The sequence below is a fragment of the Conger conger genome, chromosome 5 (genome assembly GCF_963514075.1).
Source record: "Conger conger chromosome 5, fConCon1.1, whole genome shotgun sequence".
NCBI classification, from domain to species: domain Eukaryota; kingdom Metazoa; phylum Chordata; class Actinopteri; order Anguilliformes; family Congridae; genus Conger; species Conger conger.
Genome location: NC_083764.1, coordinates 11,584,113 through 11,656,201, shown reverse-complemented (window position 1 = coordinate 11,656,201; position 72,089 = coordinate 11,584,113). Strand labels below are relative to the sequence as shown.

General features: G+C 41.6%; 1 protein-coding gene across 4 annotated transcripts; it reads right to left on the bottom strand.

Moving 5' to 3' along the window:
- Positions 1-62,760: 62,760 nt before the first annotated feature.
- LOC133129361 (sterile alpha motif domain-containing protein 12-like) lies at positions 62,761-71,666 on the bottom strand. Of its 4 annotated transcripts, XM_061243399.1 has the most exons (6): positions 71,449-71,512; positions 71,284-71,297; positions 70,239-70,301; positions 66,409-66,550; positions 65,323-65,460; positions 62,761-64,606 (listed from the first exon to the last, which is right to left on the bottom strand). In XM_061243399.1, exons 4-6 carry the CDS (start codon positions 66,539-66,541, stop codon positions 64,590-64,592), a joined length of 288 nt encoding a protein of 95 aa, XP_061099383.1. In that variant the 5' UTR covers positions 66,542-66,550; positions 70,239-70,301; positions 71,284-71,297; positions 71,449-71,512; the 3' UTR covers positions 62,761-64,589. The 4 variants fall into 4 exon arrangements, with proteins under 4 accessions (XP_061099383.1, XP_061099382.1, XP_061099380.1 ...); XM_061243398.1 differs by lacking the exons at positions 71,284-71,297; positions 71,449-71,512 and adding an exon at positions 71,542-71,666; XM_061243396.1 differs by lacking the exon at positions 71,284-71,297 and having other exon boundaries at positions 71,449-71,595.
- Between the last annotated feature and the right edge of the window lie 423 nt (positions 71,667-72,089).

The following is a 72,089-nucleotide window of genomic DNA, read 5'->3' as shown; positions in this document are numbered from 1 at the left end:
AATTCGGAAGCGATACGGAAAACAGGACGTAAGTTCTGAGTGTGTCGGGTTCCAGTTCCGTTAACAGTCAAAGACTTTCTACATCCAGGCGTCACGGTAACCTTCTCTTACGAGTACTAACCGAGTATAGCGGCGGAAAAACACGCGTCGCATTGTAACGGACGGCTGTAAAAGAAATTCATTTCGGACAGAAAAAGCATCGACGGGTGAATCCAACCTTTGCCCGGGGCCACACACGGCCCTGCTTGGATCTGCCACTTCAGAAAGGGGCCGGTTCGTGCCGCTTTGATACGAGCAGGGCTTTATTTTTCACACGACGGCGCGAGGGATGTCAGGAGCCGACCTCAGCAGCGGGGCCACTCAGCCCAGGCTACGGCGAATCAAGGAGAAGCCTCCCGCCTGTCAAACGGCCTCATTACAGAGCTGCCTGTACCTCCGTCGGCCTGACAGTTCAAAAACCCCGCAGACGGGGCCTGATAAAAGCACCCGGGATCACGGCGCTCGCTCTCCTTTTTCACACCATGAGTTATTTATCACTCTCTTTCTTGTAATCCCCCTCTTCCCTCCCCAAAGCCTGCTGTTGAACTAAACACACACATACACAAACACAAACACGGACGGTTTTAAATTTAGCGGGCCCACTGCGAAGATGAAAGAGCATGGGATGATGGGAAGGATTTTAGACAGTGCCTAACCGTCTCCACTCCCACTCTGTTGTATGAGACAGACGAAGCGCAGGGTGATTACAGCACCATTATGATAATATGAACGTGCGCAGCCAAGAAGAACCATACATGTTTTGATTTACATCCACATAATTATTTTGCCCCGGCAACCAACAATAGATGATGAGGACGAAGAGACTTAAACACAGCATCACTTTCTCCAACAAGCTTTCTTAACTGCCTTCCACAGAAGAGAAAATTCTCTCTGCAGGCAGTGGTGTATAGTGAAGCTGCCTTAATCACTGCAAAAAAGTGAGCCTCAACAAATATTTTAGTCTCATATTCAAGCAGAAATTTGTTTTTCTATAACTTTTTTGCTACAGTGAATAAGACAAAAAATTGCGAATGAGATGACACAGTTTGACTCATTTCAGGATGTCCCAATAGGGACACAATCTAACACAATTTCACTTGTCAAGCAAACTGTAATTTAACGTTTTCTACTTAGATACGATTTAAAGTCTTATTACAAGACTAAAACACTTGTAAAGACAGACATTTTTTTGCAGTGATGACAGTTGTTATTGTCACAGAGAAGTATTTAGTTTCCTCCCTACAGTACACCTCCTAACGGACTGACGAAAGAGGGCTAAACGTGCGCCTTTCCAACACGGGAAAATGTGTTCAGGATCTGGCTTTAACAAGCGCGTTTAACAAGCCTGTCTGTGCAGAGGGGTATGACCGCCACATTCTGCCAGCATTCGATCATCGACAGGAAAAGGCCTATGATTACTGAGGCTGCACAAGCTCTAACTCTCCCGGATCTTCTGGGCGCACCTATTATGGATTAGTGACATTGAATTCCACTTGCAAACAATTCAACTCCACTTCTCCACCCTCGTCCCATCACGACCACCCACTGTTTCAATGAATAATTATGATTTTCTATTGTGAATTAAATTGGACGCGGCACAAACACAGGAGACACCACGCCTGGCGTTGGAAGCAGAATAAAGACTCGGAGCCCACATGGTGCCGTTTTATTACCAAAGGCTCGTCATGAAATTATGAAATATTTCTCTGATGCGTGGGCTGATGTCACTGAATTTAATTACTCCTCCTTTAGCGGCCAGAGATTTAACGACGGGATTACCTACAGTTCTGCTGCCAGCTTCGAGCTGTGATTGAATGTCATGCATGTTTAAAAGACTGCGCCTATGCAATTTAGGACATCTAACATCGTGTATGAATGTTTTAACGTCGTCGCTTTCCCCCAGAGCTCCTCTCGAATATTAATCTTAGCATCTCAAGGACTTATCCCGGAGCGAAACGTTTGAATAAGTAAACACCTGACCTCTTTTAATGTGCATTTGTTCTTCACTCTCCGCCGATCTTCTTTCGAAGAATCTCAGTCAAGACCGGTTCGATGGCACAGTCGCTCGACAAGTCATTAAACCGCAGCAAAGAAATGCTAAGTGTTCCTCTCTTAATCGTCTTTCTCTGTAGGATTAGACTTTTCAGTGGCGCGCTGTAAATTCCGCTTAAAACAAAAACTGTTTTCTTTGGCCTGATTGAAACTGCAGGAAGGTGGTCTTATCATTCAGAAGTAAACGTAAGCAGTTTTTCCAACTTTTTATCTGTGGTGCAACGTCACGACTTCATTTGAAAAATAAAAGAAAAAGAACACAAAAGGGTAAGACATACGTAACCCACAAGTGTTTGTTACTCAGAGTCAAGGCTGGGCCTCAGTGAACGCTCCTAAGAACTCTATTAGGCCATTTGAAAGGCTATTTGTCGTATTTTCCTATGGCTAAAAACATCTTTTCTTCCAGCAATAAATTTGTACCTTGTTAAAATGTCTTGTTTACCCATCTGCTCGCCCTGTCTGAGGTAATGAGAGGCTGGGTGTTTGCAGAGAGTGAGGGAACAGGCACAGAGAGAGAGAGAGAGAGAGAGAGAGAGGGAGAGAGAGAGAGAGAAAGGGCTGAAAGAAGACGGAAGGACCCTGGAGAGATGTGCGTCGGGTGGCAGCTGGGAACGGTGTCATCAATACCAGACAGTATAACCACAGAGCAGATGGAAGACACCCATCCCCTCATCGCAAATCCCCCCTAAAACATGTTCGGATAGATTTGTGGCATGCGTCGTTCCAGGCCCGCCGAGCCTTAACTGTTTATTTATAACGCCGTCAGTCCGTGCAATAGGGGACTTCTCATTTATACTGCAACATATACGTTCAGCCAATCACAACCGTGAACTACAGTACATGGAGGTCTAGTCGAGGTTGGTGCTGCCATCAATTGAGTTATCGAAACAATGGACCGGATTCAGTGTTCTCTTTTTTCTTAACTTTGATTTAATGTGTTACTCTTGTCCTTCAAAAACAGGCAGTGTAGTGCAGCCATCACCAGAATTAACACTGCAAAAAAACTAAAAATAAGTAAGTCTTATATTTAGGCTTAAATCTTATTTCTACATCTTTCTTGCTAAATAAGACAAAAAAACTGCCAATGAGGTCAAAAAGTTTTACTCATTTTAAGATTTGCCAATGGGGTGAGAAAATTTCACTTGTCAAGCAAACAGCAACTTAATACAAGCTAATATTTTCTACTTATTTTCTAGAAATAAGATCTTAAATCTTATTTCAAGACTAAAACCGCCTGCAGTGTTTAACCCAGCAAACTGTGAAGAAAAATACAACCCAAGAACTTAAGAATCTTCAAATTAAGTCCTCATTCATTCATCACCACAGGAACAAATATGTGTGCACTCTTCCGTCATGAAGAAATGCACTTTGAAAATGTTGAAGGTGGGTGGTTCACTTTGCAAGGGTTTAACAGCGTTCTTTTAAAAGCTTTAAAAGGACCATGGAAGTGGCCGTTAGTGTAATGTTTGAGGGTAATGTTTGGAGATTGTGTTCATCCATGCTAACAGCCGCATGCAGGCATTTGCGCCTTATCCTAGGGCCTGGAGACGCTAGGTGATCAGAGATGACATGAGGCTGTTTCCGTGGATACTTGGGATTCAGGTTGGGCGCCCACATCGCAATTCATCTGGAAAACCACACTTGCCGTGCCTTTTTAGTTTAATATGAAGAATCAGTGCTATAAATCATTGCATCATTGGGATGTTCTCTGAAATTATACCTGAATGCATGCAATTGGTTTCATAGCCACTGCAAAGAAAAACATAATAACCAGACACGTGCCATAGAATGTGCAACTAGAACTTAATTTCTCAAACTTATTTTTTCTCTATAATGGATTTGCTTTATAGAAGAGTAGATATGAGACAAATGGGCGAGCAAAGAAAATAATTTCTGATTACAAACACAAAACTACAGGTGGACATGTGTAATAGTATGATATATTGCTTCTGATACTGGTATTTGTAGTATACAAAGCCGTATTAGGTTTTAAGATAATGCACAACCATCGTAATTGCTGCAGGCAGGTCTAGCATAAAACAAAACAACTAAAACAGCTAAAGCACAGTTCACAAATAAGATTCGCCAAGTGTACCTGGCCCACAATTGAAAGCGGCACAACTGTCCCCGTCTAACCATGTCTGGGACTTCTCCAAAACCAAACTATTCAGCAAACGGGAAAACCAAACTGATTCTAAATGAACAGCAGACTATGCCTGTCCCTTCAGGATTGATTTCCTTTCATAAGATATCATGTCTGCCAACAAAAGATGGTTCTTATCTGCAGTAATTTAATATTGGTTATCCTCACAAGCAGTCCTGTGCTTATGGGTGCCAGCCCACACTATAACTGCCAAAGCATATGCACAAAAAATGACAATCCACCAAGCATGTTTCACATGAACGTATGATTTAAATGTATCCATGAAGCTGTATCCACTAATCTGTGTGCATAGACACATGCACACACAAACACACATACATGTGCACACATTAACGTGCACACACACGTGCACACACACACACACAAACATGTGAACACATTAACGTGTACACACACGTGCACACACTTGCACACACACACACACACACACACACACGTGCACACCTACACGTGCACACAGACGTGCGCACAAACACACACACACCCATATGCACGACGCATGTTTGTGTTTTGGAGAACCGCCGCGTGGAGTCTCCTTTGCTGGGCCTGCTCTGTAACACCCTGTCACAGCAGGCAGGCTTACAAAGAGCGCCGTGAGTTACGGGGTCATGGGGAGATCCCCTCGTTCCCTCTCCCCATCCCTCTTTCCTCCTCCTCCACCCTGACATACAGGTGCTCTCCCTACCCTCTCTCAGCCACGCGGCGCCAGTGGCAAGCCAGCGCCTCACTCTGTCCCTCCCTTTCTCTCCCTCCATCTCTCCCTTTCTCTCCCTCCATCTCTCCCTCTCTCTCCCTCTCTCCGCATCTGCGATAAGTTCACCTCTCTCCTGCTCTCCCTCTCTTCCACTATCTCCCTCTCTCTCCTTCTCTTTCTCCCACTGTCTCTTTCCCCCTCCCCCTCTCTCTCCCTCTTTCTCCCTCTCTCACTCCCCCTGTATCTCTCCCTCTATCTCTCTCTCTCCCCCATTCCCCATCTCATCTGCGACTCGTTCAAGTACGAGCGCTCAGCGCCTCTTCCCCGCCATCAACAGCAAATTAGCAGGACATTAGAGCCTGTGTAAATAAACGGGGCGCGCGGCTGCAGACTCTTTGTCGACGCCGTTCCGCTAGGGCGGAATCGATGGCCCTGCCGCGGAGCCTTGACAGGCCGTCGGGTCTCCAATCGGGGAGAGGAGAGATACGCGGCCAGGCCTATTCATCACCCGCTGCCCAGGTCCCCGGCCCGGCCCGGAAACAGGGAATTCTGCGGCCGTTTCGGAAGATATTTAAGACGCTCCTAATGGCATGCAGGATTACCTTACCTGCTCCGCGCGTGCCACAGAGAAGCAGGGTAAATACATCAATTCAAGGTTACAGCCTTCCCCCTCTGAACCGCACGCCTCCACATGGAGGCCCAGGCTGGGAAAAGGTCAGCAGGTTTCTGCGTCCGCCATTTTATCTGTCACCGGTGCCTGATCCTCTCCGCTGCAATCTGTTATCGCTTGTGGAGCCCCATCAGGCCCATGTATGAGCTCAGCTACAGCAGAGACGCGTTTGGCTTCAAACAGTCCCGTACAGGTGCAGGAAGACAGTCGAGCAGGTGCTAAATATGGCAGAGCAAGGCTCTCAAGTAGATACAGTATTAATGCTGGAGAAGAAGTCAAAATATGAGGTATGAGGTATCCATGCTACTACTTTTCTTAATTTCATAAAGGGGGGTGGGTTAGGATGATTGGACTAACAGGGGCCCTCAAAAATATATTAGAACATAGGATTTTCTCTGGTGGTGGGGCCCAAAGTGTGATCCTTTCATGTGGCCCATAATCCCTTCTGGCACCCCTGTTTGGGAGATTCTCATTGGTGTGAGAGGGAAGGTGGGACGTGGCTTGGGTCAAAGCGCTGAGTCATTCTACATCCAGTGGTTCAGTCACTGCTCCTATGGAGTGGATGGGCACAACCAAACCTGACTGAACAAGGCCCAGCCAACTGCCTTAAATCACTGGTCTTAATGGAATACCATGTCGAAGAGTAATGAAATATTCAGTTCTGCCTATACCAGCTCATAAAACCGTCAGAATGCATTTGTCTTGCTAAATGCAGATATCTCCCGCTGTCTCCTCCCACTGCCTATATTCTGGCCAATCAGTGTGGATGTGGGTGGGGCTCTGCCACGTTTTCACGTCCTGATTCACATCCTCCCACCAGGACTGTGAGTCTCTGACATCACATTCTCACTTCACACGTTTGTCTCTCCGGAACGCACGCAATCCGCTACATATTAGCATGTGTGTGAGAGAGAGAGAGGGAAAGAGGAAAAAGAAAAAATGTGGGTAGTGGAAGGGGGGAGGGAGAGGGCGAGTGGGAAAAATCTTTAAAACTTCCAGCTGTGCACCAGAAAATAGAACTAGCTGTCATTTGTGTCGGCATATCAAGGACTTTTCCATCATTAGTTCAGCGCCGGGCCTCGGTAATGGATCTTAACCCCTTCTCCCATTTACTTGTCTCAGCAAAAAAAAAAAAAAAATTGAGCTTGTTAGCTATAAATTCTGATGAAAACCATTCCTTGACACTTCATTATTCTTAATATTTGGTGTATTGCGCTCATTTCTTTTATTCTGTAACATTAATAAGACACGCTGACAACGGCAAAGTCAGCGGGCTTCTGAATCGAGTTCCAGTCTATGGGAGGTCTACAGTAATAATGTGCGCTCACGTTAAACAAGGGAACAATGAATGAGAAAATAATTACACAAGAAAAGCAACAACTCTAGCTTCTTTTAGCTTTAGAACCATTCCTTGGGTTGCATATTTCTACTGTTTGTGGAATGCTGCTGTTGACAGTACATTGCCGCATTTGGCTAATTTCAAGGCGTGGCTGGTGGTGTTACCACACGACCAGGTATGTTTAGGAGCATCTCTTTGTGGCCCTTCCAGCTGTTTGTGTGGTGGTTTTTGCACGGAAATGACACCCTAGAATAATGACCTGGGTGCATTCACTTCTTGGCTTTGGTTGGTGAATAAACACACCGTCGTTTTGCCAAAATACATGTACAAAGTACATGTAGTTGTGCCATGTAGGTTTTTTTAAAAATACTTCTTCTTGTATACTTTTTTCCTTTCAGTCTTTAAGTATATCAATTTTGTTATTTTCCGCTAAGGCTACATTACCCAGACCTATAATAGACTGAGAATCTGCCCACTCACCTCTGTAATCAGCTGTATGTTCTCCAGAAGGACTGTTAGAATCACATGCTGGAGTGCACTGTATCTGAAAGGTGAGTAAATAGAAATGTGGATTTGCGTATTACTCATACATATTAGCTTTACATCCGATAGATGAGGCTTGACCTCTTCATATACTGTAGGTCCCTATTGCTCTCTTGCTTGGTTCAAATCCTTTAGAATCCAAGTCCACTGACAAGCAGATGTCAACAGTAGAATTATCCTGACCTGTTCTTAACTTATTGTAAGTGCTCCGCTTGATGGCGCCGAAACAGCCCACTTAACAAACGCGTTCTCTCATTACCTCTCTCACTCCCTCGCCGCCCCCTAACCTCCGCGCGAGGTCTCTATCGCTCCCGTCCTTCGTATCGACCCCTCGGAAACCCGGGTCTACAGAGGAGCAGGTGTGTAGGAAGCCCATTAAAGCCTCGCCCTCCGCCCGCTCGCTCGGCGGACGGCGCGCCTCGAGGAGGTGAGCTATTCTGAGGAAAAAACGCCGAGGCATTCCGCCGCTTTTCGCTTTGAGGACAGGGGGACATTATCCCCGGCTTTCCTTCCCGACGGGCTGAATGGACTGCTTGTGTCGGTACAGACGGAACAGCGGCGGGAGCAGATATATGTCCTCCCTTTGATGGATTCCCGGGCCGGCTCTGAAGGGATTAGCCCTGGAGAATCGGCCCATTCTGCGGAGAGACGGAGGAAGATTGCAGATTCTTTGTGCCGTTCGGAGATAGGTGTGTTTGTTATACATCACGAGCAGGAATTGCTCATTTCTTGCCCTCTCGTTGAAAAAAATAAAACCTGCATCTGCTGCTCATTGGTAATACTTGTGTACAGTATTATTGCTCTTTTTATTTGTCATGTTCTGATCTTTCTGGAGAATAACATTTATTTATAATCACACTTGGAAATGCACCTTTTATACCTTTTCTAACATTATCCCCCTATAGTTCAAATGTTCATAACACTAACTGAAAATCTGTATTCGCATTGCACGAAAACAAAAACAATGCAGTCTCCATTTGACCTCATTTCATCGTGTGAACCTTAAAGTCAGAACTATTTTTGTCATTAGCCACATCTGTAAAACGTATTGAAAAAGGCTCTTTTACAATAGGTTGGCAGTCAGGTACGGTAAGATGAAAAAAGCAGGTTGGAAACTGAACTTGGGGCTTTGTCTCATTCACTTCCTGTTCCCGAAATGGATTGTCCAGACGCCTCCCAGACTGTGAGTCTCCCCGCCGCTGCTAGCCTGTCCGTCTTCCAGAGACACGCTAGGGCCTGTCAGCTACGCCTAGCGCTCATCATAGCACCTGTCATATTTCACATGTCAAAGGGACAGCCCCTTGGCAGCCTCAGTCATAACTTGGGCAAAAACCAACAAACCTCCCAAATCTTACAACTACGAGTGAAGAGGGAAGGGAGGGGCGTGTGCATTGGGGAAACCTGCTTGTTTTCTCAGGCGCTGAATTGGTGAAATGTTTTATGGTCACACACCTGTGTGAGCACAGCACATAAAAATGGTTTGTAGTATAATATCCATTAGGTGTGTAGTTGAATAGGCCTCATTCTCTACACTCCGTGTTACACTGAAGACTCACGGAGGGAATTGACAATTCGCTGTGCAGCTTGCGGAGAGTGAAATTAATTTATTTAACATGGAGACGGCCGAGAAGGAAACGTGAGAGCCGGGATTCTGCCTCCTGCATATGCCGTGTCTGCAGGGACTGTGGGATGGCTGGTCTCACTTGAGGTGGCTAGCTGCACCTCTGAGCGCGGAGCAGTGATATTGAAACAAATCCATAAATATTGAACAAATCCATGAATAAATAATTGAAGTGGCATGGAGAGAGAGACAGGACATAATGCACTACATCTGACAAGGGGAAGAGAGAAAACAAACACCTTCTTCAACTCACATCCTACTGTTACAAGGACGAAAAGGGAATTCCCGTAATGTCACAGTATAATTATCTGATCACTCTATTATCCCGGTAGGTCAGAACTCGGTCATTATTAAAAAAATTTTTTTTAAAAATGTATTCAGTCTTGACATCAGCACCTCATCAGATTATGTACATAGTGGGATCCCTTACTTCAGCACCCTGCGTATCATGGGCTAATGACGCTGCTATAGCAACAGGACTGAGTGCAGATGTGGCCAAGTTTTACGTTTGGCAAACAGGCGTTTTACAAGTGGACAGGCGTGATTGTGGAACAAGGGTACCCTTTAAAGCCACGAGACATAGTCCCTCTTCCTCACAGTCACCAGCTGCGTCTCTCATGAAAATGTTTCATTATTTACCAAGATAAACAAGATAACATAACAGAAACACTACTAATCAAAAATCTATCTACCGTCAGTATAAAATTTGTAGGGTTCATTTATGATTTTATTTGTTGACTTAACCAATTAACTAATTAGCTTGTACATTAATGCAATTTAGAGATACAGCATTGATCTTGAGCAGAAAGAGGGGTACCACACAAAGAAGAAAAGATTTAAGATTATTGCTGGGATTCAATTAACATTCTTTAAATTTGATTAACAATTACAGGCAGCCATCACAAAAATGAAGTTCACAAAGTGGGTTTGTCAAGAAAAAGCGTAAAACTTGCCTTTACTTTTACGTAAAATGTAAGGAAAATGAAAACTGAACACAGGCCAATGGGCAATCTGATCACACCTGTGAAATAATCGAGCTTAGAACGTTTAAACTCGCACAGCAAACTGATTCCTCCATCATGGAAGACCTCCAAGGTTGCGGGGAGCTTCTGCTATAATGAGCAATCCAGTTAGCCCTCTCTCGCGCACAGGACACGGGCTTACGGCCATAACCTTCTCGCTGCTGTTGTTGGGTCCGCTCCTGCCAAAAGAACTGTCCTTGAAATCAAAATTGTGGACAGCCTAGCTTTCTCGCTCAGTAGAAAAACAAAACAAAACAAAAGCCCACCAACTCCAAAAGGAATCTGTGAGTTTCTGTGATCTCCTCTCTGTGTGCGGCGACCGGCGCTAGGCCCACATCGACGCTACGCTCTCATCGGCGCTACGCTAAAATAAAAGCTCCGCGGCTTTGAACGCGAACACGCGGGGAATCAGAATTCCCTTTGCCCTGTTTTTCCGTGTTCCTGCAGCGGCGCGTAGGACCAGGGCGCAGCGTGAGACCGGCGTCGTCTCCGCGGTGAGTGAAGATACACACTGACATGCTGGGGGGGGGAGCCGAACGACAGCTGGGTACATTAAACACAACGGCGTAAAACGCCATTACCAGTGATTCGATCAGAGCGAAAACGCCGCTGCCATATGCCGGCCTGCACCGAGGCCCATGAAGTTTGATGGCGTCTCGGGAAAGGAGGAATTCATCAGCGCTGTAATTTTCTGAGGAGCCAGAAAAAGTGAAGACTTCTACACGGGCCAGTATTCAGCTCAGACTGATGGCTGATGAAGACCTGTGGGTCAAAACAGCATACATATGGTTGTTAACAAATGGTTATATAAATGGGAACATTGAAAGACGTGTGAAGTGTTCTTTTTAGCCTGTTATTTCTGTTCTTTTTACGCAAGGACCTCTAAGACAATGATATGTGTAGGTCCTACTACCAGTATTCTGCACAGCCATCTTGAAGTTGTCTTGTATGCAAATAAACATAACAGAACATAATGTAATGGCAAGAACAGGCCATTCAGCCCAGCAATGCTTGCCTTTTCCTACATGGTGGTGTGTGTGTGCAAGTGTGTGGGTGTGTGCGTGTGTGTGTGTGCTTGGTTTATGTGATTAAGTACAAAAATACATGTTTTTTTGGAGGATTCAAAGGTTCCTTTGAAACAGCTTGAAATATAATGGGTTTTCCACCTTTCTCACAGTTGGAAAATGCGGTTTCCGAACTTCCGATACTGAAATTCACATTGCAGAGAGGCAGTATCCAACCCTCAGTAAAGATTCCAAGATGGAAAAGCATCCAGTGCATGTAAATCTGTGTCTTTCCTATCTTGTAAACTTCAGCACGGTTCAATCCCAGTTCCAACCCTTTGGAATGGAATTTACACTTTCAAGCAGGCATTAGTCATCCCTGAGAACAGGATTACTGAGACTGACTTTCAGGACAGGAGAAAGGAGGGGGGGAAAAAACCGATGGCAAGATGGATCACCTTTCAATGAGCCGTCCAACTGGCAAGCACCCCCGGTCTCAAGTTCAGAGACAAGACGCTCTCCCCCTGAGACACCTAAAAGAGGTGATTAGTCCTCTGTGAAAACCCCCAAGGTTAAGCAGAAATGTCTTCTGACTGCGTTGAGGGAAAGGGGGAGTCTGCTGAGGACCAAAGTGCCCCGGTTTGTGACACTTTCTGCCGTTCACTGCAAAAACAGGGTCTTAGCAAGTGTTGAGTTGAGTTACAAGTTACTATTTTCTTGACAAGTGAAATTATCTCACCCCATAGGCAATATTTTTGTCTCAATTAGTAAAGAAATTAGCATAAATAAGATTTAAATAGTTTTTTTGTTCTTTGCGGTGTTCGGACTGTCCGCCACCACCCCGACCCCCCCGGTGGAACAGTGCCGTAGCCCGCGTCAAACTTTCCTCAAACGCAGAGGCTTGGCGCCCGCGAGATTAATAGGAATCACCTTCAGTCTGTGTTTTATGTCTTTGATGTGGCTAAACAGGGAGATCTGTCACCGCGGCGAGAGGCAATTGAGACTTTGCGGGATGTCAGAAGAGATAAGGCGGCTGTAACGCGAGTCGGGCTCTCTCCTCTCTGATCACCGAGGCGCGGCTTTGTCTCGTCCGCCGCAGCTGTGACTTTTTTCATCGCTGATTTTCCACGACGCTCCGGCGTTTAGCGCCATCTGCTTGGCTAACGACGAGCACCCCTCTGACGGTCTGGCAAGCCGCCGCGTGGTCGGGCCCCCGGATCGACGGGCCGACCCGTACACGTGCGGGACTTTGCATTAGATGGAGATAGATAGATCATTACGTTCATACAGCGCTTCTCTAGACACTCAAAGCGCTTACAGTGATGAGGGGGAAACTCGCCTCAACCACCACCGATATGAAGCACCCAGCTGGGTGATGCACGGCTGCCATTTTGCGTCAGAATGCTCACATTACATTACATTATTGGCATTTGGCAGACGCTCTTATCCAGAGTGACGTACAGTTGATTAGACTAAGCAGGAGACAATCCTCCCCTGGAGTAGCAATGCAGGGTTAAGGGCCTTGCTCAAGGGCCCGACGGCTGTGCGGATCTTCTAGTGGCTACACCAGGATTAGAACTACCGACGTTACGTGTCCCAGTCATTTACCTTAACCACTACGCTACAGGCCGCCCTACACACCAGCTGAGGAGTTGTCGGATTTCGGGTCCACGATTTAATGGTTTTGTGGGATAAATGCATTGTTTTAAATAGACCAGGAGCCATGAATTCCACGGTCATGTTCTGCATACAAGTTATATTTATTAACAGGTCCATGCACAGACCTTTAAAAGGGGCACCGTGTGTGTTTGTGTGTGTGCGCGTGTGTTTGTGGTGGGGGAAGGGGCATTGCTCATGGAGGCTTTGCAATGAGATCAGGGCAGAGAGCAACATAAAAGAAAGAAATTATGTAGGCATAAGGGCAGAGGCAGAGGCAATCCAGCAAATGTTTTGGCACTGGTTGATGCCATGTGTGCATTTTGTGTGAATTTTTTTTTATTTCGCTACCAAATATATTAATTAATTGTATTAGCTATATCATTCAAAATAAATTCACTACACATCACAATATATTGTGTTGCCATAAATAATATATTGTATGCCAAATTGTATATTCCACAAAATGTAGACCAGCATAACAATATAGTTTCTTGGTTTTGCTCATGGCGGCACGGATGGTGCAGTGGGTAGCACTGCCGCCTCACAGCAAGGAGGTCCTGGGTTCAAATCCCCGTCGGCCGGGGCCTCTCTGTGTGGAGTTTGCATGTTCTCCCCGTGTCTGCGTGGGTTTCCTCCGGGTACTCCGGTTTCCTCCCACAGTCCAAAGACATGCAGGTTAGGCCGATTGGAGAGTCTAAATTGCCCGTAGGCATGAGTGTGTGAGTGAATGGTGCGTGTGCCCTGCGATGGACTGGCGACCTGTCCAGGGTGTATTCCTGCCTTTCGCCCAATGTATGCTGGGATAGGCTCCAGCGACCCTGATCAGGATAAGCGGGTTCAGATAATGGATGGATGGATGGATGGTTTTGCTCATATTTGCATTGCTGCACATAAGTGGAAGTCAAGGCTGCAGCATAATGTTACGCATTGACTTTTTCACACTTCCAAGTTTTTAATATTACCACTAATCAGGGCTTAAGGTAAATTTTCACGTATAAACTAGCAAAATATCAAACCAAAATAAATAAATAGATATTCTCCACATATTCTTCCATATCTATCACTACTATCTGCAATCGTTTTCCCTACATGCTGTGTGGCTGTCAGTGTGTAGATCATTATCTCCAACCATTTCCACAGTACAGTGAACTATCTCTTCATGTGAAAAATATCACATATGCATCATGCATGTTGGGGCTAACTTGGACACACTTGGGCATAATGATGGATTTAGCATTAGTGTAACCCCAGGCTATAACTACATAACCATTGACAGGCCTGCTTGTGAATTATCTGTGGTTTTGAAACCCCAATTGTGTGTTTGTCAAAAAAAACAAAAAAAAAACAGACACTATTACAGGCAGACACTGCATTATAAAAACAATATGGATGCTGAGATGCATTTGTCTTGTCGGTTTAACAAGAGTCAAGATTGTTTTGGGGATTTATTGCCTGTATATACATTATCAGTAAGTGGAAACATGAGGTGTCTGTGAAACACCCATCATGAAAAAATGACAAGAATCCTTCCAGAAATAAAACTATCAGTTTGTAAGGACACCATACCTCACCAATATCACAAATTGGATGTAGCCTACCATAGACTGGAAGGTCATAGAAATAAAAAATAGGGTGTGAATAATCAATAAGACTAGATTTTTAATCAAGAAAACTACACATTGAGTATTCATTTTGTCAGCTTTGTCAAACCTATACATACTCCTCTAGGGTTGCAATTCACCCAAACAGTAAAAAAAACTTGTAGATTCTTCTTCTGCATGTAAACACTCACTGCTCTTTTTATTTCTCTGCCGGGGTACATACGTACCACAGGTTATGGCGCATAACACGCGTCAGCCATTGGCACCTTCCCGAGCTGGGAACGAAACTGGCTTCCTCGCAAACACTAACATTTTAATTGGCACGGACAAACGCTGCCCCTCGATCTCCAGAGACATTCCGCAGTCTGACGCTGCATCTGTTCCCTGGGAAACCTGGAGCAGAGCAAACACGACGCAAAATGGCCCTTTTGGAACAGATAAAGAGACCAACGACAAGATGTGAGCCTCCGTGTTCTCTGATATTGATTATACTCTCTCCGAAGCAAGGAGTATTGAGCTGTGCAATAAGGAATTCAATACTTTGTGATGTCAGATAGCAGTTTGTGTCTGAAGTTAAGCATGTAGCTATGGGTATGTTTGAGGAGCATATCGCTCTTCAGTCCATTTCTTATCTTTCGGCATGGGGGCTCGTGTCTATATTTACCTCGGAATATTAACTACAATTGTGATCCATTTCCAGTGCACTTCCAGTTCTTGAATGCGCTGTGAACAATTGATTGAAGCACGCTCTAATAGTCCTGACCGGTAGCCTCAAATTACAGAGTGCGGTAGCATACAGAAAGCCTTGTGGGGCAAAAGGCTTGAATTATAGACTTGCAGACATTCTGCATTTTACCTTCATAATCTGTGAGCCATCTCACTCTAAAATCACTCCACTCGACTTTCAGCAGAACCATTTTATTATTTCCCCATGTACTCAAAAAAAAAAAAAACATTCCAGAAAAAATGTGCCTCTGAATCAATACATTAATGTGCATCAATAGTCAAGGTAAATTTATTGACTCAACCCAGTTAACTATTACCAACTTGGAGGGTACTATAATCATGCACAAATAATAATAATAATAATAATAATAATAATAATTTTAAAATATATATAATAATAATAATAATAATAATAATAAGACACACAAACTGCTGATCATCACAGGTCAACAGTTCCATCCAAGGAATTGCTTGTGAATTATACTTAGCAAAAGTTCTCAATCGCACTTCCTAATGTCACAGAATATGGCTTTAGAAAATAATATTAGAAATCTTGTAATGTAAGTATGGAAACAAGAGATTTCTCTACATACTTTTCACAAGTCCCCAGGCGGCTCTTGTTCTCTATACACCAAGCTTTTGTCTGTTTCCTTTAAGACAATATGTATTTCTAAATCCCCTGTTTTCAAAGGGGGAAATAAATCACACCGTCTGTTCGGCAGATCATTTTCTGTCAAGGTATCAGCAGCCTAAGGCTTTCTGCTTTCCCTACGTCTGCCAACTGGTGGGTGTCGCAAAATGTTTCCGAAGACCACAAGCGCCACACGTGATCCCAAGCTGTCGCAAGAAGGCCGAATGTGAACATGTGACCTCTGTCGAGCAGAAATACACTGCATCCATATGCAGGCTGGGAAGAGGGCCTAAAAACTATCAATTGTCCCTTTTCTCAGAGTATGATGTCTCTTTGCTCTCCTGAGAACTGACTAAGTAATGAATACAACTAAAATCGAAGTGTACAAGTCGCTGCAATCTTTCCCGGTTTGGGCCAGGGTTCTGTGAGTCACTGGAGGTTTGGAAAGTGACATCGTTCTGGGTTCACATCGGAGAGATTTTGGTTAGGTACAGCTGTCACTTTGCGCCAACAGTGGTATTTTAATAAATGCAGATGTCATTTACAAGAGATATGTGATTCATGTTGGAGCAATCACTGTCGACTGTTCTCCAAGTCCATCACTTTTCTCACACTGAGCCAAACATAATAGCATGGCATTAACTGTCAGCAGGAATAGTCCTCCCTAGTGTTATGAAGTAAAGGCATAGTTCTCCTTACACAATGCTGATACACAAAAACTAGTGAAATTAGGGGAAATGATGTGGCTATGCATCAGTCAAAACACCCGTAATGTTATCAGGAAACATATGTGCATAAATTGCATTTTTAAAATTATATTCTGAAAAGCCATTATTCATTCATGCAGATGTGCAAAAGGACAGTAGCAGTTAGTAAGCATTCATGAACTCTTTATAAAACTTTCACTGTTTTGATTCACTGCATGTCCCTTGGGATCTGCGGTGATATCGATTATGTTTAAGATTATGGATGGCTTGAATTAGTCTTATGAATGTAAATGAATGCTTATTGACTGCGGTTATGTAGTATTGTGATGCACTTAATTAAGCATTATGGATGTGTACATGACCCACCACTCATGCGAGATGAAAGCAATGCAAAATGTGCTGGAAAAAGGTGACAAGGCAGATATGAAAAAATCTAATCTAATAAAATATAAGACTCAAGGAAAGTTTTGCTTGGATGATGTATGTGTGTGTGTGTGTGTGTGTGTGTGTGTGTGTGTGTGTGTGTGTTTGTGTGTGTGTGTGGTGTGATTGTGTGAGCCTGTGTGGGCATGGGCACAAGTTTACCTGAGGTAAATTTTCAAAACATTGATTTCTTTTTCAAGAAACCATGAAATGTGTTTCATGGTATAATTAGAAATGCATTAAATGCTCATGTTGTGGTGAGGTACAGATTGTTATGCAGCGAGCTGCCATCCTGTAGGTGACCTTAAGTGCCATACAGTTGGAGCCAATAGAAGCTACTGTATATACTGTATATTTTTGCAATTTGCCTGCTAGGATTTACTTGTTTTTCAGATGATCCACAAGTTTGGTGGTGCAGTGGGTAGCACTGCCGCCTCACAGCAAGGAGGTCCTGGGTTCGAATCCCCGTCGGCCGGGGCCTCTCTGTGCGGAGTTTGCATGTTCTCCCCATGTCTGCGTGGGTTTCCTCCGGGTACTCCGGTTTCCTCCCACAGTCCAAAGACATGCAGGTTAGGCTGATTGGAGAGTCTAAATTGCCCGTAGGCATGAGTGTGTGAGTGAATGGTGTGTGTGCCCTGCGATGGACTGGCGACCTGTCCAGGGTGTATTCCTGCCTTTCGCCCAATGTATGCTGGGATAGGCTCCAGCCCCCCTGCGACCCTGATCAGGATAAGCGGGTTCAGATAATGGATGGATGGATGGACTACATAAATAAGTTCTTTCAATTGTGGTCTGAAAGCATATCACCATATTTGCAGCTAATCCATAAATGGCCAGAAAGTATTCATAACTAAAACAGTAGCATATGAAAGACTTTGAAGAGGAATATACCCATTTCGTACTCAAAATGGGGGGATATGACAGCCTGCCAAATGCTTAACAGACTGCCTTGGGATGGTTTATTGTATTACATTTTAAGGTCAATGAGCAATAAATCCATTAGGGGAAATGAGGATGATTGGCTCGACTCTTCATAATGAAACTATAAATACAGTTTTCACTGCAAAGTGCAATTTCACTATTTGAAACAGTATCAAAGGAAGTGTGCGAATCATAGTCAAATAAAGCAATTGTGTGGTTTTATGGGTTTTTTCTGTGACAGGTGCTTTTTAAAAACCTTCACCACAGCCACTTTAATAATCAAATCAAAACACTCTGGATTAATGTGTCTATGTTATTTTCCCCAAACCACAGAAGACATAATATATCATTTTGTGGTTCACTAATAACTAGGGCGGATATTTCCTCACTTATCCCAAGAGCCAGAAAGACACTCCCGACACACAGGTACTGAAAAGGAAACGCCTTAATTTTGTAGCAGCCGTGCGTTGTGGAGGTCTTAAAAGCGGACGGTGCTGATAGGCTCGGTTTCTCTTACGTGAGACGTCGGATTGGTTCGATAAATTAGAATTGACAGGGTGAATAAAAGCGGCTCTTATTCCTCGAGGCGTCACTCTTCATAAACCCCGCTGTAAAGATGATTGACCTACCAGGCGGTGCGATGCGCGGGGAGGCGCGCGCGTGTTTACCCAGCGCTCCGCGCGGGGAAGGCGGGAATTTCACAGCGCAAACACCCAGGGGCCCGGAGGATCCTGCCGGCACATTCCTGCTCAAACACTGAGCCATTGTGCTACGGTACCTGGTCCTGCTGGGGCCACGCGAAGGAAGAGGTGGGGGGGGGGGAGCTAGACAAATACACCTGTGTAACACGCTGGGCAACAGTTCAGTTTCATTGAGAACTGGCATGGCACAATGTGACTAAATAAAATGGTGTTACTGGGTTTTGGGAGGGTGCTTCCTTTCCCAGGATGCTTTGTGCTCAGAGCACCTGAGGCCGTGGAGACTGCAATATCACCTCAGGGGCCCTAGGAGGCAATTGACTTGAGTAACAGGAAGATATGCTGATCTAATCCAATCCACCGAAGCGGCGCTGTTTATTAACACACGTGGCACTCTGGGAAAGGACATCATAATTAGGGAAGTTATTCCTGATTGGTCAGCCAAAAATGACAACTAACATGCAAAATAAGAGGGAAGAAAATCCCTGAAATCGTTCGCTAAGCTAACCAAGAAACAAATATAAACCTAATCAAAGTGCAGCACAGTGAAAGAGATCAAGTTCTTCAACAAGCGGAAATAGCAGGATTTACCAGGCCTGTTTCATAAGAGAACAGCTCTGATTACGGAACCGTATTCATTCTGTCTCCCCTTTTCTGTCTTTTTGACTTAACTTTCAAGATTGTTTGCTTCGAAGTGGAATCAATGGGATCATCATTCACGGCAGTTTGTTGTAGATAATGTTGAATGAGAGGGTCTACTTCCTAGATCTACAGTACAAACATAACTTTTGTCAGCAATCTCACAGCTGTCTAGTAAGTATTGTCACACAATGCAAATGTAAAAGCACTCCACCGAATATCCCCTAAGTCTACATGATTTTGACTGGCCTAGCTGTCCAAAGCCAGCTGCTCTACAAATGTGCACAATGTCCACCTAACACAGAATATCTCCATTAGAATACAAACTGAATATATATGTAACAATTTAACCAATTGCAAGACTGTGTTACGGATTGCAAATAAAGAAAAAAAAATCATTATTGTCCTCTAGGGACCTCTTCACACTTGCCCCTGTGTTCGATTTGCACTTCGTTGTACATTGCTCTGGATAAGAGTTTCTGCTAAATGTAATGTAATGTAATTATTCATTATGAATTAATAATAATGTATTAATTGGAGTGGTAAAAACATCTGTCAGGCGATATTTAAAGGATGGGCCAAACTGTATTCCTGAAAACATCATCAACAGGTCATGCAGATTTTTCATGCAGACCATTACTGCTGGTGCACGAATGGGGAAAAAACCCACTGTGGAAAGAAAGCTGTAATGATGTCAGCGTCTCTGCTTACTATTCCCTCTGACCCAGAAACAGGAGGGAAATGTCAGCCCAGGAGTCAGCCTCCCGGACTACTTTATATGGTAAACAGAGCTGAAATCGTTAAGCGCAAAGGCATACTTCAGATTGCATATCTCCCAAAATCTTTTTTTTTTTTTTTTTTCCTGTTAGCAGGAGGCTCTGCGTGGCAGAAGGAATTTTGGCTTGGTTTTCAGCCGTTTGCTCGGTGCAAACAAAATCATGTCAGAAACTGTACCTGATCTGGCTCCGTGGGATTTTTCACACCCGTCGACGTGACGGCTAAAGCAGAGGCAGCCCAGACAATTTATGAATCCGCAATTTATACCACTGGCCTGTCTCTGGAACGTATTTGTACAGGCAAATGGCCAAGTTTAACTCATCAGTGACCGTGGCTCACCTGAAGCTTCCTACACCTCAACTCTCCCAACTTCATTTCAAAGTTGATTCCACACCACAGGGCGATTAGTCAAACGCTGGCCGATTCCGACGGTTCTCCTTTGTGTAATCGCCCGCCTCTACCACATAGAGTGTTCATAATTCTCAAAGCGAGCTTTTAAACTCTCTCTGGGAACGATGTTCGGTACAAGCAGCAACCTGTAAAGATTACGCTGTTCTCTAAGAAAAAAAGAAATATTTATCTCCTTGGTGCACTCTTCTCGACAGACCTTTGTTTGCGAGGGGGCTTGTTTTCCCTCTCTTGTGAGAGTGAGAAGAAACGCTTCCTTCACAGGTGCTCCTCACCTCTGTGCTCCCTGCTGCCGGCACGTACAGCAATCCCTCGGCGCTTTGAACAATGAAAGGCTTCCATTTAGCCACTCACTGGCAACAGAGCAGCCAGGAAGAAAACTCTGCTACTACAAAGACTACCTAAACAGAGCTACAGACCTACAATGCATAACTCTATATCCACACATTCTTTTTTTAGTTTCTCAATTCCACTACAGAGCATTTACATAACCTATGTATTTGGAGAGAGTCCCAGGGGGGTCCTTAGGAAAATGATTAGTTATTAGTTACAGTATTATTAGTGCTACATAGCCTCAAGTGCCTCATATAGACCCATGATATGACATCATGCTTGTACTTGGGTGTTGAATAGTCACTGCAATGCAGCCAGTGGTTAGAATTGTATAAAAGTACCAAGCTAATGATTTTGTTAAGGTGGTCTGTTCTCTGAGGATCAGTGGTCAGTGGATGTTTTGGAACTGTCAGCGATAAAAAGGCCTTATATTATGAAGTGGCATCATGAAGTGCACTAACAGAACTCAGTTATTTTCAAAGAGCTCCTATCTGCTTTCTATTTTAGAATCAATCCTCTGATGTCAATGACAGATGCCAGATATCAAAACTCGCGGTGTGCTACATTCGATTTCTTCCTTGGCTGCAATCAAGCTACATTTATCTCGCAGCGATACCGTTATTCTTGTAAGTTGTTAATGATCCAATGTTAAGAACTGTTTCTCACCTTTGTGCTGCGATGCAGGCCTTTCAAAAAAACACGTAATTCAGAGGGCTTTTTGACTGAAATTACACACCTCCAGGGGAGCAACCATTCATTTCGACTCCATATACACCACAGGGAGAGAAGAAATTGATGTAAACTCAACAAGCGGCATTCATCCAAAGGATAAATTTGGTGCAGTACTAGCAAAACACAACATGAATGCATACAGTATTGTCATACATAGGATAAAATAAGAACATAACAAGTGCAGCTAAATAATGAATTGCCATTTGAATCTCCATTTACTTCTGTTCTACCAAAGTCCTTCTAATTGATCTGTTCATAAATATATCTCCCCTTGGGTACCTCGCCTCGTCACAGTGGGGGCTCCCTCTCAATAAACTACACGCTGGGTGTCCTGAAAGGAAAATCAGTGGAGTGCATCTTCATATGGCCACACAATGCAGCTTTTCAGTACAGGATAAACTGATGAGCAAACTGTACTGTTCAACATCATTACAAAAGATAAAAACATACTTTTGTGTTATGAATAATGTGAACTTAAAATTGCATCTGTTCTCTTTTTTTGCAGTATATATGTTTGGCATTATGGTGAGATCATGTATTTTCAAGTGTGTCACGGAACTGATTATTCTTAACTACCTCTCAATCCTTACAAGTTACATAATAATATTGAAACACGCAAGAACAGTGTGTGGAAGTCAAGATAATTTATTGCAATGCGCTATATATAAAAATAATTTAAAGGTACAGTATATGTTGTCCTCAACCAACAGAGCAGAAACACACAGTGCAAACACACCACTGACTCATTTACGTGAAGTACATATTGTACCAGTCAAAAAGAATCAGAATTCATTCTTAGCCAAGAAGAGGAAAGACTCTTTCACCTTACAGTACTGCAAGAAAAATCTCTTAAGTCAAAAACATTTTTTACATTTAATATTTCATGAGCTCTGGGGTTAAGTATAAAAACTCTGCTTTCAGGATCAATGTCTTCCACCACATAAAGATTTAATTGAACAAGTAGAATGAAAAACAAATTGCATATTAGAGAAAGTCTACCAATGAAACTGGAAAATCCATTCCATATATCACTTAACTAAATAGGTCTTTACCTTTTAAATATTGATGGTAAAGTGCCTTGAATAACCAATCAGTTAAGCTGGTTCTGGAACAAATTTAAAAAGATAATTTTGCAAGGGAAGTCAATAAAAGAAAATGAATAAATATTATCGTGAAAGTGTGTGTTTGCTTAGTAGTCAAATAGCAATAGAAATAAAGTTTGTGTTCACATTATCATGCTCATTGTGGCTAATTGGGATAATAAATGAATAATTATCCTTTCTTTTTTGGCACATTTTGACACTTTTTAAATTATTTAGCTTTGAGTCACCGCTGTTCCAACTACACTCATTAAAAAAATCTCTGCATCTGAAATTTTCCCTTCAGTTAGTCAGTTCGGTTGGTTAAAGTATCACCCGGTCTAGTTTGGTATGACCGTGTATTTGTATGTCAGCAAGGTCATGGCATTCTAAAGACAGTCTGAAATGTGCACTAAACTCATTTCCACCAGTGTCCAGTAACTTTGCTTTGAAAAAGTTTCAGTGGACAAAAAAGACGTGACACTTCACCAAATACTTCAAGAAAACACTCTGTGAGCCTACTGAAGTCTGAATGCAGGCTAAGTAACTGTACAATCCCAGTACAAACTCACTGTCTACACATACATTAGCAGTGCATGAATAAATTATGATACTGGTGGTTATTTACTATTGCTGAGTGTTCTCTTTTAAAGAGATTCACTCTGGACTTTTTTAATTATCATTATTTCAGCCCTGCGAATGCCCTAATTACCATTTTGAAGCCGACGGGTCATCAGAAACGTCTATTAATATTTTAAGAATCCGGCCTGCACCACCTGAAGACATACAGTACTGTACACTAACACTGAAACAATATCACAAACTCCAGAAAGTGAAGTGTCTCTTTAAATCATTGGTAACCATAGCAACCCTGGAATACCAATCGTGTCAACACAACAGGTTTGGTAAAAACTAATCTTCCTCAATTAGGGTACAGCGATTCAGTCTAATAGGTACCAAAGGCACGTTGGTTATTTGGCAAAAAGCTCTTCCTGGCAAAGAGGAAACGGACAACAATGGAGGCGCTGAGGCTACACGGTTCTCCACAGTTGGCGAACCATCTAAAAATCAATCTAAGCTGAAGACCTTTCAGGGTCACCCATGAGTCCTGTTTAATCAATGAACAGTTGCAGGGAGCCCTACAGAGGTTCGGACTGGCTAGGGCGCAACTAGAGATGAGTCGATTCTTCCAGCGTGCGTTCCGGCCGATAATCAAGGCCTCTCCGTCTGGTTGTGAAACTTCAGAAACAGCCTTCTCGATGTAAAAACGAATTAACGCACAGCGCAACTGTTCCCTTTATGACATGTGGAGAAAAAATCCAACCGTGAGGAATTCTAATTTGAGTCTATCAATACGTCTTATCAGCGGGGGGGGGGGGGGGGCGGCAGTGGACTCTGTTTCCTCAGGCAATGCATAAACAAATGTGACTGTTTCGTAAGTCATAGATGTGCTTTAATGACTTCCATGTGAATTAAGAGTGAAATCATTCTCTGGATTGCATTCCTAATCAGGCAACTGACTTGTGACTCAGTTGATCTGTCCAGAGTCGAGGGAGAGGGGAATGTTTGCAGGGCCTACTCCAAACTTTCATCATTTGTAAGTCAGCGAGGAAGTGATTTTCTCCTTTTACACCCTGCTGTAAAATCCAGCTATGGCCAGCTTGAAATGACCAGCTACCAGCTGTTTCAAAACACAGCTTGAGCTGGTCCAACGATGTCGAGCGTGGAGCTGGTCTGAACTGGTCAACCAGCAACCAGCTGCTTCAAAACCTAGCTTGAGCTGTTTTTTTTCAGCAGGGTACCCTCTGTTTCATGTAATACAGGGCCATTTATTTACCGTCCATGTCTTCTGAAATCATCACAATCTGCAGCAAAGCTTATGCAATTGTTGGAGACTGTTTTCACAGTTTTTGACAAATCATTCAACTGTATACTGCGAGACAGCGATTACAAGAACTAAACGGCTTTACGATTGTTTTCTCTTTGTTTTGTATCGTTCCACTGTGAATACAGCTTTCATTAAAGATTTCTCTAGAGCATGAGCAAGGTACACTGGTTTAATCTAACATCCTGGAAGGGTCGCGTTTTCGTCTTCCCAAGGAGCTGTATTTTCCTAGTCATTGTTATTGAAGTTCATAAATACAGTTACTGGAGCATAGCCACAATAGTAAGAATAACCTCAGAAGACAAGGTATATTTATTTTCTTTTTTTGACCACCTGTATGACATTCATAACAAAGAGTGGCAGATAGAGATAAAAATGTGTGAGGTAGAAATTTAGTTAGAAATATAAGACTGGGCATCACCAATGTTAACATTGTGCTCCTTGTACAAACCTGCCGACTCAATCACATGAGAGGCAAAAAAAAATGCAGCTGTCCGGTACAATAGAAGTCAATGACTCCCATGTGCTTTCAGGTTAATAAGGCAAGTTTAACCAATGGTTCCCTGGGTTTACTGGTATACAGAAGTCTCATTCAGTACAAAATGTGCATGTCTGTAGAGCAGCTGCTGAACTTCAACCAGTCAAAAGGTAGATTCAACATTTTGAATGTCTATATGACATACAGTACAGAACTTAGCTTATCAAGATGGAGTATGGTGAATTGTTAGCAATAAAATTGCTTTTCCGTACATTTTCATTCAGTGAAAAAGAGGAATATAACGGTCAACTTCAAATTCTGAGAATCTTGGCTGGTAGGTTCCAAGTGTCAGTTTGTGAAATGTTCAAGCCAGTGCACACTGCCCTCTTTTTGCCTTCCACTGACAAACGTCTTTCATTTCTGAGACAGTGCCAGTGCACTGCTTTGTAGAGGGTGATATTGTACTCTGGTCTCCCAAGTGTTTTGTCACAGCACTTTACTGAGCATTAATGACAAAAGAACATGGTTCACTTTATAGGTGTAGTCCCATGATAACCCTGAATTTCCATCCATACTGAAAAAAAAAGAATCCCAGTCAGCCAGATAAATGTTACAGGACTGTAATCTGGACTAATTTGTCAAGATTTTGGCGTATCATGTTTTGTTAAAGGAACCTATGGCTTAAATTGGTGTATATTTCTGTAATTTCTTCTACCCTGAAGGGTAGAACCGGTTTTATAACAAGAAAATAAAGACACCTTTTCCACATTGCTATGTGTTAATATACCATACACTCTCATAAAGAAAGGTACATTAGAGGTACATTTCTGTTCTCGGGAACACATTTCCCAAATCTACTATGGAAGGAAAAGTAGTGTTCTGTTTGGTTATATAAGTACATTTTACAAGCAAAAAAAGAATGAAAAAAAGAAAAATGAATTCTTGCATTTGCTAACCAGGGTACAACTTTATGTATCTATAGGGTTGCACCCCAGAGACAAGCAAAGGTACCCCTTTTTTCTGAGAGAGCATAGGAAATAATGCAATTTCACCTTTTAGCCATTTTTTTAACTTTACAGATAATATTTACTGAATATTTGTTTTCCAGAAAGCATAAGTTTAATACAACAAAATCTTTTTTTTTTTTAAATCAACTGCAGTTCATCTGATAATTTAAACATCAGCAAAGGTTCCTATATTAATATATGAGAAAAGGCAAAACAATGCCTATTTGCAGTATATATACTAAATACTAAGCTGAAGGTATGCTCCCATCTCTCAAACCCATACAGCTATGATACTTTAAAGAGCAACATTATGTTGTGAGCCAGCAGCATGAGGAATATTAAACATGTCACCTACTTTGAGTATTCTTCGTTGTCCCTGTCACATCTTGCATCCTTATGCTTTTCCCAGTCTTTCCCATGCTTGCAGGTAGTTAACAGAATTATATCTTCCCCATTGTGAACATGATATAAAGCATTTCTGGTTTCAGAGCCGATACCGGTGAGGTATCTCTTCCCTTTGAAGACCAGTAAATATTTCCTAGATGGTGGAACATTGTTGAGGGTCAAATAACCCTTGTCCCCTCCTTTCTGAGGGTGATCTTTCGAAAACAAAGGTATGGACACATCAAAGCTAGGCCGGAAATTATCCACATCGATGCTAGCTTTGGCCAAGATAGCCTGCCCGATATCAAAGCCCAAATCCTCTGTGTAATCTGGCCAAGTGCCCGAGTACAGGTTGAAAATAAGGTGGTTCCTCCCATCGTTCCACAGAGGAAGGCTTTGTATTTTGGCCTTGACATTGTGAATGTACTGAACGGACAGCTGATCCCGGTCCAACGTGTCGATGCTCAGGACGAACAAGCACGCCTCGCCGGGGTCGGACGTGTGGAAGCGGGACTCTTCGATAGCCGCCAGGATCTTCTGGTAGCTCTCCGAGATCTTGTCCCCCTTCGGGAGGGGGTAGATGTAGACCTTGAAGCCCGTTTGGCAAAGGCTGAGGTCGAAGCACGTCTCCATGCGGCACCTCCTGCTCTTGTAGATGTTGTTCCGTACCTCGCGTCTCTCTCGGGGGGAGGCATGCTGATGGTGGAGGTGCGGCTCGTCCTCCTCTTGCTCGCCACCGTCCAGGTAGGTGTTAAACGAGTCAGTCCACTCCGGCCAGCCCTGTCTCAGCGCAACCTGGCTCTGGGAAACTCTGTAGAGGTGTTGGTGTTGGTTCTGGTGGTGGAAGTCCCCGATCTGCAGTCCCCACAGATAGGCAAGCAGAAGAAGACAGGCTCCCAGAGACACGAGCAGGTACCTCTTCTTGGCCTGCATGTGGGCAGTGGGGGCTGGTGGTGATGGGAGCAGAGGCAGGAGAAGGAGAAGGTGGGGGGTCCACTTTCAGCCCAGGAGGCTGACTCTCATCCCAAAATTAGCATGCTGGAGGTTTTAGTGGCTGTGTGGCACAAAAACAGGAACTGTTCATTTCAAGTTAAACATTAATTGTCCATGATCAGTGTTCTGATCACTGTACTGCATCTTCTTTTGAAAGTTTTCAAGTTGTGAATACTTACTTAATTTACATAGAACATTAGGCTAATGACAAGCTATGGTGTCCCTCACATTATCTATGGATTTAATTAAAATTACAACGTAAAATAGATTCATACTAATTCATACAATTGAAGCAATTAAACTGAAATAGTGACTTTTTAAGATATGTTCAGTTTCCTCCTTTGTTGGTGTAGACAAATTTGCAAAATGAGGTTAACTGGAGGTTCCTATATCCTTGGCTAAAGACTAATGGTTTATTGCTCTCAGTGACTCCTTTTCTGTTTGGAAGAGTGTTCCCCCTAAACTCGCTTCCCCAGCAGAGTGATATATGGCAGTCCTGTGTGTGTGTTTTTTCTTCTACTTACCTGTGTCTGCCTAGGTATAAAGATGGGTGAAAAATGCTTGTGCTTCTCTCCATGATCATGAAATAAAGCTGGACCAAGATTCTAGTCTGTGTAGGCCTGAATTAATCTGAACAGAATTATTCCTCGACAGTTTCAAAAGCAGCTTGTCAAGAACAAAGTGTAAAAATACTAATATGTACGCCTACAGTGCAGACATTTCCGGTCGAATACAGTATGCAATAACAAATAAATAAATAATAAAGTTTGGTTGTGATAAGGCATCAATTATTTACTGTCATCCTGTGGATCATTACAGTAGCCCAAAATGACTGTTTCTGAGTAAGAAAACATGACACTCATACCTGCTTTGCAAGAGACTCGATGTCGCACCTTCGGGAGGACGAATAAAGATGATTTGTCCTCAAACGACTTTTCTGTCGCTCAACATGATGTTATGTACCATCATTAATTTCCACATCCGTTACTTTTTGTCGCCTATGTATTTAATTCAAGATATCATTTTCAGCAGTTGGCATCTTGGGAACTAAATAAACCTGAAAAGAAACAGAGTAACGGCAAAACAACTTCCGTCGCTACAAACGTCTATTCCATTGAAGTGCTGCAACAGTTTGTATTAGCGACAAAATTACTTGCATCGCTTGACTCCATCGTTTCTAAGACATCACATGTTCCAAATAAAGTATCTTGATTCTTTTGTGCGTTCCTTTGTCTTTTGTCATTGATCCCGGTTGTTTAGGCTCACTGGAAACCAAAATTTGTCTTAAATTCATAATTCTGTAACCTTGAATTGCGCTCTTTGTGGTTCATGCGAGCGCATACTATCACTTTCCAAAAGAGGATACACATGACACAACTTTACAGTTATTCAGTTCCATATTAAGTGCTTTCGTTTACTTGCAGAGCTTTCAGGAATTTCCTTTTAAACAGAGCAGCGGATCATTTCCATATGCGGTCATAATAGTTTTATCCAACACAGTCGTTCGAAAAAATCAATCACTGCCTACATTCACGTGCGTTGTACCTTTTTGCGATCATTTTGGTTTTCTTTTCGATCATCACACTTGTTCTACATGTATGGCGTGATGTGCTAAAGTTCCATGCACAATAACTAATACGGTGTAGTGCTGCGTTCACCGCGTAAATCCGATCCAGGGAGAATTAACCACTTGGCACTTCGACTTCCACCAGTCATTTCCCCACCTTTGCATACCACAGCTGCTTCACTTCCGCGCGCTGTCTTATTGTATCCTCTTCGTTACGGTCATTTCATTCAACCGGTTACAGTACTTCCGTGTATTCCATTAAATTGGTAGATACGTAACATCTGCTTGTTTACAGTTCAAACTACACGCATACGTATAATTCATTAGGGTTAGATTCAGCTATAATTTCTGTTTTAGTACTGCACTTACGCAAAAGAGCGCTTTAGTTGACAGCTTTGCAAATCCATCTCATTTGGCATACACAACACGTGTTTTGCGGAGTGCTTTTTATCCCGAGGCTCACGTGTAAAAAGCTGTCAAATGTAAAGCAATATGCTAACGTTGTTGTGGACACCTGAGCGACACTTGTCTCCAGTGGCACGAGTCCTTCAAAACAAAAAGATATTCAGTGCCTCTCACGGACATAGTACGCTACATTCCGTTGTGACAAAATTATACAGCAAACGGCTATCTTGATGCCAGCCTGTCTGTCCAGCATATGCAACTGAGAAGAATATCACACTATGAAGACAGTTGCTCAGTCTCCACAGTGAGTAATCCTGAGGAGTTTGTGGTTCGTTCCAGCATCCCTCTCTCTTCCTCACATCCAAAGCACCATGCGATGAACCTCCCACCTCGAAAAGCTGCACCTCCGACCGCGGTTATTGGTAGAACACACTCCGTGAGTTATGGAAATGGACGGAGGATGCGTCGATCATTCCGGGAGGCGTAGACAGAGGCTGCGGCTGCTCGGCGAAAAGGCATGCAAGTGAAAGTTTGTGGTCGGCAATGACGTGGACAACGAGGCTCATATATTAGTATCAATTTAAAACCTTGTATTAATTGTGTGACGAACAAGAAATGAGCAGTGGTGTATACGATTGCATTCTGGCTGCGTTTTGAGGTAACCTTGTTCGTGCAATGCGCTTGCAATTTCGAACTAGTGTTATTTTCTACCCAAGTCTTTGTAGTTGCAGTTGCAGTACTGTATGTTGTTGTATCTGTGAATGTGTAATGTTAAACGGTATTTATACATTAAGGCTAAACAGTTCTTTAAAAGCATAGAGACAGGTAGAGGTGGGTAAAACTGTATTACTCAAGAGGTGGTGGTAATCCTAAGAATTACATATCGGAAGTTTAAAGTGTTCAGTATTCAGTAATTTTTTAGATCAAACATCAGTCGGTAGTAGTAGTTGCCTAGTAGGCCTTAAAGTAAAACCACTGGGCAGTAGAAAATATTTTCACCAGTGCATTGTGGTAGATTAACGTGTAAATGTCTCGTAAACTTGACTGGTTGCAGTCTCTGCTCGCAAGCTGCCATGGAGGTTACAAAGCAGCAGTAACTTACGCCAATGAATTTGCTGTAGCCTTCACTGCAAGTCCATCCTGTGGAGTTTCTGGGGCTGGAGTACGTGCAGGTCTCGTATATGACCCAAATCAGATTTTTTTGTATTATTATTATTTTGGCAATTAGTAACTTATATTACGTGAATTGAGCAGATAACCTTACAATTGTTTCAAAATGAAGATTCCCTGCTCATAATAGTACCTCTGTAATGGGGCACACATGAATCAAAATGCCTTTTTAAATAAAACAGAACAAGTTTCACCATTTGTCTTACCGAACAGAAATGCAAAAGAATGCATGCAGGATTGTCTTGCATTGGATAATTCTAACCTGAATGAGAATGTGCTATGTCCAATTTTATAAAAACTGTAAAGTTCTCATCTGTGAAATTTATTTTTATAAATAATGTTATTCTGTTTCCGCATACTTGTTTGCGACAGTCGATGATAAGATACATATACAGTACCCAAAACCATAATGTTATTAACAAATGAACCAAAGACATAATTTGTGCAATAAAGGCGAAACATTTATTAAACATTTGATTTATTAAGATATTTATATTGCAGAACTTACACATATATGGGGGGATGCCCTTACAATACTTCCAGACCGGAAGTGTGACATTTATTTATTTATTGATTTATTGATTTATTGATTACCTGCATAGCTCCTCCCCACTGGGGATTAATGTTATTGGCCAGGCCTACCTGTTTACTCAAATTCCATTTTAATTATTCAAAACGAGATACAGTATTTGTTTTCATTATCTTTGTTGCTATGAAATGGATGGTTGTAAACCTAGAGGGTGTTATTCAACAGAGTAGTCTTCATCATGCAATGAATGATGCCATCTTGTGGCCTATAATGCAACAGTCTGCAATTGTTTTACAGAAGAGTGAAGTCCACTTGCCACTCACATTTAAAGGGTATTCTTCAAAATCAGATGCAAAATCAGTATCTAGTAATTGCAGTCATAATATTAATTTAATGGAAATAAATTATATATACCTATGTGCACAAACTAAACATTATAATTTAGACTGACTGGAGTTCACCTTTGTGCATTTAGTTGCTTTGAAAAGAACATGAGTTGGTATATCATGTCAATCAACTGTGAAGAAAACTGCACAAGTACTGTTTTTCAAAATTTCATAGAATGGAACTACAGGCAGATTCATTCACTTTAATCCCAGTACAAATATTGTGCTGCAGAGAGTGGTCAAACTATATCAAGTTGCTATATTGAACAAACGGTACATTGTTATAATTTAGTACTACTATACTTGAGAGCACATGGATCATCATGGACACACAATATATGCATGTGATGTGATGTGACCAAATTCAATTTTATTGAATAGGTTTAAGCCATTTCTATTTTAAACATGCGGTTCTATGTTACTATATTATTGACCATTGTTATTGGTTGCTTTACAAGTGACCTTTTTTTCTTTTATCCAAAGCAACTTAGAGACAATCCTCCCCTGGAGCAATGCAGGGTTAAGGGCCCAATAGCTGTGTGGATCTTATTGTGGCTACACTGGGGATCACTTTTATAAAAGCATGTTAAGCATATCTGTGTTGCTGTATAACAAATCAACCAGTACAGAGTCAATCAAGAAAAAAAGATTTTATAGAGCTCTGCATATTCACGAAAGGTCTTGCAAAGTGCAAAGGCAGCTGTAGTGGACTTGGCTGGATTATGCCGAGGTAGTCTATCGGTGGGAGTTCATAGAGGGAGAACCTACGGTAAGTACCACCATGTGACTACTTTAATAGTATGTATTATGTTACTTCAGTTCTAACTGGCATACTGTAAGTCACCTTATATTTAGCGCATTATAGAAGTTGGTGGGACGTGGTGCAGTGGGTATCGATGTCACCTCACAATAAGAAGGGATCCAAGGCCGAGGGCCCTTTTGTGGAGCATGTTGTCCCCGTGTCTGCGTGGGTTTCCTCTGGGTGCATCGGTTTCCTCCCACAGTCTAAAGACATGCAGGCTAGGCTAACTGGAAGGTCTCAGGCTATGAATGTGTGAGTGAATGGTGTGTGGGCCCTGCGATGGACTGGTGACCACTTCAGGGTGTATACCTGCCTTTCACTCAATGTCTGCTTAAATAGGTTACAGGCCAGTCCCCCTGATGAATGCAACTGCATGTAATGCATGTACAGGTACATAGAGGAAGAAACCATAAGAATAATTTGTATCTTGGATTATCAAATTCTACATTTACGCTTTCTTTAATTTGAGAGAAAGGCTTTTATTGCCAGGCTAAGTTGAAACATTGTCAGAGATCAAATACAGCTCTAAAAATCAAATAAAGAAAAAAAAATAAAAGAAAGAAAAAAATAAATAACCAGTAATAATGAATACATAAATGGGTATAAAAAAAGATTCTCTGATTGAATGTCAGTCAGCAATTCATTTCTGTCTGGTCCCTTGAATAAGCACTGTAAAATTGTTTGTGTGTTCAAGTGAAAATCTCATTTTCCATCACATTCCAGTCTCCCATGGGTTCATTAAGCTCTGTCATCTCTTGACCGCAGAGATGGGATACATCCTGGTCTTGTGTGGGAGGAACTTACTTTTTTCCCTCAAGCTCTGGAAAGGAATGCCTTACGTTTTTTAACATCCTGCTCTTATTGAGGGTATCATTACCTCAAATTGAATCATGTTCTTTCTCTATTACACGCAGTACCTGTGAGTGAAAATGGTTCATGGCTATTATTTTTCAGGCAACAGTACAAATGGAGCACCAGATATTTTAGCATCAATTGTGTGGGATGCCCACACATATATTATAATAAGCACAATCCAATTCCTGGCAGCAGAAAGCACATCCAGATTTAGCTACATTGTCACCGTTTTACATTTTATTATAGTTAATACTAAACTTTGGTATAAAGTCAGCAAATCTTGCCAGATCGTTTCGCAGGCCAGATTGGAACAAACAGAAGATCCCTGGTGTGTGCAGTATATTCCATTCTGTTTAAATTCACATTACGGCAGTAATGTTACATGACAGTAACCATTAATTTACAGATAGTAGGTTATTCGGCAAACAGATCGGTCAATAAAGTAAAGTGTATACTTCTATTTAAATATAAGAAACGGTAATTCAGGTAAAATATGGTACAGACTCGAATCTGTTGCCTTTTTAGAGGTAATTCTGCTTTTGCATTAAATTAGCAAGAAATACAAATACAATGCATATAGATTAGGGCTATAAAGTCAGTGTGAAAACTGGGCCCAAAGCCATTATGTGTAATGGAATGTGAAATCCTGCTGCCCATTACTTGCTGTTTAGGTGCTGATAGAGAGAATATTAATGCTGTCAAGTGACAACATTCAAAATTTATGAATCAAAGACCATGCATCATTTTTACTGCACTGTCTGTGTGTGGTCTACTGGCTTGGGGAGATTCGACCTGTGTGTTTAGCAGAGTGAATGAACAGCGGTTCTCAGAACACCTTGGAGAGATAAAACGTTAATGTGGCAATCCATCAATTATCAAACATGCTAAAACAACAGATTAGATGGAAAAATGTGAAATAAAAAATTAAATATAAATATGAAATAGAGAATAAAAATTGAACCTTTGTCTTTTCACTTTATGAAATAAAGTGATGTACATGTGCACAAACATAGGCTACTGTATATCTAGGTATAGGTATGGATATTTGCCACCTGGAGTGTGTCTTATAGTGTAAATGGTTTTGCTTATACTCATACTATTTCACCATCTTCTGTTCTAACTTTCATAACCAGGCAATTCTATTAATTATTTAATTTAAATGATTTGTTTCTCTACTTTGCAATAGCACACCTGGATTACAGTGTGTATTACATGTGGTTTTCCCAATAGCTCCGTCCTCTCCCCTTACTTATCTTCCATCATTGTGTTCCCTTTTTTTTTTCTGTTGATTATTTGCTAAAAATGTCAACAACTTTCCAACTCAAATTGAAAATTGCAGGTACTTCACACTGGTTAAGATTTGGTGGTGACGTTGAATTTTGGCTCAGTCATGTGATATGAAAGGTGTCATACTACATTTGCCCAAAATTAGCTAATCTTTAACCCTAACAGATGCTAGGAAAAAAGTGTTGAACCTTTGTCTCATCTAGCCTTGACAGTTGAAATTTTATTCCTCATCCTCCAGTCAAAGCCTGCTTGCATATGGTGTACCATACTGCAGACAGATGTTTACAAAGAGCAAAAATAGGAGCACTTTAAGTCAGTAATGACAAGTTGATTTTTTGAATATACCATTTACTTAATCTCTCCGATCTGTGTTTGTCAGTTCATACTCTTGCCGAGTATGAACAACAAAGTGTAATCCATAACGTTCAGCATTTTAAAAGTTATTGTATTGCTTGGTATTCAAACAACTTGTTGCCACCATGCCTGTTCTATTGTGGCGGTGCTGCAGGCTGGAAACATGGTGTTTTTAGAAAATTTGAAAGTGAGCTATCTTTTAAATTGACCGCCTTGTGTAGAAAAGCATTTCCCTCAATTCGCAGTGTGAGATGCATTGTATTCATGAATCTGCAATCTGTTCCAAATGCAAAGGTTCTTCGTTAGTTAGACCGTATGTATACAGTACGAGTATGGCTCAAAAGAGTTCTTTCCACATAGCCCGTTCCTTTCTGTCTCTTAATGATTCCTTGGTTATCATGCCCTGCATATAAGCATAAAAATGAGAGTGGAATAGGCCTTCCACATGATGAAGGGAGGACGGAGAGATGAAGATTGAGCGAACCTTCCAGCACTTCCCAGCATGCTGATTACAGAAGACGTGAGCCGGTTCCGGCAACCTCCCCGAGATCAAGTGATAACACCCCGCGGGTCTAGACGTTTGCGTGGCGTTCGGCACCGGGAGCATGATGCAGACTTCATAAGAAAAATCATTATTCTCCCCGCCGTTTGTTTCTCTGTCCTCCAGGCAGACGTATGAAGGCGTCCTATGGGTGGCCATTAGAATGCACCTAATGAGAAACTGCCTGCGATTCCCCCGCCGCGGGATGAAAGCGTGATACCTCGCGACACGGAGGGCGGCGCGTCTGCGTGCTAAAGGCGTATAGCATTTGGGTGGGCGCTGCTAAAAAGTATGCAACAGCTTTACCTTTGTTGTGGTGAGTGCCCATGCATTCAGCACACCTCCATTTTCATTCGCGGGGCATCTAAAGGCGAGTGTTCGGCCATAATGAACGGGGGAGTCGTGTACGAATCCTGTTTAATAAGCCAGCGGGAAGTGGTAAGTGAAGCGGATTGGTATGGGGACACTTTCTTGTCATCTGCCCGCTGCTACTTCCTGATTACTAACTATATATTCTCTGCGGGACGGCAAAACAACCTTCGACTTAACAAGGCCTCCTGCTGTCCGAGCACCTGTCCATGGAACACTTGAAGAGCGATCCAGAGGAGCCGTGTTTACTCTGCAGAAAGAGGAAGCCAAAAACCTCTCGAGTTGTCAAAAGCATATTGACTTTGTCCACACAAGCATTGTTGGGAATTTGCTAAGGATTTAAAGATGAAAAATTAAGGCGCAGTAATCTTTTTTTAATTCACAGGTGATACATGCATACTTCAACAAAAGATGCGGTATGAATGTAATCATGAATATTTGTAAAATTAATAGCCTCTGCCTCTTCTGTAGTTTAAATAGGTATGCTGACATTATTTATATTGATGAATTAAAGTATATTTCCATTTAGCCTGTTCATTCATAGACTTGTTTTCCAAGTCTTTTATACAAATTAAATGTGATGGCCTGCATTTTGTTGACAAGTAGCCTATAAGGTGGATTTTCTTTTATTCAGTCAAAACACGATCGTAATGGATGGAATATATTAAATCACTCCCATTTTGACAGATAGATAATGCTTTTTAGCCTGGGATATTGAAGACAAGCTCGTGGGAAATGAATAAAAAATTATTTTTGTCAACTCCGTGGCATTTTCATCTTCATTGACTTAATCCAATATGATGGATGAATCTATGTCTACGTAGCAACATCTCTGTATTCTGACGGAAGTTGCTATTTGCTGAAGCACCTAGCAGGTGGTTTTGGCATTGTATTGTGGGTAATGTGGGGGTTAAGAGTGGCATTGCATGAAAATGATTTGAGTTAAACCTGCTGTAACCATATTACACATATCAATCTCTCCTGTGCATCCATCAGTTGTCTATTCCCACATAGATCCACTAATCAAAAGCACAAAAGCTACACTTATGAACAGAACTATTCAAAATATATGCGTCTGTTATGAAACGGGGGAACTATTACTACCGTCATTATGAGTGATAGCCACAAGAAGAGATACGCATCCCATTAACAATGCAGAGAATTATATTAGTCCTCTCTAATTCAGTATTCAGTACACAGCTAGGCAATAACTGTTATTCATTGATGGCTTAAGGGAGTTAATAATGAAGCATGCTTTAAGCTTCCTTATAATAGTCTGAACTACCCAAATGCATCCATTTTGTATGCCCACCATAACATTCCCAAATGATCCATTGAGCAAAAGCATTCAGTTAATCTGACATTAGGCATTAGTGGGCCCCATATTGCACTACTGGTTTCATCCATATCAAGGTCACAGGGAACCTCAGCCAACTCTTTCTCAATGCACCAATAAAAGTCTTGGACAGCAACAGCATTGTAGCCTATCCAAAATCACATTTTTATTATTTTTATTTCACGATGGGAATGAAGGACACTGATATTCTTTTGGCAACTATGTTAATGTGCAAAAGTGTTAATGTGAGTATTTCAAGAATGTGCTTTGTGCTTTTGGCCACAGTAATTAACAGAGAACATACTGCACTCTCTCTATATCTGAACACCCATTGCGCAAGCCATGCTCAAATTTGTACATCCCTGCAAAGACACAGAATCACAGTACTGTATGTAAGGATAGAGTGGATTTTAAGAATACATTGAGTAGCCATGGTTTTATTGTTAAATACACTCACTGAGCATTTTGTAGACCTACTTATTAATGCAATTATCTAATCAGCAGATTTTGTTTGTGTGGAACCGTAACAAAATGGAAGACTCTTTAGCGTGTGTTTGTAGAGTCCGTCCCCACTTTACTTCTGCTGTCAACTCAATGATGTTCAACTCATTTTGGCACCGGAGCAAGGCTACACAGCAGAACACTGTGTAAATTCAACTCTTGAAAGGGCACCTTAAATTCAGATTTACACATAGTCAGACTACACATAGTGTCCTTTGGCCTCATGCAAACCTGAGATTATACAACACTGAGAACTTTGCTGTGTGCATATTGTATACATTAAACAAGTGATGTACTGCAACCAAGTTGTCAGACAGTGATCCATTGTATTGATGTCAGCTGTGCCTTATGCACACGTGTGCTATCTTCAAATCCTAATTTCAACTTCAGCTGAAATGCATGCTGCAGGTAACATGACATATGTAAAGGGTCATATTCATCAATGTTACGGTTTCCTATGGATTATTTTGGTAGCAGCGTGGGTTAACAGATTATTATAAAATAAAAGTGGCTCCATGGTTCCAGTGTGTCTGCTTAGCTATGGGCAACATAAATATCCCCTCATAAAATATTGATCCACCTGTCATCTATGCTCCCAGCTTGTTTTCCATTAGCTGTGTAAAGAATTTTCAAACACAATGTTAGTGAAAGTTGGCGAACAGTTCACCTGAATTTCCAGGCAGGAGTGGTGATAGGTTTCTGTTCCGGGAACATGCCTTTTGTCTGTTTCGTTCAAGGTCTTTTGGAGTCAATAAAGCGGCAACACTGGTTCCATCAGTCGATGATGATTCTATCATCATTCAGAATATACTTTTACAGACATGCAAACCTTTCAAACGTTCATTCCAAAGACCGACTTACTTGGGGTCAGGGGGTGGGGGTGTTCCCCCTTCACATTATGCAATCGGGGGTTCCCCTGCAAATTGCAAAACCTGGGGGATTCCCCCTCATTCATAACTGTTCTTCAATTAGTGACAGAAAAATGCCAATTTCTAAGCTTCACTTCAGACTGCTAATCTGTGGTTGATTTCCTGGCCGTGGGTAGCAGGGAGCAGGTAACATATTCTGGAAGACTCCCCAGAATGCCTGCTTTCTTGTAGACCGTTATACGCTTTTTTGCCATGAACCAGAATGTTTACAGTACCTACGTATATATTTTCATAACATCAACTTAGTATATTCAGGCTTCAATACATTTGTGTGTATAGTCTATGTACTGTAATCGAATTGTCATCAAAAGTGGATTCTACTAAAGGAGGTCTTAAATTGTGGTTAGAAATAAGACAAAGACACAAGCACATGAGATATTCCTCCTTCATCCCAGCTGGAAAGCTACAGGAATGAAGAGAACGACGGAAGTGACAGGTCAAACACTGTCTGAGCGATAATCTTCTTCTGCTGTGAAGTGGGAGGTGCAATGCTCCCGTTTAGGAAGGAAGGAAAATGCTTCCTGCCACACAAACCTGTGAGATGACTCAGTATCAATTATGGGGAGATGCAAAATCACCACGTTCACAGTCAGCACAGGTCTCCTGACTGATAAAAAACCTGCTGTCGATTCGTCCCAGCACTCTGTGCGCTTCGCCAAGTGTGACTAATTCAAGCTTGGCCATGTCCGTTTCTCAGAAATGATTTTGCTCCTTTCATATGGAAATTTATGCACGCAAATATCGAGGAAAGTGTCTGAAAAAAATAGTCTGTTCCAGACTGAATTGAACGGAACAATTCATGAGTCACTCACAAAATGGAGCCACATTACTGTGTTCATGTTGGTACTGTAAAATGTATTTAATAAATAACACATTCCATACATATGAATGCCTCATAAAAAAAGCAATGCCACCTTTGTGTATGGTATCTGTCTTAACCTGTGTGCGTCTGAGGCTGAAAAGAGACGGAAAGTCCAGTACAGAACAGATGGAAATTTGGAAAGAGGTACTGTAACATTTCCATGTGTGCAATGCACCGACATTTTAAATAACAAACCAACAAGCTAAAAACCCAAGGAGAGATATATATTTGCAAGTGTGCATCTTGGAAGCGTTAGCACTCTGTTTAATGCAGTCTCCCTCTGAAGATTGAAGGATCACGTCCCGTAAGCCGTAGATAAAAAACGGAGAGCTGCGATTGTGTCTTTTATCAGCTGTCTGTTTTTGACATCTATCCCAATCTCACGCAGCTGACAGTGGAGTGCAGGAGACAAAGTTAAGCCAAGAATTTCTGCCTCTGAAATGAGCTTCAGTAGAAATCCAGTAGAGAAAGTTTACATGTTGCATTCCATCCACACAATGTCTAAATTGCTCTAAAGAGTGTATAACTATACAGTAAATGCAATTAACCATTTGAAGAGTAGGTTTTGTGGAATTTATTTATTTATTTTTAGCCGAGGTACATGACAGGGACGGTTGGTGGCTCAAGCCCTGGTGTAGCCACGATAAGATCCGTAGGGCCCTTAACGCCGGGGGGTTGTCCTAGTCTAATCAACTCTAGGTCACTTTGGATAAAAGTGTCAGCGAAATAACAAAGTATTTAGCATTTTCAGTTAAGAACATTCTAATTACATATTTGCAATCTTATTCCTTAAAGGATTAAACCCATCATATACCCACACAAAACAAAGAAAAATCTTTGGCTCTTGCTTTTTATTTAACACAATGTTTGCCAGAGACAATTCCCAGGTGAGAGTGATGATGACATCACCACTTGTATTTTTCTGTGACTCGTGAAATAGAGAATTACTGCAAATACAAAATCACTCCTAGTGTGGGCAGTTAATTCATTCTCGCATATGAAGAGCAAAACATTTTAATGACCTAACACTTCTCAGAGTAAGAACTCTCGCTCTGCAGAGGCAATCTTCCTCTCATGCCTCTCATCCGGCATAGGACATTGTCCCTACTTCAATAGTGCTATTCATTTTACAACTGTGTGCTCTTTATAGGAAACGTCATATTGGAAATGATTTTCCCATAAAAATAACACATTGCTGTAGGTACAGTTTTATCTGCTGGAGTTCTGCTGGGGCTTCCTCTGCATTAGTGCAGCTGTGTCTTCTGGCTGTTCTCCCCTTCTCCCCCCACCCCTCTCCTCAGGGCTAAAGTGAGCTGTCCCCTGCCACTGAATAGAGATAATCCTTTATCACAGCTTCAACGCTGCCTTCCTTTTAGTCACATATCCCCTTTGCTTCTGAGGGCACTCCCCAGGACTGACGAGCCCAAGTCTGCATTCCTTAAACAGAGAGAGACCCCCCCCCCCCCCACCCAACACCTCATCCTCCTCCCAATCCCACTGTTGTGATAACATTTTTCACTGTAGAAAATCCTATGACAGTCTGACAGCGGGTCAAATCCCTGTCTAGATCAGAATATTTATAGACGCGATGCGCCGTCGCCAGCTAAGAACATGAAACCTACAGCTGCGCTGAGTTTGCGCTGTGATGCAACAGTGTTTATGTGGGTATTTCCAGAAAGTGGAACATGTCCACTGGGATGGATGTCATTTTCTTTCTACCCCGGCTGCCGAGGAACCTTTATCATCCGTGGAGTTGTGCGAGCCTCCTGGTTTAATATCTTACCCCCACCCCCGTCTGAAAAAGTGCAGACGCAAAGTCCCCCACGCTTGATTATTAAAAAAGTCTGCAGAGAAGCCTGCTGAAGGATGCACTCTCATTCACGATAAGCCTGTTCTTAACCGACACACACACACACCCACACATGTACGCACACACACACACACACACACACACACACAATCCTGCATAGTGTACAGTAATGTGTTCAGGAGCTAGATCTAACTCCCATCATTTTAATGTCGACTTTACTTTATTATCCGTTGTAATAGTTTCCTTCAGTCTATTATGGTACAAAGCTACTGTATAATGTCCTCAAGTGGGAAAAGATAAATATTGAAATGACTACTGTACTTGTAATGTCATATTAACAGAGGATCTCAGTTTAAACTGCAATTATAGTTGCTATTGTACAATAATTGTTCATTATAAAAACTTACTGCTGATTTTTAGTGTAGAAAGTGTGGAAAGACCAAAAAGACATGAAGTTTTTTTTAACACACGTGCACATTAATTTTGGATTATGAGTGTGCTCTGTGCAGAAAAAAACGTCTGCAATTCCCATGAGCTACCTATAGCTACCTACATAACATGACATTCTAAGTGAAGCTTTTAATGGAATCTGGCTAATTTATCTGGAAGCAAATTATTTCTCAACTAATAGTTCGGCAAAAATAGAGTCCTGTTGTTTTTCTCTCAATGCAGTAGGCCTGGGCATTATTTGAAGAAATTCTTTGGCTATGGCTCAAACTGGTTTTAATATGGAACTGTCACTTGGCTTGCCCTGTAATCGACCTTCACAGCGGGGATCCCAGATGGTTTGGAAAGTGGATTGTGTCTCTCTTTTTTTTTCCTCCTTTCAGCTTATTACTTCTAGCCAGTCAATTTGTCGCTTTGGGGGCCTAAGACATATAAAGGGGACTCTATGGTTAAGTGGTGTTCCGTGTGGCACTAAGTAGAACCTCCGTCTTTTGACATAAAGTCACAGCTTTATCAAAGCTCAGTCACTCTGCACTTCTGATGAACCGGTTTTATCTTCACCGCTATAATGGAAAAAAGTGACACATACCAAGCACAATACAAGGAAGTGAGTTAAAAAACTGCACACACCGGAAAAGCAGAAAAGCTTACCAAACCGGGCCGTGTGTTCGTTAATACTTTTTCATGTCAGCTGTTTTCCGAGCAAGCGGTTGATTCATTTTTCCGGTGTGAGATGGGACAGAGCTGTCTCAGGGGGTAAAGCTGCACCTGAGACAGACGCTGTGGAAGGCTGAGGTGTTCCGTGCCTCTGGAGCGCATTACGCCCCACCACATTACAGCCCCGGCGTAAATTGATTTATCGTGTAGCCACTGCTGTTGCCGGTAGGGGAGAAGAAGCACCATGTCAAGCAACTCACAGTATATTTGGGTCAATCAATACAGAGTCAAGAACCAGTTCAGCATATCATCCCTGGGGTACTGTCTTTTAACTGTGGCGAGAAAAATGTCAGAGTACGCCTTGGCCTTTAAACCGAAATATAAACTATTTTTGAGAAGAAGTACAGTAACAAGAGCTCAAGATCCTATTGGCAGGTTAATGTATGTGCCCATGTGTGTGTCTGGTTATATGTGTACAGGTATCTACTGTGTGTAAATGTGTTTCATTTTTATGTTTGTAATTGTGCGTGTGTTGTGTTTGAACTGATTGACCGCAAACAAGATTTCATCGTTTGAAAATGAAAGCCTTCTAAATTGATTTTGGAGTTTGATTCTCAAGGGTCCCGGGGCCTGGAAGCTGAATTTCAATTCTGAGTCAGCTGAAGAAGGCACCGTGTAGCTGCCACTCCAAATTGAATAAAGCTCTGGTGAGTGCACCAATTGAAAAATGCTCAAGACTCCAGACGCAGAGCAGCGGGGAACCGTTAAAGAAGATACAGCATTCAGGGGATATAATGACAATCATTCAGTCTGCCGAAATGAACATCACATCCTCCGAAGGAGGCGCGATAAGGGCGCGCATTGTGTTTAAACGCGGAGGAATGTAACCGGTAGGGCCGGTCACGAGGGCCGGGTTCAGAGCAAGGCCACCGCTGTACACTCTGCCTCCGATGCCACCGTCTCTCTTTTCATCTCTCAGCGCTCTTCGCCGTCGCAGAGATGAATTTAACATGAAACGTAACTGCGCCGCGGAGTGCCGGGGCCGCGGTTCACATTCCATCATCTCATCCGAAAGCATGGCGCCCTCACCTCCAGACACTGGAATGTTCTTTTCAGGAGTCTCTGGGTTTTTGTTTTTTTTTTCCTCTTTCTTTCCTCGAGATGTGTGATTCATCGTCCTCCGGCTGTCAGAATCCCAAGTCCCTCAATCCGCAAGACATCGAATGGATGTCTCTCGGATAGAAATAAGAAATTTCTCCCGTGTGTTATTTGATTTAGACTGACCTGTCTGGATTTGCCGTTGACAGGTCTGTGCGGGTTGTTAATGGTGATGCAGACAAAAAACAGCTCCGAGAATCAGATTAGCTGTTTTTCTGACGAAGACAAATAGCAGATCTCAGACAGTGTCTCCTCATATCAGCCATCATTGGCTTTTTTATCCAGGTAGAATTTGGTTCTTACAGTGTACAGTGTCATGTTCTGTAGCTGGACATGTAACCTTAAGGTCAATACAGAAATTATGTACTGTTCTATGTTAATTTATTGCCAGAAGCAAATCTTTTTTTTGTTTTTCAATCCAGGCCCTGTGAATGTATGAGAGTATGATAAGTTTTAGTCTTGAGACTTTTTCTCTGAAGTAGAATGTATTAACTTGTTTTACTGTAACTTACTGTTTGCTTGACAAGTGGTATTTTCATACCCCTTCGGCAAATCTTAAAATGAGTCACACTATCTCACCTCATCGCGAATATTTTTTTCTTAGCTAGCATAAATATAAAAAAGTAGTCTAAATATAAGACTAAAATGCTTGTTGAAACGTTTTTGCAGTGGATTTGGATTATATTAAATATAATATTTAATTATATTCATAATGGTTTTATTATGTACTGAGTCAACTTTCAATTTTATAATGAAAGTCTTTAGAGATATTATTTTTGTGTTATGATGATTATGTAGCCAAATGTAAACAAACCATTGTCATGTGATAAATAAGCGTGAAATTTGGTTTTAAATATGACAAATAGTACAGTAGACATTGGTGCCTTAGCTCACACCAACTTTATTACAGATCACAGTGAACACATTGAATTCACTGCTATTGTGCCTAAATTGCAAGTAGACAGCACTGATCCTGAAGTTACACAACATTTGCAGATTTCTCGAGTCTGTCTGAAAGGTTAATGGTTGTGTATCTTAATTATGCCTTTACCTGCTTTCATTTAGCCCAATAATTGATCCAACTATATAATTACGGTCCAAGTATAGAGCGTAAATTACAGAAACAGCTCCAGCACTAGACTTGGCGTTCCCCGACTTACACAATAAAAGCGTGTGATTAACTCAACCCACTACTTTCCATGGACAATGTGAGAAACAATGTCCAGCTGAAGCCATTATTACCACCCGGAGTGTACCCCTGTGACCTTACACGACTTATCCATTCATTTTTGCAGAGATATTACGTTATATTATTTATTTGCTTAACCGGGGTGACCCACAGTTCTACGGCTTAAAAATTCTATAGCCCATAAACTACTGGATTTTTATTGGAGTAATTTAGGAAAAGTACCTTATACACAAGGGCAGACAGTGACCTTGCATTTTGGTCCAAGACCTACAGATGCAGTGAACAAGTCTTTAACTGTTACCATGTATATATCACCCCCACTGCCCTTTTCTACCTAACCTGTGTGATGACTGAATTTTGTTTTGCACATGGACCTTACCGTAATATAATCTCACTGTTAGTTCTCCATTCTAGTGGTGAATGTAACATGTATATTTTTAGCATATTTGAATAAATGAAAGTGTTTAGTTTATATTCAATGTGTTTTTATACATACACAGAGTCAATGATAAGGACAAAATGCTGATTTAATTATGGCCAAATACAAGTGAATTACAATTGACATACAAATAATGAAATGTATTGAGGAAATCAATGAAGTAAAACAAATTATTTATATAAATACAATAACTGAAACAGAATATATTATTTGCTCATTAAATGTCAGGCTTTCCTTCTGCTTCCCAATAATACCAGAATGGTTATGCGTGTGCATACGCTTGTGCTAGTTATAAATCCTCACAATATCTGTGATTTACAACCGCATTTGAGTCATTTTCTAAAGCAAGAGACACCAATAAAATGGAGGGTTCCATCTCACTTTGAGAAACGCTCCGTGTTTCCACGGACGCATCTTGCACAGACACGCATTCTGTCAACGGAAAAAAATGATCGCTGTACAAAACAAAATCTCACTGGCCAGCCTTTTAATTGCGTCTATTTTATATCCCTATTTTATGTGCTGCAAATAAATTCTTCTTCGCTGCAGCTGCTCAACTAAATTGGGCCACAAAGTTGGCTACTTACTCTTCTTGCTTATTGGCCCCGGATCCTCATCGATCACTGTAGAATTAATAAGGGGAAGAAAATCAAGATGGACCTTCTTTCTTGAAGTAAAACAAATGGGGATTATTTGTGAGGCTGTGGAAGAGGGAGAGATATAAAAATGACATGCGACTGTATATGAGAAATGTAGGTGGTGGGGAAATGGAAAACATATTAGAAGTGAGGGAATTTTCAGGTAGAGCGACGCTGAATGCTAAGTCTCAGAGAGAAAAATGGTAAATGGTTGGAATTTATATAGCGCCTTTATCCAAAGCGCTGTACAATTGATGCTTCTCCATTCATCCATTCATACACACACTCACACACCAATGGCGATTGGCTGCCATGCAAGGCGCCAAACCAGCTCGTCAGGAGCATTTGGGGGTTAGGTGTCTTGCTCAGGGACACTTCGACACAGCCCAGGCGGGGGATCGAACCGGCAACCCTCCGACTGCCAGACGACTGCTCTTACTGCCTGAGCCATGTTGCCCCCCAGAAATGGAGGCTAATGGTGGTAGAGTCACGGTGGGTTGGTATGGAGGATAGGGGTCAGTCAGAGCTTATTATGGCTGTGAGTGAGAGCCCGCGTTTTCTTAGCCATATGTCCTGATAATGTGTAATGTCAGACAGGAATTCAGCAGCACAGCTCCTGGCAGACCTCAAAGAAATTGCTTAACTGCATGTATTGGCTGGAAGTCACGACTGCGGATCAAATCCCAAGAATCGGCCCGGTGGATGGAAATGGAAAAATATTACTATTTAACAAAGAATTGAAAAATGCTATCGGATTGTGTTTATCAACAACAGCATTGATTCCGGTTATAGTTGGAATGGTCATTCAATAGTCCGGATAATTTTCCACAGAAGCGCAGAAGCACAGATGAATATAATGCAGGGAGCGATGCAGGGCAGTGTCAGAGTAAACCCAAACCTAAAACCTTTCTTTGTCATTTTATACTCCACAGATACATCCAGGAAGGTTTAGTCCTACAGCTGCCAGGCTGAAAATAAATGAACTCGAAAAAGCAAGCTTCACCTAGCTAAATATTCCTGCTCTTCAGCGCATACAGCTCTCACCGGGAAGACCAAGCCTGCGGCTTGAGCAGGTGTCGGGGGCGATGCTGGGCTTGGAGCCGGCCGCACAACGCTGCGGTCGGGGTCCCGGTGGGGGTGTGAGATGGGAGTCGGTGGATCTCTGGCCCGGGCTTGGCCCTCCACTGGGACCGGGCGTTCGCTCTCCTGACTTTGAGTGAGCGGCGGAGAGACCCACTGCGGCCCTATCTGGAGAGGCCAGGTGGAAACAGTTTGGCCAGGGCTCCATACCCCGAGCTTGGCCGAGTACACAATCTACTCTCTACAGTAAGCCGAATCGACGGGTCCCCGGTAACCCCTGCCAATGCCTGTGCGTTTGAACACGTTGAGCTCACGAGGACTGTATGAAAAATTGCAGTTTCTCAGGTGGCAGCTCTAATTAAATGGCTGTTTGGCAGTTGAAATTTAAAGAGGAATGTAACGAGGACAAAAATATCTCTTCAAGATGGCACCTGATTGCAATAGCAGACACTTCTGCAAGAAAACAACAAGGATCTTGCTGTTATCAGCAGTTGGTCTTAGGTATGCACTTTTTATATGGTAATTATCTTCAAAAATTAATCAAATGTCAGCATCTCAGAAAGATAGTGTGTGTGTGTGTGTGTGTGTGTGTGTGTGTGTGTGTGTGTGTGTGTGTGTGAGTGTGTGTGTGTCACCCCAACACCTACTATATCATAAATATATATATTAACTATTTAGAGTCTTGAACATCTATACAGAAAACCACATAAAATACAAAAGTGTGTTTTCATTTCATTTCATAATTAATCGTTTATAACATGAACCCTCAGGCCCCCAAAGTTATTTCTATAGAATGTTCCATGTTTATATTTTATTTATCTGCAATGATTTTCAAAGGTGCAATATTTAAAATAGTTCCAACTTCCAACATGTACAGCACTGATGCATTATGTTGTGATTATTCTGTTCCGTGCATGACCTGTGGCCACGTATGATAAATGTTTGAGATCAGCACACACGCTCCTACAGCATTCCTGTTTCATATGAAATGAACTGGAGCTCCATTTTGTGTTTCTCTGGGAGCTAGCTGTTGCTTAGCAATGCCCAGAGAACACTCAGCCCGCAAGACCATCACAGCCCAGGTGTCAGCATGGTGGACCATGGATGCACAGCTGGAAAATCTTTGATCGTGCTCAGATCAGTAAATGCCAAATTAGCACAACTAAGATGAAAACACCGCTCGGTTTAACGTCTGCATTTCTCACTTGCAGAAATATGTCCAGTAATATGTACACACAGCATTGGAAACAGTCTTCAGACTTGCTTGATAGCATACATTAAAAATCTAATGTCTATATGACTGCTGAACATTTCTGAACATTTAAGCTATTGCAGACTATTCGGAGTATGGTTATCAATGTGACAGTGAGCTATTTGCAGGTATTGGTAGATGCTTTGGCTTGGTAGATGTCACTTAATCATGATGACCTACTTTGCTTTTCAATGATTTCATTGCTTAAAACATCATGGAGCATTCAGTAACCTATTTATATAGGGTATTTACAGGAATGTCTGCACTGGACCATTTAATAAATGTTGGTCTATTTTCACTAAACTTAACTTTAATTTTACCTTCTTTTTTGCTTTAAGCCACAAGTTCTACATTTTTACTTTAAACTCACAGTTTCAGGTAATATGGATCTACATGGCCAGTCATTTTAGTTCTTCTGCATTTCATGGTTTATGTCCGACGATGATGCAAAAGGTACTGTGCATAAACACTGTGTTCTTCCATAATGCCTCTGACAATACAGGTATCATCTGAAGTATATCAAGAATCATAATCCAATCCAAACTACTCTGAATACACTACCCAAGTACCAATGGAATACACATTCCAATACACATTTCTTTCCCATTCTGACATTTGGTCTGAAAAATAGCTGAATCTCTTGACCATGTCTGCATGCTTTTATGCATTTAGATGCTTATGATTGGCTGATTAAATATGTTCAGGTCTCCCTAATAAAGTGCTCACTGAGTGTATATGACAATCAGTTTCCGTATACCTACAGTGTACGGTATATTCTGGAAATAGTCGTGTGATAAAAATATCATCACAGTCAGACATGCCAGGTCCATTAGTACTTGGGTAAAGTGTTCAGAGGAGTTTGGATGGGATTATGATTCTCGATATACTTCAGATGATACCTGTATTGTCAGAGGCATTACGGAGGAACACAGTGTTTATGCACAGTATGTTTTGCGTCATGGTCGGACATGAACCGCAGAATGCAGAAGAACTAAAATGGCTGTCCATGTAGATCCATCCATCCATTCATCCATCCATTATCTGAACCTGCTTATCCTGATCAGGGTCACAGGGGGGCTGGAGCCTATCCCAGCATACATTGGGCGAAAGGCAGGAATACAGAATACACCCTGGATAGGTCGCAGGGCACACACACCATTCACTCACACACTCATACCTACGGGCAATTTAGACTCTCCAATCAGCCTAACGTGCATGTCTTTGGACTGTGAGAGGAAACCGGAGTACCCGGAGGAAACCCACGCAGACACAGGGAGAACATGCAAACTCCACACAGAGAGGCCCCGGCCGACGGGGATTCGAACCCAGGACCTCCTTGCTGTGAGGCGGCAGTGCTACCCACTGCACCATCCGTGCCGCCTCCATGTAGATCCATATTACCATATTAGCTGTGAGTTCAAAACTAAAATGTACAGTTTGTGGCTTCAGGCAAAAATAGAAGGTAAAAGTTTAGTGAAAATAGGCCGACATTTATTAAGTTATTATATTCATACATGCCTGTTAGTGTGTGTGTTATTAAAAGTAGTCTGTCTCTCATAACACAGTGAAACAAGACAATTGAATTAAACTTAAACATTGCACAAATAAAAGAGGAAACAAATATTCTTTTTAAAACTTTGCATAACCAGCCAAATAAATCTAAGATATGGGACTCAGTTTTAAAGAATTCATTTGAAAAAGCTTTTGAGAAGCTAAAATTCTGCTTGTGGATTATGGCAGTGTGAGTAAGGGGACTCTACATCCCAGGGAACACTGCATCCTGCTGATATTAGCTTTCTCCTCATCCCCTGCCATAAATATACAGTCCTGCAGTTCGAGGTTATCACTTCCAGTGTCTGAAATTCTGAAATATTCCAAAGATGTGCAATTTTCCGCTGGGAATCACCCGTCCGCAGTGATTAGTTTAATCCGCTATTTTGAGAAGCAATAGTTTTCCTTGTATTGTGGTTTTTCTATGATATTTTCCATTTCCTTTGTATTGTAAATTCTAAATGCATTTCATTTGTCATGAACCTCTGGACATCATTCTGCTTTCTACAAACAATAAACCTCATCCCGTGTGTTCAGGAGCTGGAGAAAGGGGACGGAAAATGTTTCATATTAAAGTGAAAGGGGCCTGCAGGCTACTGACACATTTTCATATATCGTATGCGGTGTGGAAGTCACCGGTTGTGAATCTGAACCAATGACAATGCTGTAGGAGGATACTAACAACATGCAAGCTTTGCTAGCAGCCAATAGATGAGCATCTGCTAAGTGAATACATTATATATATAATTTCATACGGCTCCATATGTAATGTTAATGTTAAATTCAAAAAGCAATGAAGACCAATGTCCAACGTTGCTAACGTGCTTTTTCTCAAAAGAGAATGACAGCAAACTAGCCGTGCTGGTCCCACTAATCCAATTTCCCGATAATCATATACAAGGAATGGGTCATAATTCAAGGAGGACTTTGAGGACTTTGTCTAACTCGATTATCGATATAACTCAGCTGCAATGCAAAGGGAACTATACCCTTGTATTATTAGATCTGTGTTGCAATAACTTTTTGAAATCGCCTCTATCACAAAATTCATATCCGTTCCAGGCTAATCCCAATTTAACTCAGGAAGGTTTCCAGGAAAAAAGATGAGACAATCACTGGGAGAAAATTACAGAACAAGGTTCAGAGATTAAATGAGAAAAGGAGAAAGAAAAAATGGAAATCCCGCAGGAAACTCACTGTGGTAATTGTGCTCTGTAGATGTACAACTGTTCCTCTGTATTACTATAATATAACTCAAATTCAAATATTTTCTGAGGATATACTTCTCCCATTGAGAACTGCTGTTCAGATTAATGGGTATGGGGTGTGATAGAGGGAAGAAAGAAAGAAATAAAGAAAGAAAGAGACAGAAAGAAATGACCAATTCGCTGTTTTCATTATTCTCGAGACGAGCACAACAGGAATAAGTCAGGCTAATTGTAGGCTAACATTGAGATCCAGTATACACCTACAGTATTCGATATAGCACACTGGGTAATGCAGCTTTACAGGGTACATGACTGGGACCCGCAAGGTCAATGGCTCGATCCCCGATAAGATCCACACAGCTATTGGGCCTTAATCCCACATTGCTCCAGGGGGGATTGTCTCCTGCTTAGTCTAACCAACTGTAAATCAGTTTTGATAAAAGCATCAGACACATGTAATGAAATTAATACTGCTTAATAGTTATGAACCACTTAAATTGTACCTTTTCTTTTTAAAATCATACAGTAGCCACAGTAATCGTTTCATTTATATGCAAATTTGAATATTTCGGTTTTTCTCCAAATATTCCCAAACAAACTCCATGGATGGTCTTGGTGAACTGGATTTACAGCATTAAGCACAGAAGAACTTTCCAAGAAATAATGTACTTCATTGTGACTAGTCACACAATTAGAAACTTTAAAATTATAGACTTAAATTAAGATAATGTCCCTTAATAGGAAATGCATCCTGTGCTACTTGATTAATGAAGAAATACTGTAAAGTAGTCGTTTCTTTATTTATTTTTAAACAAATGAACTGTGTCCCTGAAATCCAAATCACAGCTGTATTAACTGCTGTATTAACAAAGAACCAATGAGATATGCCACAGAAGTCTAGAAGAACATGAACATACACACACACACACTCACACACACAGGCACGCACACACACACTCACACTCACACACACACACACACATGCACATAGACACACACACACTCACACACACTCACACGCACACTCACACTCACTCACACACACACACACACACACACACACTCACACTCACACGCACACTCACACACACACTCACTCACACACACACTCACACACACACACTCACACACACGCACACACACACGCACACTCACTCACACACACACACGCACATACACACACTCACTCACACACACACGCACACAGTAACCTCAGCAGTCCATTCACTGGAGTGATATGAGCATTAGAATTTAATCCTCACACTGAATTTAATTTAAAGCAGAGCTCTCTTCAGCAGAATCCTTGTTAACATGTCTTGAATATTTATTATCTTGCTGATACCTCAGTCTGAACGTGGATCATTTCAAGCTCAGTTGCCACTGTACTCCCTATAGCATAATCCTTTAACAAAAGAATCATGTAAAAAAAAAAACAAGCGGTTAAATCAGTAGTGCCGAGTTAGGGCAACTCTAAGGGGCCCTCAAAACATTTCATTTGTCAGCTATTGAAATTAATATTCATAGTATTTTATTTAAAACATACTCAGAATCTGGTATCTTTTTCTTGGGGTGGAATGAAATGAATGGGTGAAATGGTAAATGGTTGGGATATATATAGCGCCTTTGTCCAAAGCACTGTACATTTGACGCTTCTCATTCACCCAGTCATGCACACATTCACATACCAACATGCAAGGCACCAACCAGCTTGTCAGGAGCATCTGGGGATTAGGTGTCTTACTCAGGGACATTTCAACACACCCAGGGTGGGATCAAACCCTCCTACTGCCAGACGACTGCTCTTACTGCTTGAGCGAATGTCGCCCCGCAAATGAATGTTGGAGTACCATTGAATTGGATTACATCCTTTGCCCTCCTATATAAACATACTACTTTTTTCAGAGAGAATAATGGATTTACAGTGTTCTGTCATTTGCTGGATGATATGTATTTTTACCTAATACCTTTGCCTTATGGCAGATAGATTTTATCAATGTACTCAGTCAACCTTCATTAATCCACATATAAAAATGGCTCTGCTCATATAAAAAAAAGGTTTTCAGGCACATAGAACACACCGCAGAGCTGAATGATTAACACTATGTTGAATTAACAAACAAGTTGAATTAAGAAAATGGAAAATGGAGGAAGGGTATTCATTTTGTTACTTAAAGGAGAGCAGAGTCCTCCCTCCTTAAGCATCTTTTTGATCTATTCAGAGAGGGCTACAAATAGAATTAAGATCACAGTACAGGATGTACAATAGCATATCGGAGTTGAGAGTCACCCCTTAAAATGTCAACATGTCAAATGTCACAACAAAATGTCAAGTGTTAATTTAGCTGAAACAAAGAACACGAGTCCATAGGTAATTGGTGACAGTAGATTTAACACTGAATATTTTATTGTGTATGTAATTCCACAAAACCCCTTGAAGAACAAGGTTTGTTCATGCATGTGTTATGCTGTATATATTGTATGCATAACTTTCTTGAAGAAATAAGAAAGCAATAAGAAAACATATAGTAAATTGTTTTTACAGACCACATCACATGCAACATTTAGCAGATCAAATGTTGGATAGAGAAATAATTTATTATATCTGGTCCTGGACAGCAATACTTATCCTTTCCATCGAACGAAACAACTGTGTAATCCTAAAACTGTGCAATTTTTGACAACAGTGAAGGAAAACCATTTCTCGCATTATTTTCATAATCATACACCTGCATTTCAGGCCTTATCTGGCATAGTATTTGACAGATTCACGGCAAATTGACCCATCCTACAGGCCCATTCTTCAAGGGTCAATCCCCAAACTACACAGTGGCAGGGTTACAAAAGGGAATATTTCTCTATGAAAACTCGGCGAAGCTTTGCTGCTATGAATTACACAAGCTAAATGAGCCAAGGCTTCTCTGCCCTGAAACCTTTTTGCCCAGAATGCAACGCGGTCATGTGCAGATGCTCTCATACAATCAGTTCCCATACAGCAAAGATAAATCAACTGCCAAAGGTCCATTGATGTCAGGAAAATAAATTGCCCTTGCCTGCGTTTTCGGAGAAAACTAATTTTCTTCACCCCGGTAATAAACTACATGGTACTTTGGCCTCGCTGGAAGCTTGCCCATCAGAGCCAGAGTTGTGTACCTCATTTGTCTTGACAAATGGATTTATTCAATAACAGGCCAGCTCTTTAACCCAGAGACGTTGCTCAGACTAGGTTACACTCCTCTCCATGCTAATAAAAGTACCGAATGTCTTGTTTGATTGCTTCCTCCTTTCATTAATTCCCTTTTCTCACCTGGAGTGAAGGTTTGCTGAATGCATGGATGACTTGCCAATTAGGCAACATTAATCACCAGGAGAAGCCATCGAGCCTCTGTCTTTAGGGATGCAGAGGCTGTTCCCAATGTCTCATGAAGTAACTTGATTTGCTTCCCACGGTAACTCAATCACGGAGTAGGCCTCCTGCAGAAATCCAATAAGAATTCCGGGATCAGTAATAAACACCAAATCTTGGTGCAAATGGAGCTTGGGACAAGCTTTCATGTAATAAATGATGACGTGTAGCCACTAATTCCTCAATTCCAAAAGAAAAATCCTGATATTGTATGCCCAAGTCAGAGCAGAAACAGAAGCATCGGTTACAGAAGTACAGGTTTAATGGATGTATTTCATATTTTGAGTATTTCTTTATTCTAAGAATAAAGAAAAAATCTTATCTAATTGTATGGACATTTCCTAACATCAGATTTTCCTAACACATTTGCTCTATGTTATATTTCCCGGTTTACCTTGGGAGGAACGGTCACACAGGCCAGACACTGACTCTAGACATCAGTATTGTACGCGTGATTCTTCCTGGGCGAACGAAAGGTAGGGAAATCCGAATGATGATAAGATTGAAGAGATTCCCAGATGGCCGTTTCCAACTTGCAAACTCAGGGATAGACGGGCTCTAGATTGCTTAAGGGAGCACTGTGAGCCAGGCTGAGTGTGGAGGGCATTAAGAACACCTCCCATCCTGAGCCACCCACATTTAATGGCCATTAGGAGATCAGCGGTGGCTGGTGCAATTCAAGGTTTGTGTGAGTGTGTGTGTGTGTGTGTGTGTTTGTGAGAGAGAGAGCCCTGTTGTTCCAAACAGAAAAGTGTGTCAGTTTCAAGGTATTCTTGTTTTTTTGTGAAATGTACACGATGTTCTCATTAACACTTCACAGCGTCCCAATTTCAGACTGCTGCTCAGCTTTCCGTTTCGACGCGCCTAACCACCGAGGTAAGACTCGGATTAAAAGGAAGGGAAGCTCATAGGTCGTTAGAAGCTTCTGGAAGTTAGTTTGCCACCTAAAGTCTTGCAGGCTAGATGGCGCAACAAGGCATTTCTGTGTGAAATGTAATGCTTACAATAAGGTGTGTACCTCACACCAAACAAGAAAAGAGAAAAACATATTGTGAAACTAACACACTTCTTCTAACATCAACAAGCTCATGTCACCCTTGGGCGTGATACTGGTTTGGTTTGCAGTGGGGGTTCCCATATGTCAGGTTAAACCCATAGATTGCATTTCTCTGAAACTGCTGCAGTGCGTCCGACTCTGATGCTACAGGCAACCACCTCTTTCATGGATGGAGGACTGAAGTTTGAACAGTTCATCTGAGGATTTCTGGCTGGAAGTACACACCACAGCAGGGGATTGTGCCTGTCTCCGAGGTCCTGTATTGTCCTGTATTGGTCCCATATTGTGGAAATCGACATTTCCACTTCTCATTGGCCTCCACTGGCTTCCTATTGCCGCATGCATCCGATTCAAGGCCCTAGTGTTGGCATTTCAGGCTGCTAAGGGGACTGCCCCACCCTACATACAATCCTTGATCACTCCCTATTCCCTAGCTAGACCACTCCGGTATGCCAGCTCTGGTCGCCTTATGGTTCTCTCTCTACATGCACCTGGCGGTCGAGCTGCACGTTCACGCCTGTTTTCCGTTCTGGTTCCTCAGTGGTGGAATGACTTGCCTACCACTGTCAGGACAGCAGAATCCCTCCCCCTATTTTGACGCAGACTCAAAACACACCTTTTCGAACTCTACCTTAGTCCTCCCTCCTGATTCCCCCCCCCTTTCTGATATCCCTATCCTCCTTGTCTAACCCAAAAAAAAGAAAAAAGAAAAAGAAAAATTGCACTTATGATGACGACTATATGTTTAGAACAGCATTCCATGTGTATTTTCCTAGTTATGGATGTGATGCTTTGACTTGTGGAAGAACCTATGCACTTGTAAATCGCTTTGGATTAAAAGCGTCTGCCAAATGACAAAAATGTAAAATGTAAATTTCCCTTACTATTCCCTTGCTCTTATAAAGCAGCAGTAGGTGCTACAATGTAAGACATGTATGACATTTGTAACTTTATGACATCACAACCATATGCTCATTTGCATATTGCAAGGCCCACCTTGTGCTCGGCACAGACTGCATTCAGTTGGTTGCGGAGATAGCCAGCCAATCAGAACAGAGGTTCACATAGTCACTAAAACAGCCGGTCCTTGGTGAGAGGCACCTGAAAATGGATATGTTAAACTCAAAAGAGATAGTTTTTTCGATATTAGGACCTAAAATAAAACACTGGAAAAGGTGTACAATATGGGAACTTAAAATGATATAGCAGAACATCTTGGGACTCCTCCTTTACCACAGGGGTGTGAAACTCCAGGCCTGGGGGGCCGCAGTGTCTGCAGGACTGGAGTTTATTACATGTCAATGACCTTGAACCAGATTCCCAATTTAACAATAACAATATGTTTATTGATCATTTTAAATGAAGAAGAAAGATAACAAGTACACTACATCGATATCTGAGATAAACCACGTCTTAGGATTTCTTTGTGCTTCTTTTTGTCAACACTGCAATCCCCTTTGCATACCTCTACTTACACCAGTTGTCAGTTGTTGTAATGAATACCTTTGCTTATGCTGTTTATTCTATGTTTATTTTATCCGCCACAGCAATAAAAATCCAGCAGCACACCCTCTGGGATTGTACATCCACCTCAATGCAGAAAAGTCTACGTTGCTCACTGCGCCGTATCACCAAGCTGCCGTGTAGCAACACAGCAATTTGGGCAATGTGAAGACATTGCTGGAGATGGGGGATGAATTTGTGTTCAATTATGGCTTTTAAATATTGCATTGTCACTTTTAAAGCTCTCCCACTCTAAATGAGATATAAAATGACAAACAATGAAGGATAGGAAGAATTGCCCCTGCCAGAAATGGTACGGTATGGGAGGGCCGGTTTCACAGCCTAAGATTAAGCCGAGTCCTAGACTAAATTCAATTTTCAATAGAGATTCTCCACACAAAACTCATTTCAGTCCAGGACTAAGCTTAATCTGTGTCCACGAAACCGGCCCCCAGTGTTTCAGTGTGACTGCATCGCAAAGGCTCAGAGAATCATGACCAGAGCATTATTATTCTATAATTACCCAACCATCTGGGAAGTATGCATAGGAATAATGCTGTAGGTATGTGCTCATACTGTACACAGCAGTGGCAATCTCCCTAGGTGAACTTCAGTGAGCACCACTGTGACCATTGATGTCTGGCATTAACAGATGAGGGTGAGTGATGTCATCAGAAAGGGAGAAGACAGACACTCTTGAAACTCAGAAAATGGCCATCTGAAACGCAGGCCACAGTGTTTACCATTATCGCAGAGCTGCAGTCTCGGGCTATGGAAGGCTGCCCGCTACACTTCAGGGGCTGAAGTTAATGTTGTTCTTGTTCCAGCGCGCAGACTGCCTCTGCGGCGGCCTGATTTCAGAGAACACATCAGTTCCCCTGCACACCGCAATAGACTGAGCCGTAATGGAGGTCACTGCGTGCTAATGTGTGATAAGTTTGGCTGATGAAAAGCATTAACTATAACAAGAAGAAATATACAGTATATTTAGCGGTCAAATTAGCCATTTAAGACCTTTTTATTTTGTCGAAGTATGCCCTCTCTATGACTGTAGCAAATGAATTGTATCAAATAGGTATTCACAGCAGACGAAATGGCACAAAAGCATGAAATCGCAGATAGCGGCACTCTTTATCTAAATAATAATGTAGCTGGAAAAATGAAATAAAGGAAAATAATTGTCTAGAACTTTCCAACTTCACTTTATTATAGAGGAGTGGTGTGGTTACTTCTGTGGAATTCCTGCCAGAAGTAGACTATGCCCTAGGTTCTCAACAGGCCCCTGGGATAGGGTTGTCAAATATATGATTTGTCAAAGGCAGACAACATGCATTGCATGCATAGGCAAATAGTACTCTGACTGCAGGGGGGGCTTTTAGCTTGATTGCAAAGCTTGGGGGTTGGGGGATGGACTGGCAGGTGGGGATGGGGGGGGGGGGGGGGGGGGTTAAATGGAGACAGAAGAAATTAATTAGAAACTAGTGGTCAAATTTCAATCAATTATTCAGAACGGACATTCCTATCGTCCGGTCAGGACCACAAATCAAACCTGTACAAAGCATTTGAAAACTAGGCAGTTTTAAGAATTTAAAATGGCATAATAACTGAAATGTAATAAACCAAAGACTCATCACTCAGTCAGTCTCTGGCGGTATGTCAAGCTTCAGCTTCAACTGTTGATCAAAATGGAGATAACAAAGCAAATCGTTTTCAGGGGAATGTTTCCTCTGGGTTGTCCTCAAATGCGACAGTAGCCACATACAGAATCGCTGTGGGGGAGGGGGAAATGCGGTATAGGCTTAATCTTGAACTGTGCAACTTAAATACAATATTCGGGAATTGCTTTGAAGATAAGAAAGCGCCATTCGAAATCTAAAGACCACTGTGCTTCCTTTCCCCTTATAAAAACAGTGAAAGGGATTGTTTAAAAGCAGACATTTGATTTGGCGATGGGCGCTGGGAAATTTCCGCGCCACGGTTTCCCAGCCGTTAAATAAGTCCGAGAAGAGGAGGCTGGAGCTAGGCACTCTGCCGTGATGTGTGAAATAACCAGCTTCGTGGCCTAGCCCCTTCAATATCACTTCTCCGACTGTTTCCACTGTTTATTCTTTCTAATCCAAAGATGGATGCATCGCATGCCTCCCTACTTACTCATTTCTCTGTCAGAACAGATCGATCCTTTTCTTGCCGTCGCAGCTATGAATAAATTACAAGACAGTGACAAACAGTCTGCAGCACCGGTGGATGGATATGCCGCTGCAAGGAAAGAGAGAGAGAGAGAGCGCACAGCGCTACTATTTTGATAATGCAAACACAGCAAACAGGACATTTCAGAATTTCTGAAAGTAATTCTCGGTCTCACGGTAAATAACGATGTTTTTGGAAGCAATATCGCGTAAGTAGGCTTGCTTTTCCTGTGTTTTCCTTCGCACTCTTTCGAAGGCTCAACTTTAATTGGTTCATTACTCTGAAACCGGTCCCGTCGCGCTCGCCCGCTGTCCAGCCGACGTAAGTAATGTCACTCGGGAGTTTATACAGGGGCTGTCAAGCTCAAGACATAAAATCCCATCGCTGCTCCCCCTCCCAGGGTCCGCCATTATGGATCTACTGCACCTGCACCGCAGTCGAGCTTTCCAAAATGCTCATTGTTATTTATAAGTCAGATGGTCTCCTCCAAAGCAACTCAGGAAGCCGCCATGGCGAGGTACATTAAATGCACATCACAGATGCAAGCAGAAGAAGGTCGTGTACCGTGCAGTACAGTACAACACTGTTAATGAGCGTCAAGCTGAGAAATGGCAGCGTACGCAGTGCCAACTCTTATATTTTATAGCAACATACAGTATATCATACTAAGACATATGTAACGTACACTATGCTAGTGGATGAGGGTATTATTGCATGAAACATACAGTTCCAAAAAGCAGATACAAGAGATATTTAATGTTCTTTCTTGCTAACGTTGTCTGTGGTTAATATAGCCACAGAAAGACTAAGAACCTTTTAGCACATGCAAAACCGTTGCTAAAAGTATTTAAAAACAGTGAACAGAGAGGTAAGTAAAACATTTTTTAATGCCATATCAATTTGTGAAAAACAGACATATCAGAGTTTAGAGGCTGTCATAACGAGAATTTAACCAATGACCCAAACGGAAAGGAAGTGTAACATGAGGATTGCTTGAGGTTTAAAGTGATGCACAGTATCAAATAATATAGCACTTAATTGATTTTCCAAAAATGAATGGAAGCATATATATGTGAACTTATAATAAATATATGCGATATTGAAAAACTGCATTAAAGCAAGTGTGATGGATTATAGTTTTAAAAGTTATTTCAGAAATATTTAAAATTATACCATTCAGCTGATTTGTGATAACATAAAAAAAAGCTCTGTGTCATTTTTGCAGCTCTGTGTATATGTCAAAAAGTCTAAAAGCTAATTTCCCTTCCTAAGTGCTTTTTCCTGAGGAGCCTTGGATTTGAAAAGGCTTGGTTCAGCACCCCTTGGCAAATCTTAAAACCTGCAGTAAAATAAGAGAATGAAGCTCAGTTTTGAAGTATCCGTATCCCTGATTTCCTAATAGGCCGACACTTTCAGCTTTTCACAGTGCCAGCCTTGTTAATGTGATGTACTGTAATCAACAACTCATAGGGGTCCCATACCCAATCAGCTCTTTGGTAAAGGTATTCACCAGCAGGAGTGTCGGCCGAGGTTTCTGCTGCAGGTTACAGCTTCAGCAATTAGCTGTTTATCAACTGGACTACTTACAGCTTACAATTACAGAGGTACAGGAAGTTGAAGATGAGCCTAACTGCAGCATTCTGATTGAATGTACTCTAAGTTCTGTACTGCACCACTGTGAAACAACTCCAGATGCTACTGTAGGTCTTTAGTTTTGGGAAGGAGTCTGGGCCAGCCTTGGTTAACATGACTGGAGATATACTTAAACCAGAACAAGTACACGGTATTGGCAGTGCGGTTTTCTGTTGTCTTTGTTTTCCTTTTCTTGGGAGGCCCTTCATGAAAGAGTGGATTCCATCTACTCGTGTAAGCCTGAACAGCGAGCATGCTCACAGCAAGATGCACAAGCCCTCTCAAAGCTCCATAGATAGAAATGCGAGATCGCAGTATGCTTTCGTCTCTTGTGTAGGCACCAGTGGGTTATCAAAAGGTCCCTTGGTTACTAGAATTACTTCTCAGCGAGGCTACTCTTGCTTTGTTCAAGTGCAGGTGAGGTAGAGGGAGAGTGCCCTGCAGAACATGTGCATTTTACCTCTGAGCGGATTTAAAAAAGAACACAAATAGAATAGAATCTATAAGAACACCTTTTAAACTATTCGAAAAGTCCACATCTATTACATTCATTTTGCAATAGTTCTCCACTGCCAAGTATTTATTTAGGTATAAGATTCTTCTTCTTTGGTCACATTCATCCACCATTTTCATACTATGGACCGGAGACTTCCCCACACGTCATGTTTTCAGCCACTGCGGGGAACACAAGGTTGTAACCAGAATCAGTAAAACTGTAAAGCAATTTGCAAGTGAAGAAGTGTGTACCACTACCGAAGGATGTATTCTTCCAGCCTAGCTCTGCTTATGTGCTGCACTGGTCTCTCAGGTGTGAATTAACCTGCTGTTTCTGCAGAAGGGTGTAATTATCATTCTGCGTCCCCCCTTTGCTGTTCCCATAAAAGTACAGGCTTCAGTGAGAGGCTTACAACACTCGCAGGACCGCGCTAGCCGACGCCAGCACCGCACCATCTGTCCTCTCGTTCTATATAACCAAGGTGCTTAGAGCAGTAAGCAAGCGTTATTCTTTTTCTCCTTGTTGTTGTTTCTTAAGACAATTTGCCTTTTTCTTTAGTTAATTTCTGCGGCTGCCAGACAAATGATACTGTACCGGAGACTAAAAATGTAACTTGGGCTCAGGTGTCCTAAATTCAGGGGGCGATGTACACTGCAGTTAAATTTAATCAAGGCCTGGATTGTAAAGTGTCTGTGTACAGTGTGCTCTGTCCTTATGCATAGATTGAACCTTGGGTTTAGTGCTTTGTCCAGCATTTCAGTGACCTCAGATACTCTTGCATATCCTCCAGTTACTCAATTACTTGTATAAAAGTTACAAATATAAAACAATCATACACCCTCCTTAAATCCAAAAATGCTACATCTGTTGTTGGCGCAAATGCAATGAGGCATGTACTATGTGAAAATGGGGTATTAGAAAGCTTTATGAACATTCATCAGAAAGAATCGTTCTTAAAAGACACGGCGCTCGCCACAAATCCCGCCACGCTCCCCTTTTCGTGCCGGTGGTCTGGAGTCGCGTTGGAAAGGGTTATTAAAACAACAGAAATCAGCTTTTAGTTTTTCACACTTTCGTGCCTTCAGGTTGGAGGCGAGATTTGCTAACCTTTGGAGTATTGTGCAGCCCCCCCCTCCCGTCAGGCGTGATTAAGTGCCTCTCCCCGAGGTATATTTACATTTAATGTGAGTCAGCGCTTCCCCAGTGCACCGGTGCCCTGAAAGGAGGAAATCAAATGCCACACATCTCTGAAGAAGGATATTAATCACACAGTCTAATTTGGTATTACCCCCCCCCCCCCCCCCCACCCCACAACTGGCTGCTGTAGCTACAGGCTCAGCACTTACTTATGTCCACAGAAGGTGCGAAAATGTAAACAGACCTTTCTGTGGCATGACGGGTCCATTTTGAGCCTTTTCCGTTGCTGAACGGTCGAAGAAAACACGTCAGGAGGTATGTGACGTTGCCTCTTTCTCCCCTGCGCCATGTTGTTGAGTTTTTCTGCCGTTCTCAAATTCCCTCAGATTTATCTAATAAATGATTGAGATTTGAGTCTCTATCATCTATATACAGTGTATGTGCAGTTAAGGAGACATGTAATGGGGGGAACTATAGCCCTGATTCAATCTGAATACAGTTGATACTAAATATTTGCCTTTTGCCCCTCGTACTGTAGGTATATGTGATGTGGCTTTCACTTAAATTGTGGGAGAAATAATGATTGAAGTTAATAAACAAACTGTACTAATATAAAAGTAAGAAGACAATGCTTATTGTACCGTACATCTGTGACATGCTATAGAAATGGATTCAATGCCTACAGAACATCATAAAAATTCAATATAAAAATATGCCTTTGTCTTCCATTATTCACCTACTATACAAAACTGTCGGTCATGAGGGGATAGCATAAGACAAATGAAAACGATCAGTGAGAATCAAGGCCTTTATTATAATTCAGTCTGTACTCTTGTAATACATTTTTCTGTTGCTACACATTACACATCAATACAATATTTTCAGGAAATAGAGATCATTTTAAAATTTGCAGCTAATTAGGGGTTGCACTGTCTTTAATGGGTAATAAAGTAATCATAACTATACAGTGGCTTCAGAAAGTATTCCGACCACTTCACCCTTTCCACACTTTACTGTGTTTTAATTCCAATTTAGTTTTAAGATTTGATTTAAGACACGCAGTGTGAATTGTGGGACCTTATATACACAGGTGTGTGCCTTTCTAAACTATGTCCAATCAATTCAATTTGTCACAGGTTGACTCCAATCAAGTTCCAGACACATCTCAAGGATAATTGAAGCAAAGAGGATGCACCTGGCTGCAGCAAAGGGTCTGAATACTTATGTAAATTAGATTTCAGTTTTACTAAAATGTCTAAAAATGCTTTCACTTTGTCATTATGTGATATTGACAAAGTGTAGTATAGATTAATGGGCAAAATGGCAATTTTATCCATTAAAATCTACAACACAATAAAGTGTGCAAAAACTGAAGGGGTCTGAATACTTTCTGAAGCCACTGTAGGCATTTATGTTAATGAAAATGTAAATAAAAAATGAAATGCCTAATGTGTTATACAGTCAAAAATGTTCATGACAGCACAATCACAGACAGATCTACAAATGGAAATAAATCACATTTTAATGTAGAATAACAATTACACCTACATTAAATGCTGAAATGTCAAAAGTCAATGCAAATCACTGGCATTTCATCCATTATGCGATTGTTATGACTGCAGCACTTAAAGGAAATGGACTGCTAAAAGCTCCATGAATTTCAAATATGAATGAATTAAGTGCACTGGATTTTGGCATCCTCAACAGTTTATTATTCTTAGTTAATATCTCTACAATATGCAGAAAAATACTGTTTGAGGATTACAACACATTATATTTCATAAACAACTATTCTACTGTAATCAGTCATTTTTCTGATTAAAAAAAACTTTAAATGGAAAAATACGGATTTTGATGAAGGAAACATCATTTGCTTAGGTTATTACATACCTACGATCGAAGCACCTAAAATCTGACAACAATGCTCAAATTATCTAAATATTGTCAAAATATCAACTTGAACAAAAACACCTCTGAATAAGGATGACGTTCTTACACACCAGTTGAACACACCATTGAGTGAACAACTCACTCAACCTTCCCTTGTCACACAAACAGGCATACGTGCATCCGACACAAAAATTCCACAGCTTTAAAACAGATTTAGTCCCCGCCAAAAACAGGTCCCATAAAAATATTTCTCATTACATTCCCTTGTAAAGCATAACAGGCAGTAGCTGTATTTGGCTGTTGTCTAAATTGTCTCCACTTGCAGCTGCATGAATCTCAACCCTAATTGACTAACTCTCCCATTTTAACTAATACACAAGGGGTCTCACAAGGGTAATATTGCAGGCTATTAGCTCCCCCAATCAGCTCTGATTATTTGATAGTGGCATTTTGTCCAGATGAGAGATGCAGGCTATCCGCCGGTAAATGCGGAGAGACGTTTTCCAATCACAATTGCAGCTGGATAGTCCATTGAGCATTGTAAAAATAAGATTACGAGTGCCACGTGGAGTGGGGAAAAACACACAGGAGCTTGATTCAGAGAAGTGCCAGTGACATACCATCGTGCCAAAACCAATCTCACAGTCTTCTTCAGGTCAATGATTCTGAAAGCAACTCGCCTGCTTCTCTATACGCAAGAACAAATAAGTGCAACTTGGGCCTCTTCTTCTGGTCATGAGGAGAAGCATTCTAGAAGGGGGCAAAACCAGTGTGTGTTTGAAAAGGACACACATTCAAAGTACATTGGCTTCCCAAAAAATGCACTATTACATTTGAACACTAAAAACTACAGTAGCTACTACAAAGTGTTACTTTAAAAAAAAAAAATTTTCTTAGACCAATGCTCAGAAGGAATGTACTTCAGCAGATAAAAGCTCAATAAAAAACTTTTTTTAAAAACAAACACCGTTTCATCCACCTTAAGCATTATTCTTTCTTTACAGTCGTTTTCTGTTGCCAATGAAACACAATATGTTGCCATTTTCTTTCACTGCAAAGCCCTTGATTGAACTGCCCTTGAAATATGCATGTTTCATCAGCCTACAATCGCTAGCGTTGCTTGATCTTGTGTTTTGATGCTTCAAAAAGGAGAATTCCAAAGAAAATGTTTTGTTGTTTTTCCCCCCTCTGCACCTAGTTGAAAGATCAATCAGCTTTTCACTCCATCACTTGAAATTTGAATGTTTCACGACTCTCGTGTGCAGTTTCCAGCCAGTCCGTAAACAGCTCCCTCCGTCTGTCAGCTGGCATCTGAGGCCGCCTGTGACTCAAGGTTACTCGTCTCAACGCCGCACTCGGTGCCAAATTATATAACGGACACGAGTGCCGGCCGGCCTGAGTACTTTAAGGCACTGTAACGGGGCCTTCGGACCGCTCGTCTCTGGGTGACGGAGCACGGCTCTTACCCTGGAAGATGTCGTTGAGGTTCTCCAGCTCCTCCTGAACCCTGAGGAGCAGAATGTCCTGAAGGATTTCCGGCTGCTGCTCGGTCCCCACCCCCATCCTCTCCAGCTGGTGTTCACTCATCCTCAGCAGAGCCCGGCCTGGGAAGGAGGGGACACATATCCCACAACGCATTGCTTTTTCAGGCCACGTCTTTCCTTTAGGAATTCGCTTAAACCACATTATTCAAATAATCAGTAACAACAAGCATGCTGAAGTTCCGATAAAGATGTTTATTTTTCAAGTGAAGATGTGAAATGGCTGATAAGATGAGCAGCATATTTACATTTAAATAAACAGGAAATTATAGGGAGCAGAGCAAGTATTAAGTCCTGCTTTATGTCAGCAAGAGGGGGAATTATTTCCGTCAGTTCTAATAGCTTTCGTACCAGAGTATCTGAAGTACCGTGTTTTTGAATGATTTTTAAAGGCATTTGAAATAAATGAAATGAAAATATCTGACAGTATTTGAAAGTTCATTCACGTTGATACACCTTCATGCACACTAACCACAATCACATTTAATACAGCTGCATTTGTACAAAATACAACTTCTTTCCACCATAAAAAAGCAATCGCAAAGCCATACCAGTGATTTTACACTTCAAACCACTTCAGGTTTTTAAGAGTTTTCCAGAGTATATGCTGGAAAAACTATTATAACTATTATACTGTTTGGAACCTGGGGGGAACAGTGTAGATAACTAAAACCATTTTTCAAAATCCTCTCGTACAAAACACAAGGTGCAGAGAGATGAGGGAAATGTAAATATTGGTGGCACTCAGCTCTGGGTCAAATATGTAATAGTTTTCGATTCTACCTTTTCTGTGCTTCACTGAGCTTCTCAAGTGTATTGGAACACTATGGAACACTTCCAAAAAGTGCAAACCCCAACTTCTGGTCCACTCAATTGCACCAGGCAAGATCACTTGAGTATTTGAATCCAAAACAATTACATATTTGACCCAGGTCTGGTGGCACGACCCAGGCGGATTAAGAGTGGCGAATGTTGTGGCAGCCATTTTAGTGCGAGCAGCGGCAGGAGTACCGGAGATGGCATGACTGTCGACCGCTTGCAGGAAGTTAGCTTGTTTGTAGGGGTACTGAACGAAGACCCAGTCATACACCTCCTCCACGGTCCAGTCAGAGACTCTCTTGCAGCTGCCCATCCTGGTGGTCATCCCTGGGCCCTGGTTTAATTCATAGGGGCATGAAGTCTGATCTCTTACTGCCAACACGCTCATCCTATCGTTCATTTGCTAAACTATTCCTAGCACAAACAGTGCTATGAGAAAGTATATGCCCCTTCATTCTGGCATATCAATGAAAAAAGTTAAACAACCATATCATCCCTATGAAAAAGTAATTGCCCCCGTAAACTTCATAACTGGTTGCACCACCTTTAGCAACAGTAATTGCAACCAAATGCTTCCTATAATTTGACATGAATCCTATAATTTGACATGAATCTTTCACATCACTTTGTAGCCCACTCTTCTTTGCAGAACTGCTTCAGTGTAATTCAGACAAATTGGTAGGTTTTCATGCATGAACTTGCTTCAGTTAGACTTGTATTTTATCTCAAGATTTGGAATTGTGGAACATCTATATTTGGAAAAAAATATGCATTTATATTGTTATATTCACATATTAGCAAGCCTATATTCATATGTTTTTGTATCTATCAAGAGAAAAAGGCCAATGCATACCACCACATAAGTCTGGGCGTATTGCCAAGGGTTGTTTTGAGACAGTACAGTAACTGGTCAGTGTGCTAATCTTGATGATAATCTGAAGTTTATCATCACCACATGCTGTGAAAGAAAGGCACGCTGCGAAAGAATCTACACAAAAAGTATTTTTCCTTGTTTGCTTGGCAATTTGAAAAAGTATTTTTCCAGTAAAAGCTTGTTTTGTATGTTCAAATTTAGCAGCCCCCTCATTTCGAAAGAGATTTTTTCAGAGCTTCATTGTATTTGCAGTATGATAACGTTTTCTACGCTACATAAATAACTTTTCTTCAAGACTCGTGCCTTCACTTGGATGGCAATGTACCCTTCTACCTGACCAGGCTTCATGAGGGATCATGGACACGTGTTGCTGAGGCAATCGTAAGGTAAGCAAAATCCCTGACACAGCAACCGTTTCCTCAATTTCTAAACAGATTAGTTTGAGCAGGAGTGAGCCATTGACACCATTTACCTTTTGTAAAGAGCAGACTTGCATGATAAGGATGTTAGAATAAGGAATGGATTGCTTATGGGAAGTATAATACGTGTAATTTGTACTGGTAATAGGTCATAGGTTAATTGATGCATTCTTCCTTTCTTGGGTGCTGAACAAGGCCAGTCCAGGAGGGTCAATGTGTATGCATGTGTTTTTTTTTCCATTTGCCCAATTAAATTACAAAATAAAAACAAATCAACCAAATAATAAATCAACCTAAACAGCCATATACTCCAAGGATATGTGTATTCTGCTGAAGCTAGAAACAGACCAATCAGATAAAACATTGAACAAATTCAATTAGGATATATGTTGACATAATTCTGAAACAGATCAGCTCTTGTTAAGTACCCCTGGTCCATACTAAAACAATAGCAGAATGTAAGAAATGTTATTGCAGAAATTAACTTTCCAGATCTCCTATCTGACCACTTTTTTTGAACACTCAATAACAACGGGCGATTTGCTGCTGTAAAAATCAATGATAAAAACTCAAATTAAATTCAATTTTGTCAATTTAGATACCAATTTAAATCCCAAATCCTTCACAGCTGACAGTCCCAAAGATGCACAGCTGGAGAAGCCAGGAAAACGCCCATTCAATGAACCATTATAATGCTGATAAAAAGCTAAAGAATCTCATAAGAACTTGCCGTCTATACCAGCTGTCATCTAGTTAGGTCCAAGCATGTCATCACTGGTGTGCAAACCACACAAAGTCGCTGGTTAATTTGTGATGCTCGTTAAGCTTGCAATGTCAGGAGAGGTTAGAGGAGAGGAAATGGCTTCCTTCGACACATCTGTGGAAACACCCCCTTGAGCGCACTGCACCGCCGTTCATGCAGGCATAAGATGAGGTCTTAAATGACTGAGGAAAGCTGGTGTGAAATGAACCTCCACTGGCCAACCTTGCACAGAAGGACCGTTGTGTAGACGTTCAACACTATGCTGTGTATTTGGCCTCTTTTATCGATGCGTTCCCGTCTGAATCAACCGAATAGCGCACAGGCAACTTTGAATTCGTCCGATTTCTTTTGAGGCCCTTTCATTATTCAGAATGTTCAGACACAAGGAATGGCGCACATTAGAATGAGTTAATGACCATTAAGTGGAAAACTATGCTAATAAATATTTGTTTATACTCAAATTTATACTAGATGACAAATTAAAGAAGCAAAACACCCAACACCAATGCCCCGGATTTCCTAATGACAGAAACAAACTTATTCTGCACAATTGTTTATTTGACCTTTACATGCAGCAGAACACCCGCTTGTTTTGAGATTTTAAACGACAAAAATCTAATTTCCTCGTATAATTAAAGAGATTAAAACCCAGCACTGCCAAGAATTGAGTCCCACAGGACTATGTACAGGCCAATGCCAAACAGAGAGAAAAGTATTTCAACAGAGGGCACAAAAGCACAGGAAATGTAGTAAATAACTCCCATTAGTCACAGTCACTCCACTGGACTACATATCTCTACCTAGTCTATGGGAACAAATTAGAGTCCTTCTGCTCCCCTAACACGTTAATTGCTGTCCGTTTTCTTGTATAAAACCTCCATCTATCACAATTTACACCAGCTCTTCATAAGACAACGTTAAGACCACTGCTTTAAGAAACAAAAACAACATTGGTGTTTCAGTTCAATTTTAAGGACAGTTCAGTGGGCTCCAGAATTATTGGCACCCTTGACTTGCAATCCATAAAAAATACTTAAATTCAACAGATTTTTGATTGGATTGAGGTCGGGCGCCTGAGATGGCCATTGCAGAACATTGATTTGATTGAGTGATTTTGGTCTCATTTGGTCATTTAAATTATGACTGAGCAAAGGTAATGCGAGTTGTCTGATGAGACCATAAATGTAATGTTTTGGTCAGATACAGCATCGGTATGCATAAAAGGAGAGGCACCTCATGTCCACACTGATGGGTCAGTGATGTATTGGGGCTGTTTTCATTCCAGTGGTCCAGGGGCAATGGTTCTTATATCAATGGTATAATGGATTCCACCAAGTATCATGCAATTTTGGCTAACAATCTGGTTGCCTCTGCCATAAGGCACACAGAAATGGCTCAGTGACAACAAGATTTATGTTCTGCAATTGCCATCTCAAGCCCCAGACCTGTGGGCTGAACTGAAGAGGGCAGTGGATAAGCGCAAACTGAAGAATGTGAAGGATCTTGCTAGGATCTGCATAGAGGAATGGTCCAGAATCCCTCCAAATGTGTTCCTTAACCTTTTGGTTTGTTCCATGGAAACGACTCTGGTATACTCACTGTCTATTAAAAAAGACAAGTGTTGTCTATCGCTGACAAACAGAAATATAAATTAAGTGCTCCTCCATTTTCCTAAGGTCAGTGGAGACTATCCACAATTTCTCTGCACATACTTTTTCTAAAACACTGTAAATAAATGCAGACATACTATTTGTTAATTACAAAATATAATATCATAAAATTTACTGCCCTTCTCATTTGAATCAAATGTACATTGTTTGACTATAAAATACACCAGCAACAAAACAACACAACAGAGGGCAACAAAAAGGCAGAGTGAGGAGGATGTATGTTATTGTGATATGGAGGACAGTAGATTATTGTACTTACATCACAATGACCCAAGAAAAAATGACTTATGACTTACCTTTTACCCGTGATCAGGACCAGCGCCAGTTGGGCTGTATTATAAGGTAGGAGAGTTGTTGTGCTAAACAAAAAAAAGACAGAATTTCATCAGGAAGTTGACATGCTCCACTATACACAATATACACTCAATGAACACTTCATTAGGTAGACCTGTACACCAGCTTGTTAATGCAAATATTTAATCAGCCAAGCATGTGGCAGCAGCTAAATGCATAAAATGCAATATGCAAATGGTCAAGTGGCTCAGCTGTTTTTCAGACCAAATGACAGAATGGGGAAGAAATGTGATCCAAGTGACATGGTTATTGGTGCCTGACAGGATGGTTTGAGTATCTCAGAAACTGCTGATATCCTGAGATTTCCATGCACAACAGTCTATAGAATTTGCAGAGAATGGAGTGAAAGACAAAAAACATCCAGTGAGCAGCAGTTCTGAGGGCAAAAACGTGCGGTTAATGAGAGAGGTCAGAGGAGAATAGCCAGTCTGCCAAAGCTGACAGGAAGGTGACAGAAAAGCAAATAAATACACATTACAACAGTGGTATTCAGAAGACCATCTCTGAACACAAAATCCGTCAAAACTCTACGTGGATAGGCTACAGCAGCAAACGACCAATAAGTGTAAAAAAATAAAAAATAATAAGTCTAATAAATACCTAATAAAGTGCTCAGTGAGTGTATTTGCCTGCCATATTAGACAAACAGAATACTAAACTGCTGGTACAATTATACCCCCCAGCGGCCATTTACATTACTGCATCAACTCTTCCTTAATACAGAAGGCTGCTGTAGTCGGTTGAATAACTCGTTTTAAAATTACTGTAATAACATTCACCGTTGCCATTATCATTACAGTGTGTTTTACAGCGTTTGGTTCGTAGTCTCGACGCATTTGTATGCTCCAATGTCGTGCAGGACGTAGGTCTATGACTGGCAGTCCCATTCAAAAAGCGAAGGTAACGCTAACCGTAGCCGCTAGCCACGACCGCGGATTCGGGGCTATACGAGTTCGAACAGGATCTAGTGAACAAACTGTAACTCACCTTTTAGTTGGCGCCTCGCAAAAGAGCGACAAGAATGAACGAATTAAACGTTGAAAAAAATTTTCACGGACAATATACTTTGCCCTTAAGGTTATCGCGAAAGACCCAGCAACAAAAGGGAAACTAAAAGAACTTAGTTGTGAAAGTTGTCGTTTTAATGCTTACCTGGCTCGTTAAAAAATGACAGCGCGTTATTTTTAAATGAAATGCTGACAGAAGCACCGTTGAATGTTTCCGGAAACCTGGCCTGCTTCTTACCTGCGATATCGCGCACGTTTCAGACAGTGACGCACGCCTGTAGCTCATCTGTGCGTGCTGGTGGAAGGAGTAGGAAGAGCGCACTCCTTTGGGAGGAATTCGCCCGCCCACTCCACTGCAATATCTAAGGAAATTGTACCATCGGGAGCACCAACATTTCACTGCCAAGAGGCAAACACTGACCTTTTGTGGTGCATGTTATTAGTTGTTCTTCCTTTATTAAGTCTCAGATATGCAGATTATGCACTTCTCTGAAAATTCGACTTGAGACAAAGCATATATTAAATACAACCACAGAAATATGTTTTTGACATAAGAAGTTAAAATCTTTAGTAAATTTGTACATTAATATTTAATTGACAAAATACATTTGGGATTGCTTTGATAGTCCTATGCAATGTGGACAACAAGCTATACTGTACAACTATACATTATGTTAAAGGTAGTAAAGCCTTTATACAGCAATCCAATGTATTTGTTTAAACCATACACGTGAAATGTTACCCAATGTGGCAGGACATGCATACAATCAGTTCTCTGTTCAGATT

What these genes read in the sequence shown, in the direction of transcription:
- LOC133129361 (XM_061243398.1), bottom strand. Translation starts at nt 66,541, where the DNA reads ATGACCACCAGGATGGGCAGCTGCAAGAGAGTCTCTGACTGGACCGTG. An exon ending in CGACAGTCATGCCATCTCCG is followed by an intron (nt 65,461 to 66,408) that starts GTACTCCTGCCG and finishes CCTCCTTCCCAG; the next exon opens with GCCGGGCTCTGCTGAGGATG.